At 37.6% G+C, this 68,754-nt stretch overlaps 2 protein-coding genes across 3 annotated transcripts; one reads left to right on the top strand and one right to left on the bottom strand.

Annotated features, from left to right (window-relative positions):
* Positions 1 to 10,696: 10,696 nt before the first annotated feature.
* On the bottom strand, positions 10,697 to 25,603 carry ELMOD2 (ELMO domain containing 2). 2 transcript variants are annotated; one of them, XM_070948718.1, is made up of 9 exons: positions 25,558 to 25,603; positions 24,589 to 24,736; positions 22,744 to 22,772; positions 18,965 to 19,062; positions 16,985 to 17,114; positions 14,079 to 14,212; positions 13,768 to 13,836; positions 12,633 to 12,766; positions 10,697 to 11,056 (listed from the first exon to the last, which is right to left on the bottom strand). In XM_070948718.1, exons 2-9 carry the CDS (start codon positions 24,731 to 24,733, stop codon positions 10,905 to 10,907), a joined length of 891 nt encoding a protein of 296 aa, XP_070804819.1. In that variant the 5' UTR covers positions 24,734 to 24,736; positions 25,558 to 25,603; the 3' UTR covers positions 10,697 to 10,904. The 2 variants fall into 2 exon arrangements, with proteins under 2 accessions (XP_070804819.1, XP_070804818.1); XM_070948717.1 differs by having other exon boundaries at positions 25,512 to 25,575.
* Positions 25,604 to 36,832: 11,229 nt separating this feature from the next.
* Positions 36,833 to 67,495, top strand: MGAT4D (MGAT4 family member D). The gene is made up of 14 exons (XM_070948692.1): positions 36,833 to 36,923; positions 40,042 to 40,182; positions 42,014 to 42,147; positions 47,687 to 47,733; positions 51,246 to 51,359; positions 52,605 to 52,680; positions 56,319 to 56,433; positions 57,868 to 57,998; positions 60,784 to 60,891; positions 62,404 to 62,597; positions 62,885 to 62,963; positions 63,742 to 63,820; positions 66,789 to 66,901; positions 67,417 to 67,495. The coding sequence occupies exons 1-14, from the start codon at positions 36,833 to 36,835 to the stop codon at positions 67,432 to 67,434; spliced, it is 1,440 nt and encodes a 479-aa protein (XP_070804793.1). The 3' UTR covers positions 67,435 to 67,495.
* The last annotated feature ends 1,259 nt before the right edge of the window (positions 67,496 to 68,754 follow it).

Genomic DNA, 68,754 nt, shown 5'->3' with positions numbered 1-68,754 from the left:
GATGAACCCAATATACCTGATATTAGTCCTGTTATGCCTAGACGATCTTCCAGGGACCGGCATCCACCAGATCGCTATAAAGCCACAGTGGTTTGCCAAGTAGATATCGAACCATCCAGTTATCATGATATAAAATTATATCCAGAAAAGGAGCAAAAAGCCTGGCAAGAGGCAATGGATAGAGAAATTGATTCTTTGAAGAGGCTTGGTGTCTATGAAGTTGTAAGAATACCACCATATGAGAAACTTATAGGCTGTAGGTGGGTCTATAAGGTAAAGAAAAGTGTAGATGGGGTAATAACCCATAAAGCTCGGCTTGTTGCACAAGGATTCACACAGACAGATAGAGACTATGATGAAGTTTTTGCTCCAAGTCTACGAGCGAGCACTTTGAGAACGATGCTTGTTTGGGCAGCTAGAAATAAATGCTCAATTACTCATTTAGATGTCGAGACAGCTTACTTGAACGCTCCGTTGAGGCATACAATATATATGAAGAAACCTCCTGGTTATGATACACAGGATAGCACTGAGTGTTGGAGGCTACAAAAAAGCCTATATTGTTTAAGGCAATCAGGTTACGAGTGGAACCAATGTATAGTGCAGGAATTACATAACATTGGGTTCTATGAGGGCGTAGCAGATAAATGTCTGTTTAAAAAAGAACAGGATGGATGTGTTTCATTCTTGTTACTCTTTACAGACGACATTGCCATAATTACCAGAACTGACGCTGAGGCCAGAGAGATTATCAGTCAGTTGCAAACAAAATTTAAACTTAGAAATCTAGGACATATACGGCATTATCTAGGGCTGGATATCCTGAAAACATCTAGAGGATTTAAAATATCACAATCTAATAAAATCTGCAAATTGTTGACAAAATATGGGATGGAATTATGTAAACCTGCCAAGACTCCTATGGCACAAGAATTCCAGCAGGATAGTTTGCAGAGTCCACAGTTCAGTAAAGAACTGTATCAATCATTAATAGGCAGTTTGTCGTATTTGAGCAACTGGACACGGCCTGATATAGCTTTTAGTGTTAATCAACTAGCACAATATAGTTCAGAGCCTACTGATAGGCATTGGCAGGCTGCTAAACGTGTTCTTAGATATCTTAAAAGAACATTGCATTTTGCTATGTATTTAGAACCAAATGCCAATATGATATTAAAGGCATATGCTGATGCCAGTTTTGCCAGAAAATCTACGTCTGGAATAGCAATCATGTTGGATAACTGCCTGATTGGATGGAAATCAATTCGCCAGAAACACATCAGTTTGTCTACCATGGAAGCGGAGTTTTCTTGTCTATCACTTACATGTACTGAACTGATTTATTATAAACAGTTGATGGAAGATATTGGATTCAAAATGGACTATCCTATTACGGTTTATGAGGATAACCAGGCAGCCATTAAAATGGCAACGAATCTTGCTGTAAAGACAAGGACTAAATACACTGATATACGTTATCTGAATGTTCGGCAATGTGTTAAGGATAACATGATTACATTGGAATATTGCGCATCAGAGGACAATATTGCCGATAGTTTTACCAAAGCGCAAGGTGCCATTAAACACACCAATTGTTGTGAAAGATTTGGATTAAGAATCTGAAATGTAACTGATACCACTGTACAATGTATGATTTGGATGTGTATTTTTGTTTCTGTAGCTATTGTGTATATTGTCCTGTCCAATGGGGAGAATGTTAGGTTCAGCTTGCAGCTTACTCCTAACTTGTTGGTCAGGCAATATCTGTTTCTTTAAGAAACAACTGAGCCATGTAATCAGGGTTTGCTGAACCCTGTAATTAGGCTACAGTGCATAAATAAGCAGCACAGAGAAGCGTTCCTTCTTCCTGGTTCTTCCTGCTTCTTCCGGATTGATACCTGATTGTATCCTGTTGCTTACTGCGTATGGTACTGTATACCAAGAGTTACTAAAGTCTGTTTGCTTTGGTAAGGGAAGATACTTACTGGACTGATATTACTGTTTATGACCTTGGACTGTTTTACACTGAGACTGCTTGTTATCTATAAAGTATTTTTCTCACACGAGCTGGACGTTTATCTCCTTCCCTGTGTGTTTCTGCTCTGCTCGTTGCACAAGCAACAAATACTTTTTACACACACCCTAACAAACTGATTTCAACTACTGAGCCGAAACAGTTTTAAGGGATGATAGGCAAAATTGTACATTTATATGTTCTGTCCCCCTTCCTTATAAAGGCAAACGTAATACCAAGCATGCCTGCCAGTATTTTAGTAGGTAAACAGATTAGAATTCTTGGCAGACCAAGGTTTTGGCAGCAAACTGCCGAATGCCTGCCAAGACCGTTTTCACTCCCATAAAGCAGAAGAGGATTTATCTTCAGTCCATTCCAGGAGCAACAAATTATCCATGAGACAAGAGTTTAGTCAATGTTCAGTCCAAAATATATCCAAGCCGAATTTCAGAGATCACGATGTGACTTTCAGAGTTTAACTTTGTCCGTCACAAAGCCTGAAGAGCAATCCCACCCATTTTTATTCCTGGTGGAGCGTGACTCCGTGACTCAGCTCAATCTCTGGCCCTCCCACGCCTCTTCTGTTGCTGCACACGCTTCTCCCTCCGATGCTGCCTGGGATCAAGCCAGGATTCATCATCCTCGCTCCCTATCAATTGGTGCTCCAATATGCCTTCCTCCCGGCACATCCCAGGCTGTTCCTCCTGGCCTTCAGATGGAACCTGAGGCATTGCCAGAAAGGAGGGTCTTGGAGAGGGAGGCCTTGTCAATTCCTCCCCATCACCTTCTGAGTCCTCTTCCTCTGTCAGGACAGACTCGGGAGTCGGGGTCACAACATTTATAGATACTCACTATTGCATAATATTTATAGTCTGGGATTAGTAAATTTAGTGTTTGAATCAAAAATTGTGGAAAAGGAAGTGACCCCAAGGATCATTTAGTTCAACCCTCTGGTATGCAGGAAAAGTGCTATAATGTACTCAACAATGAACTAAAGGGCCACCATCAGTGAACTGTTGGACAGCATTACTTGGTTTGTGTGTGAATGTTTGGGTGGTTTGGGTATTAAGTGAATTTCGTTGTATGGGTATACTGTGTATACAGGTACAGTGACAATAAAGTTATTATTATTATTTTAAAAAACTAAGTAAATTATCATTAAAATAAAGCTGTCCAGCTTTTTCTTAAACACCTCCATAGGTAGACTGTTCCATTGTTATATACATCTTACCATCAAGAAATCTTTCATTATGTATTTATAAATTACACAATTTTGTCTGTTATTTCTGATCCCAGTTTCTGTGGCAATGGCAAATAGTTCCTGACTGTTTTTCTTATGGTACTCTTTAATACTGTACACTTGACACAGAAATCACGTCTCTCATGAGTCATCTTTTCTCCAGAATGAATAACTCAAGTTCCTTCAGTCTTCGTAGGATTTATTTTTAAGTCCTTTCTGTAAGTCAGTTCAAACTTGTCAGAACAGATCATGAAAATATGGTATCATATTCATATTCAATACTCAAGCTGTTATTCTACACCATACTGTACATCAGGATAAAATAGAGAAGAAGAAGGACTTCATCTGTTTTAGTATAGTGCTTCTTCTAAAGTAGCCCAGAACGACATTAAAACTAGTAGCAGTTTCATCTTGCTAGCTCATGCTCAGTTTCTTATCAGTGAATACAAGTCTTTTTCCAATTTAGTGCTTCTGTGTCATTTTTCTCTGTGTATGTACACCTTGCTTTTTTCCTCTAAGTGTAATTTACATTTCTTCCCATTGAACAGCATCATGTTCCATTCAACCCAATCTTCCAGTCTATACAGATTAGATTGCAATCTGGTTCTGTTATATCATATGTTAACCAATTTTGTTTATTTGTTCTGATGTTGAACTCAAATGCATAGGAAAATAACATAAATAGGTCTATCCCAAGCAAGAAAGTATACATATTATAATTATTTTGCAGATATTATTATGATCCAGTTTCATTTTTGATCTGATAAACAAATATTAATTTAATGCTGTATTAGTGTGCTACATTAACCCTGTAAGCCAAACAACCACATTTTGCTTTACATGTTGTATGAACCCAGATGGTATGGATGGTCGTTTGCTATTTCAGTATGCTGTGTGAACTAGAAACTGAAATAAACTATAATTCAGTTAAGAATAGTTTAATGTATTTTGCAATCATAAGTGGTATCATGCTTTAATTAATACTGCACTTATATATCAGTTTTTTAAAAAAAAAAACTACTCAGCTTGGTTCTATTTGATTGCAATCCTTTTATTGATGTATTTGTATTAGTATGGATAAGGAAAACATATAGTTATTCAAAACTGTTGCGCTACAAATCAGTCACACAAAGGACATATTAAAAGCCATGCCAAAAAATAGAGCTAGCAGTTGGAAATAATAGTACATTTGCATTAAAACTATGAAATTGCTTTAATTCTACCAATTATATATCAGTTACTATCTATTTCTTTCAAAAATGTTAATATGTATATAAAACATTAAAGGTAAGTAATTAGCTATGATTTTCTTAGATGTAGAAAACACCTCTAATAACTTTGAATAACTCTTTATATTTACAATTCTTAAAAAAAAAATTGTATGCTTTTTTTTTACATGGATCCAAACAAACAGCCCAGATTTTATCACAGTGACAATGAAATAAATGATACAAAGTTGCTTCTTACTCCTTTATTTCTATTGACTTTAGAACCACTGACAAAGAAGATACAAAATAACAGAATTGGAGGCTACCAAATCAAGAGCATAAACTAAAATCATAAGCAGATGTGCTTATAGTTATTCAAAGGATTCTTTAGAATTGATAACAGAATATATATAGCAGTATGGTTTATTAAACGTAAAACAATTTCTATATTAAATGTACCTTGTTTTTGGTATCAAATTTACACATATTTACATATATGCGTTCAATGCAAGAAAACCATTTTGTGGATGCTGTTTCAAATGCTGAATATAAGGAGAAGAAAGCCTGTTTGGCATGCCACTTCTGGAATATTTTTCAGCAGGAGGCTTATTAGACATCCTTGCTGTGATCAAGTTAAGTACCAAGTAAAAACATTCTTTTCCCTCTCATTTTAAATTTTTGAAGCATCAACAGCTGTTTTTATACTGTACAATGCACTGACTGCAGTTTGAGCAAAATAGCTATTCCCTTGTCTCCAAGAACAATAATCCCACTGGAGATCTCTGACTTGCATTCTCATGAGGAGCAACTGTCTGGAGCATTTATGGGTAATCATATCCTCTCCTTGTCCAGAGAGAAGTTACAAAGAGTCAGTCTAGTTCTTCATTACAGCACTTTTTTTGCAGTTATCTTCAGTTTGCCAGTTTTCACTTTCCCAGAAGTCCATTTTTATCCTTTCCTATTTGCATGTATCTGAATTGATCTGATATGGGAAATGTTGAATCCAGTGCTTAATCTACAGGAACACAGTTACAGGCTACAGTCTGTAATTGGAGAGTAGTGGCATCTAGCCATCTCAAGTTATAGTTAATAGTGATCCAATTTAAGATTTGATTGACAAGGTTCCATATGTGTTGATAGATATTTGTGGCTCTCAAGCCAGTAGTTATATATTAAGGTTTCATGCCTATGCTGGTTCCAGTTAGAACTCCTGTTCCTGCTGAAAGGAACTTTTGATCCATGGCTTTATGTATTTTATTTGAAAGAAGCATAGCTAAAAGAACAAATGAGGCATATCTAAAACGGATTTGGAATATGCAGAAGCAGAAGCTCACCTTCTGGTTCCTTCTTCTTCAGAAAAATGAAAGATATTCTGCTTCCCAACTCACTAAAACTGAACTTTTACTTCCGTTCCATTGGGACTCCTTGTGCCCACCTCAAATACTGCATTTTATGGTTCCACAATTGTCCACAATTGCAGAGAATCTGATCATGAATGGATTTCTGCCATATAGAGAGGCATTCCTATTGTAGGTGACTGTCAGAACCTCATTTCTAGCCAGGATGTTTACTGTGGAGGAAGATAGACAGTAGATTTGTTAAGGTTTGGGCAACATATGCAGAATAGGCAAATGTTTCCTTGGAATGACAGCATTTCAACTATGTTTAAGGCCTGTCATGCAGAGGCTTAAAAGCAAAAAGCATTCTGATAAGAAAAGTGATATGGTACTTCAACCTAATTGTTCACTGATTTGTGAAGTAATTATATTTAGAACAAAATAGTAGGGAAATTTGAGGATTAAATCCAGTTTATTTTCCTCTTCTTTTCTCCACTGCTGTCAATAGTGGAAACCTTATTTTACTTTTGGAGGTTCTTTTAGATAGTTTCTAATAATTTTCCAGGGGTTTATTCATGTGAATAAACACTGACCTTCTATACATGGAGGAGATAGGACCATTATACTTAAACCCACTCTCCCTGAACACTAATCATTGTAATGTAAAACAGAGAGGGATGCGTGAGAAGAAAACTATTTATTTAAATGTATATACATCAGAGAATGTACATATCAAGTTAGAACACAGGCATTAAAAATTACAACTACAGCATACTGTATCAAAACAATAGTTTTGAATTATTTCATCTTAACATTCTCACTCCAATGTAAAGAGCCATAATTTTTATTGCTTTTATAATCACACACAGGAGTGGGCACAATTTGCCTTAAATTGGTCTCCGTTCACCATGTTTCTCACAGTAAAAAAAAAAAGGGAGAAAGACAATTAGAACAGAAAAAGCACATATATTTATATCCCATTTTTTATTCAGGAGCTCAAGGTGCTACGCTTAAAGCTCCCTGAGGTAAGTTGGGCTGATGGAAAGTAAATAGCCCTATGAGGCTCAGTGATTTAAAACTGATGAGAACCTGGGTTTCCCTATTCCCAATCCTATGCCTTAACACCACATTGTTTTTATTAATACCAAAGTAATGATATAGGACAAATGCAAATAGAAATAGGAAGAAAAATGAACAGGACATAGCATTGAATACTGACATGCATTTGTAATAATGAAAGGTCAAGCAGCAGCAACATTCAAAGTTGCAATTAAATATTTATAGCTTTGTGAGCCAGCCATTGATTTTTATAATGTTCTTCTCTTACTTGAGGAATCAATTTAATGTTTTCTTCTAATTTTCTAGGGCAATTTTAGTATATTTTTATGTTATTAGTCATTTTCAGAGATCAAGCTATTCACACATTTCACAACATAAATTTATTTTATATCAAATTCTCTTTTAGGAATGCCCACTTCAAAACATAATTGAAAAGGATTTTACAAGAATTTTTCCATCGTGATTATAAACTCACTCATAAATATGAACAAAAGATATCCTGGAACACTGTAATAGATACCCATCCTTTGGGGGAATATAGAACACTTGGGCATTGAAAGAGATTTAGTTTTATCGTTGCTGCACTGCATTGTCTCTTAGTCCTACCCTGAATATATACGCAACAATGATGTGTAAAATGCATTAGTTGACCTTGCCTGGTTTATTTATGGCAAAGGCAATAAATTAATCTCATACTATAGTTCAGCCTCAAACTCTGACAATCATTCCAAATGGATTTAGAGAATAGTCTTTTAAGAAATATGTAATGAGAATGCTTTGTGCAAAAACGAAGGAAAAAAATAAATCTGCCTGAAATTTAACAAGAATGCTGCAATCATTACTACCCCAATCTCATCACATTCTCTTACATTAAAATGGCATATTTCAATTTTTATAAAAGCTTAAAATCACCGTATTGACTCCATATAGATCATCCTCCATATATACTTAAAACCCCTGTCTTTGCTTGTAATTTACTCCAGTCCTATTCAAACAGATTATAGCTGTTTAGCTTCTTCCCATGCTGAGACATTGAGAGACCAATGTTTCTTACTCTATATCAAGTAATAATTGATATCCTGCCACATCAAAAATCGTTTTTGAAAGCCTCGATCAGATGGACTTTGCATATCACTGATACAAACCGGCTTATTGAAAATTCTCAATTATAACTATTAGCAGCTGTAAAAATATCACGCTAGGTGAAACAGGATATACGTCTGTGCCTTGTTTTAAATTTTACTTAATATTGTTTCATTTAATATAAGCACTTTTTTGTATCATGAACTTAATGATAAATACTGGTTTCTGCTTTAACTATTTTAACATTCTCTTTATATTTTATTAAACAGTATTTATTAATATGAGGATCTTAAGAATGGAATATGAAAGTTTCCAAGCACTCACAAGGAATGTCCCAATTTTGAGGTTTTGCCTTTCATAAACCATATTCAGCCATTTTCTGAAAACAGCCACCACATGCTGTCAAAATTCTATATATGCCCCATGCTTACAAAGGGAGACAAATATTGTTCTTAAGTCTCCATTTTATAAGGATGGTGTTACAGCATATAGGTAGTCTTCAACTTATAATTATTTAAGGACCACTCAAAGTTACCACTGCACTGTAAAAAGTGACTTACAGTTAACCCTTGTACTTATGACCCCACGGACATGTGATGATGATTTAGCCACTTGGCAATCAGCATGTATTTATGACAGTTGCAGTGTCCCAGAGACACATAATTGCCCTTTGTGACTTTTCCAGCTGGCTTCCAACAAGCTTGGTCAATGAGAGAAGATGGATTTGTTTGCTTAATGACCATGTGATTTGCTTAATGACTGTAGTAAAAAAGTAGCAACCCATTTAATGACTGCACCATTAGCGATGGAAGTTATAGTCCCAATTATGCTTGTAAGTCAAGTACTACCTGTAACAGGTTGCAGCCCTTCACACAAAAGTGGGAACTAATTCATATAGTTAAACTATAGCAATGTTTCTGCAGTTGCCCAAACATTGCAAAAGATCAGAGACAAACTTTGCTTTTTTCCCTGAATTGATAGTGACTATGAGACAGCCAAATTCTGAATGCCTGTATGTGAAAATAAACTCTATTTGGGAGACCACAGCGGCCATTTCAGCATTCAGTATTTTATAAAATCTAGCCTAGAAAATGTGATATTTTCCCTAAATATTAAAGAAATAGTATTGGACCCCCCTCACTATTACTAGCCTAAGGAAGTTGATGGCACTTTTAACCACTGGAGAAAGATTAACCCATAGAACTATCATTTAAGTAACCAGTAAATAACCTTGTTAAGGCTCTTATAGCGACAGTATGTGTAACCCAGTATGTGTAACCCACAACTGTAGTATAATTCCAATCAAAAGCAGGCTAATAAAATAATTAGGATATCATGGGTGCTAATTTATTGCAAATCACCAGTAAAATATACTGTAGTCTGAAATTTCGGGTGAATTGACTTAGAACTTTTGGATTCCAATGTTTTGATGCATTTTACAATAAACCTAATCTTTATATTATGAAAAATTATCTTATAGTTTAAAAAAATATTTCAATCAATAATGCATTCAATCCCATCATTTGCCATGAAAAGTATTCTCATACAACCATGAGATTTTTAATTGTTTCACAAGAGGAATCCCTGATTTATAATAAAGCAGAACTACATACATAAAGTGAGAACTCAGTAGGATACTGCAGACTATTTTTTTTAATGTCCAGCATGCATTTTACATAGTATCTAATGTTTTCTTTCAGCAATTTTTGACATAAAATGAGTATTTGCAAGATAACTGTAAACACTAAAAATAAATCCTCTATTTCTTTGTCAGAGTCCAATCCATAATAAATTTTGCCCAACTTGTCATACACAATCGTATTTTCTTAAAATATGTTTCAAATACTTTTATTCACTTTTTTCTGGATTGGTGATATAATTTGCACATACTTTATCCTAGTCAGCAAGATTAAATATGCCCAATTCCAGTATTAAATGTTGTAATAGGCATATCCTAGAAGCTATCTAGAAATCAGTAAATCCCAGCTCCAGGGATGATACTCAATTGCTGTAAATAAAGGCACTTTAACAGCCTTGATCATTCTGTCCATCTCTCAAATGTCAACAAGGCTAAATATAAAGTATAGAAAAAAAATTAAAAATCTTTATAGATTTTCAACATGACTACAATTCTGTTGCCTAGATTGTCTGAGAATTATATCCAATATGTAGTCCACAATAAGGTGTATTGAAAAAAGAATGTACTAATTATTGATCTTCTATTAAATATTTTAAGTTCTAATACTCTAATTTATATATGTCCTAAACCTAAATGTTGTTAACTGAAAAACCTGAGGGAGGGAGGACAGAGATTGATATTTGATAGCAATTGTAGTACAATACAGGCAAAATTTATTTAGTTTTATTTTTTATGGCAGTGTATGAAGTTTCTTTTAAAATGAAAGGTTAATCTGCTAGCTTCTATCTATATACATCCAAAGGGAGATAAAAGAGTTAATGAATATGACTAAAGAAGGACAATAAAGACAGCTTTCATTCATTCAAGTAACATACTACTTATTGATATATATTCTTTTCCAAATCATAATAGACCACTACAGCTTCCATATTTGAAAAGAACAAGATATACAATATAAAAAATCTAGAACAAATTTTCCATTAATGAAGTATCATAACATCTTTTTCTGTAAATCAAACATCAAATTTGAATATGAAGCTATTATTGAGCAACATGATAAAGTTCAACAATTATTTTACACCTTCTACTAAGTGTAGAAAAAAATGTGAGGTCCTATGACCCAATGAGGATCTTTATATTAAAAAAATTATCTTTAGAGTACAATGTTCAGTCTTAAATAAGTATTGATTGTCCAAGCATATTTTCTATAAAAATAATAATGGATGTATAAATCTTTGAGCAATAAATGGAGTTTTTGGTTGAATACCAGAGTTTCGATCAAGTGCATAATATTTATGTACAGAAGTCAAAGAATCACACATTTCTAGTTTTCAGTTTTTAAGGCAAGGACCACATCATAATCCAGGAGTTGTCTTTTGATTTTGTCATGAAACTTCTCTCTATACTGGTTGAAGTACATAATACTCTCCGGTTTCTCTTCAAACCAAAAGTTGTCAAATTCGTAAGTCAAATAACCTGTGAAAACAAACAAACAAACAAAAAAAAACAAATACTTGTGAGAATATAATATTAGAAATAAGTAAAATATTTGTCCATTATTAAAACTAGTTACTTAAGTACATTTGAATAGCTTTGCTGAATCAAGCCAAGGCCTGTCACAAAACTGGAAAAAATTGAGGCTCAGGATCAACTGTCCTTGATAGATCTGTCTTGTATTAATTTATCTAAAAAATGTTTAAAGCTAGCCATATTACCAACACAGCTTGTGATAATTAATTCCACAAATTACTTCTGTGTGTGTATGTGTGTGAAGAAATGCTGTATTTTGCCTGTTCAAAATCAGGAAATCATTGGATTATACTCACTATGTTATACATGTTATTACTGTTGATCGTCTTCTCCCTGGTTACTCCCCCACCCACCAAGCTAAAGAGTCCTAAAAATGCCTTTTTAATGGAAGATATTTGATCTAAATATTTTTGATTAGTTTCTTCTGCACTTTTTTCCAGTTTTATAATACCACTTTTCAGATGTGGTAACTAGTACTGCACACAATGCTATAGATTTGGCATACTACAGTTTGACATAAATGAATTGTTTATAGTTCTGTTTCATCTCATGCAATGCTTAGAATTGAAAAATTATTTTAGATACATCCAAAATTTAGTCACCATGAATTTTAAAGAACATTTTCCTCTTCTTGTGAAACCCCTACAGGAAGTCCTCAACTTATAACCATTTATTTAGCGACCATTTAAAGTTACAATGGTATTGTATGTGACTTACATGTGGTCCTCACACTTATGTCCATCATGGCATCTGAGTGGTCATGAGACCAAAATTTGGATGCTTGGCAACCAGCATGCGTTTATGGTGGTGGTAGCGTCCCAGGATCATGTGATCACAATTTGTGACCTTCTCAGCCAGTTTCCAACAATCAAAGACAACAGGGGAATGGATTCACTTAATAACTTCATGATTCACTTAACGACTGCAGTAATTTGCTTAATAACTATGATAAAAAAAGTTATAAAATTGGGAAGGATTTATTTAGTAACCGCCTTCCTTAGCAGTGGAAATTCTGCCCCCAATTGTGGTAGTAAGTTGAGGGCTACCTGTATTTTCACTTCAACTTTCAACGCAAAAGGGATTGACAACTACGCTACATGGTACTGGGGCTACACCAGTGGTTTGAAAGAGTCTCTTGATAAAGATCAGTCTTGCTGGTTTTTAGGAAAATGTTCAAGACTGAACTACTTTGGGATGCATTCTCTTAGCTTGTATATGATACCGAGTTTTTTCATATTTTTTAATGTTGCTCCTTATCTTTATTATTATTTCTTGTTTGGGGTTTTAAACCAGGTTGGTAGCTGAAAGATATCTGGTTGTATCAAGGTAGAAATCTGACTTATTTTGCAATAAACTTTGCAACAAAAGTGTTACACTTTTTCCAAGTATTTCTATAACAATTTAAACCAAATGGTACTTAATATGGTAATAAAAACTACTAATTACTAAGTCAACTGTAGAAGAGATCCTCCCAAAATATAAAAGCCAGCCATCTCTGTAAAAGACACTTGCAAATACTCACAGTAAAATTGATGGAAATCGTTCAGCTGAGGAGCACCAGGAACCAAGTTGTAAAAGTGGCTTTTTAAAAGTCCTTTTGTTAACAAACTGTAAGCCATCTCTGTCAAATTGATTCCAACGATTGCATAAGAGTATCTGCAATAAACAAACAAACAAATAACTAAATAAATGTTGCCTTCTTAAGAGAATGAAACCATCTCAATCACCTCTGTATATTATTTGGGGTGTTCCAAGAGTTATCCTTGTCATCAACAATCTACGTGACCTCCATGCTAGGGCTTCCTATTGCTAACTTTGGTCACTATCAATTAGAGATAGTCCTTGCTTAATGATTGGTTGCTTAATGACCATTCAAAATTAGGTAAGATGCCCCCCAAGCCAATTACAACTTGTTTTTGAAGTTCTGACAGCTACATTTCCCCGCCCATAGTCACATGACTGCATTTTGGGTACTTGGCCACCAGCTTGGATTTATCGCTGTTTGGAAAGTCCTGTAATCATGTGACCATAATTTTCACTGATGTTGTTTTTTTTGCCAGTTTCCGTTGTTTACTTCTGGTTTCCAGCAAAAAAATTCCCATTAAGGAAACATTAATGACCCGGTGGGCTTTCCCTTAACAACTATGGCATTCACTTAACAATCATAGTTTGTTTAATAACCATGGCGTTTCTTTAACAACCACTGCAAAAATGTCATAAAATTGGGTAATTCCAGAATCGATTATGATTATAAATTGAGGATTATCCGTATCTCTTTTCCTGGGCAGAAACAGTCTCTCTATAGTGGTTCAAGCATTGATAACCTTAGATTTAGAACACTGCAATGTAACGTAAGTGGGACCCATCCTTTATTTGGTTTGAAAGTTCAAGATGAAGCAGAATGCAGTGGCCAGGTTGCTGAGTAGGGCACATGGCCATGTACAATACGCCTTTGTTAAAACATATCAAAAGAAAACTATTTCTACTGTACAAATTACTGACTTACTTTTACAAATACACACACACACACACACACACCTTTTAATATAGATGGTAACTGTGCCTTGAAATTAATGCTCGACAAATAAAGTAATTATTACATGCAGGCTTGATTTTCCTCCATCTTTAAAAAAATAAGAAACTGAGATACCGCTTACCCAAGTTTTGGATGATTTGAACGATTAAGGATTCGACGAGCTTCATGAGGATAATGTTTACTAAAATAACTGAAAGAGACACAAAATATTGTTCATAATCATTGCACTGCAGTTAGTTGCTCTGCAATGAATTAAACTGAATTAAAATGTTAACATTCGCATTACCTTAAAGACAAATTAGCATATCTGATTTGAACAACAAATAGTCAATAACATATCTTCCATTAACAGCAGTAAATACATAGCCAATATAATCTATAAAACTTTAACTTTAAATCATGGGAAAGTATACTTATATACTTTATACTTACAGAAGATTAGTTAATCCTAGCATTCCCATTCCTCTGAAGTCTGTTTTAGGGTCATCACCTTGGAAACCAATATCACACCACTGCTTTGTGATTCTGGCCTTCAGTTTTTCATGGGGCATTAACAAATTCCAGAGCTGCACAAATATGCTTCTATTAATTATATTTCTAAGAACATTTTAAGTAATTCTAACTCAAATAAATTGATGCAATGTCTACTTTAAAAAGCAAAATCATATCATTTAAGTACACACACAAAACAATCATAGAAACATTACCATAAGGTCTACTTATAGTAGTAGTCTGCCATACCTACAAATCAGTTCCTGATGTACCATTTTCTCATTCACCATAAAACGTGGCTCACATTTTTATTTACTTATCTAATTTATATGTTATCCATCTTACGATGACACTGAGAACTGAGGGACATACAACATGGGCTTTGTGGTACCAACAAGAACTTTGTAATATTGTTGTACTTCCTAAGTAGCATCAGTTTTCTTGTATTTTAATTTCTCTTATTTTTCTTTTTTAAGTGTAATGTTAACAATTTGTGAGAACCTTGCAGGCTGGAATGTAAAAAACTTTTTACCTCAGTAATTGGATCCTGTTAGTGCTGATTGTACAACAATAGATTGTAACATATTGCCATTCTTGCAAAACAGAAAGCTGTTTCACCCAGTGGGAAAAAGCTGAGGATGAGCTGAGCACATGTAGGGGAAGCTGAGAAAATCACAGGTGCTTTCACATTGGGCAAAACCACTTCTTACATCACCCAAGGACTGGGACAAGGGATGTTTTAAGCAAAAACCAGCCCCTTAGAATGGCTTTGACTGGGGTGGGTCCTCGGTTAAAAACTGGTGGAATTTGTTTAATAATGCAATGGGGTTTGTTGGGACTATGGTTACGAAGCAATGTGGTCACATAGTATCTTGCTTTATGATCGCACTGCTTAGTCCCAACTGTGATAAGTCAAGGACTATCTGTAGTAAAGATAATATTTTATCAGACATATATTTTTGTTCCTGCTATGAAAAACTTCTACCCATGTATTTTTTTGTTCACAAATCATTTTATAAAATGTTATAAAATCCCCTGCAATTTCCTGCCAGCTTTCCCACTGTCATCCGTCTCAAGTAAACCAGATAGGAAACAGGCAAGAAGAACTAATTCTACTTGACTGTAAAGTTACATTAACAGAATTTTGAAAATCTGAAGAAACAAGCTTCACTTTTACCTGCCTGATCCATTAGAGCAGCGGTCACCAATCAGTGGTCCGCAGATCACTGGTGGTCCGTGAGAAAATTTTGGTGGTTCGCAGCGCACCCGAGTGGAGGAGCTGCTTCGAGATGAGCAATGGCCAGTCCTGTGACTAGAGCTCTGGAATATGGGACTGGCCAAGGCAGCTCATGGTAGGGCTGTAAATCTCCACCCTAGAGGGAGGTTCGTGCAACTTGCAACTTTGCAGCACAGCCCTTGCTGGCCGGAATGAGATAATGGTGCAAGGGGAGTGGCGCAGTGCAAGCTGGCCGAAGCAACGGGTGGCGGCAACCCCAGGCTGTTTCTTCCCCCTGCTGTAGCTTCCTGTTGGCTGAACCCACCAGTGACTGTCCCTGCCCCTCACCCTCCTTTCCCAGTCACTCCTCGCCTGACTTGAGAAGGGAAGGGCAGGGATGGAGATTCGCTCCATATTCCAGAGTGGGAGGGAAGCTTCATCTTGCTGGATCTCGCGGGCGTTTCTTCCGGCCCTTGTTGGTGCTCCATGCACCTCGGTCTCTCAGGGAGATGCTTGACTTCCTCTCAGCCCCAAGACACTGGCTGGCCCAATGAGAGAGAGAGAGAGAATGAGAGAGAGAATGAGAGAGAGAGAAAGAGACAGAGACAGAGAGAGAATGAGGGAGAAAGAGAGAGAGAGAAAGAGAGAGAGAGAGAATGAGAGACAGAGAATGAAAGAGAGAGAAAGAGACAGAATGAAAGAGAGAGAGAGAATGAGAGAGAGAGAGAGACAGAGAATGAAAGAGAGAAAGAGACAGAATGAAAGAGAACCAGAGAGAATGAGAATGAGAGAGAGAGAGAGAGAGAATGAGAGAGAAAGAGACAGAGAGAATGAGAATCAGAATGAGAGAATGAAAGAGAGAATGAGAGAGAGAATGAGAGAGAGAGAAAGAGACAGAATGAAAGAGAGAGAGAATGAGAGAGAGAGTGAGAGAGAGAATGAGAGAGAAAGAGTGGGAGAGAGAGAATAAGAGAGAGGGGAGACAGGGAGAGAAAGAGAGAGGGGGGAGAGAGAGAGAGAGGAGGGAGCGTGCCTGAAGGACCCCATCCGGTCACTGGGAGTCGAGGCACTTCAGCAAGTGGATTCATATTAGTGGTTTGCGGAATTTAAAATTATGAACTTGGTGGTCCTTGAGGTCCAAAAGGTTGGGGAACCCTGCATTAGAGTGGATCCTTCCTAAGTTTCATTCTCTGCAGGCTTCTCCCTTTCCTGTCCCTAGGCAACTTCTCATCAGTTTTCCCAAGGTCATTCATACATTCCATTACACTCACTGACTTCATTGTAAGAAGCTGGCTTCTATTCAATTATCTGAAATTTAAATATGTCCTTACACCAGAACCACCATATATACATGGTTACATACTCCAATATCTAATTATATTAAGTACTTTTTATTTGTTCTAGACAAGTTAGTAAATCAATTTCATTAAATGATACTAATAACTGTAGAATATACTGTACCAGTATATCTACCCCCTCTTTATAAATTCTTCCTATGCTGTCATTACTAACAAGAAATGTTGAGATTTACAGTAACTCTTATGTATAATTAATTCATTTTATTCTATGATTTTTATGTTACAAATTTAAATTGCTTAATTATATAATACAGAAGTACCAAGATGTTCACCTCCATTAATTGTTCTTCATGTTCTTTATTGTCTGAATTATATACTTGTTTTTTGAGCTCTTCCACTGCCAAACAGAGTTTCTTGTAGCCTGATATTTGGAGCAAAGATGATTGTAGCTTTGAAGCAAATCTGCAATAAATTGAAAATTCAGAAAAGTCTAAGTAACATGTGATACAATGTAAAACAATGTTCAACTGCCAAACAAATAGAACTAGCAAAACCAAATATTCTATTCAGAAGTGAAATATATAATTTTAATGTTATAAATACTCTGTTTCCCTGAAAATAAGATCCGGTCTTATATTTTGGGGGGCTCCAAAATAAGCATTAGGGCTTATTTTCAGAGAAATAGATTATCAGGGTGATTAGCCCGGTTAGGCGCCCTACCCCCAGCACACACACAAGAAGCAGCAAGCGCATGGGGACCAAAAGTATCCAGCAACAGCTGCAGCCTGCCGATCCCTTGGCTGGTGCACTCTGGGGCTGCGCAGCCCGCGCAGCGCAGGTGAGTTGATTCCCTGTCCAAGCAGCAGATGGAACCAGAGGCACAGGGGGGAGGCAGGCGATCCAGATGCGCCACACAGGCCACGGGAAAGCCAAGAGTTGGTGGGTCAGAGCAGGCAGGCAGCCATGGGAGACTCGTCTTTACACAGTGGCACCGGCACCAGACAGAGGAAGAGAGGCAGGGCGGAAGGCAGGTGATCCCAATGTGCCGTGCAGGCCCAGGCAAGCCGAGATGCAAAGACAAGCCTCCTGCAGCAACCCAACCACTCTAGCCTGACTCTTGGCTTTTTCAAGGCCTGCACAGCGCGTCTACATCACGTGCCTCCCTCCAGCCTCTGCCTGCTGCTTGGACAGGTAATCAACTCACCTGCGCTGCGTGGACTGCAGCTGCTCTAAGACATCATTGGCCTGCACACACTTGCCACCTCCAGTGGTGACCACGCTCACTAGGCCTTATTTTTGGAGCGGGGCTTATATTAGGAGCACCCTAAAAATCAGGCTAGAGCTTGTTTTCGGAGGTCTTATTTTCGAGGAAACATAGTACTGGATTTGCCAAACTAAGAGCTATGCCGGGCATTAGAATATTCCAGTTCTGACCTACCATATTATTGAGTCAAAGTTCCATCTAATCACAGTGTGGTATTAAAAAAATGTAAGACTTTCCCATGATTGTTCTGTTCTCTCTTTATGCACATATGTCTAGTTTGATTTGGATCACTACTACATATAGTGCACCTATCCACTGGGGGGCAGTAAGGGCAAAAGTAACCATACTACCACACAACCAAGCATGTTATATGTCAAATATAGTTTCACCCTTCACCTGCTAATTTGGTAAAAAGTAAAAGCACAGTAAAAGTAACCACTGAATAGAAAAATATATTATACCTCTGAAACTATACCACTTCCATTACCTAATCTTGTATTCTCTGCTTTTCAAATATCTCGGATGATCAAAATTTGGAATAATTTGAAGTCATGTTTAACAGTCATAAATAAGTGGCTGTACAAAAACATGATATACCAAGATATCCTATTTAGTTTTGATATGTTATAATAATGTAATCTAGTCTATTATAATAATGTAGAATAATAATAATAATAATAATAATAATAATAATAATAATAATAATAATAATCTAGTCTTATAATGTAAGACTAGATACTCACTTCTTCAGTGAAACTGCAATGTTTCATAATAATTACAATTAATAAGGATATTATCTTCCACTAAGTAGAATATCTAATTTTAGTTACGGTGAAATCAGTCTCAGTTAATTCTTTATTTATGCCAATATTAATTAATTTACAACAGCTTAATCATTTGTCTTATCCATTACAGTATTATGCATCATAAGTACATTTAAATATGAACTTACTTCTTTCACATTTTATCTAAAGATTGCTTTACCAAATAGTTATCAAAACAGACAAGATTTTTCTTGGGATGGTAGCAGAGGCTGTAACAGACATACCCTATATCTTTCTGTACTTTAATCTTCTTTTCTTCTATTATGCATGCAACACATTTTTCCACTTCATCTTCAGTAGTGTTCAAAGCATATTGCAAGGACTAAACAAAACAAAGTAGAAAATTAAACTTACATTAAAATTAAACAATATATAATTTTGATAAGTAATATTTAAAGTCTCAGAAAATATCTCAATATTTAAGTTAAGGTTTCCGTAGATTATGATGATCATGAATTTTAAGTACTGGTTCAATTACATGTGCATAAATTAACCTGTGTATAAAACAAACAAAGAAATATAATAAAAGCAGGTTTTTAAATGGTACAGCCATCTTTTAGTTTGAAGCAATTGTTCAACTTGTATAAAAATCTACCTAAGGGCGGACTCCTTCCCAAGATGGCTGCTGAACAGTACGAACTTGTTCCTGATGACGATCTGCCAATTTTGCTGCCAAAGCTGATTCTTTGGCAAGACTGCTTTCTGAATTTGATTGGGAGCACTTAGGAATGACCCAAGATGGCTTTTGGATGGCTGTGCACCCTCCTGGTAAGGGGAGTCTTGAAGATTCCAGTTCCCTTTGGGAGAGGTTGCAAAGCCACTGGATATATATCTTCCTCTTGGCAGTTCATTTTCTTAAGCATGCTTGGGTTTTAACTTCATCTTTTGAATTTTCTGTGTTACTTTGCTTTTTATCTTTAAAAGTTGACTTTTGGCTAAATGCCTATTTATTTTAAGCCCCTGCGGGACTGTTTTTTTTCCTTTTGATTTATGTAGTGGTTTTGAATAATTTTTGCTTCTCCATAAGGAGACACAGCATGTCTTTGGATAGTGAAAGTGCTTTTACTTGATTTACATTTTTATTGGTCATTCAGGGATTTTGTATTTTATCAATTTGCAAAAAGTTTGGAGTTTTATCTTTCTTAATCTTTCTTATAATCTTGGGGACATTATATGTGCAGTATATGTGTTAACCTTTTTAATGTACTTTTTAAATGTTGCTTCTTTTCTTTTCTTTGTTTCTTTAAAAAAATTGGTGTTTTATATTTTAACTTTTTTTTAATAAAATAAAAATACATTAAAAATTTACCTAAACAGCAGAATCTAAATTGAAATAGTTGCTCAGAAATAGCACTACATCTAAGTTCAATATGGTTTATTCTACATTTAGGAGTATTACCTTATTTCAGAAATTATTTTATAACCATGAAGAATAATATTGGTTTATTCAATAGATATACTGTACAAAATTAAGCAAATCTGAAGGCAGAGTATGTAGTTTTTTATTTTCTCTTTTTGTCTAAACAATCTTGTGATATAGGCTAAACTAAGAATGAGTGACTGGGTCAAAATTATCAAGTAAGTCTCTTTAACAATAATAATCTATTTAGTTTTTCAATTATAATGAAACTCATCAGAAGTTGCTAAAAAGTACCTTCCGAATGTTTACATTTTCAACATACATTTGGCACATTGCTCTTTGACAATTATTAAGAGTTAAGCACCAACCTGAAGGTACTCTGGTGGACATGTAAGAGAGCTAAGAATGATTGGACTCATATATATATATATATATATATTAATTCAGAGAACAAATTAAGATAAGGGCTTTTCTTTTTGGTTCAATAGACAGGCAAATAAACATGGAATTTAGTTTTTATATACGATAGCAGCAGCAAGGCTTCTTCATGCATAGCAATGGAAAGGCTCACAAATACCTAGAATGGAAGAATGGAGGGTAAAACTAATGGAGTTGGCAGAGATGACAAAATCAACTGCTTTGATTGGAGAAAAAACTCTTGTCTAACTATCTCTATCTGGAAACAACTTAACCTTTTTGTGTGAAATGGAAACAAAAGAAAATTTAACTTCAGAATCTGGTGACTAGATTTATTTGATTTCAAAAGAATTGTACATTATCATCTAATTTAGTTCAAAAGGTTATTATATATTTTTGTTTTATACCAAAGTTGGTAGTTATTTTCTGTTGTAGCTTTTTTTTATTGACTGTACCCCCAATTTTGTTTTCCTTTTTCCCTTTCTCCCTAGGTTTTTTTTAAAGGTTTTATATTTTTTTTTATTTAAAAGTTGCTAAAACATTTCAATTCAGATGGAACTGAATTTCAAAATTTTATGCAGTCATGTGATTTTAGAACAGGTAACCCTCAAGTTATGACAGCAATTGGGACTATTATTGCTATTGCTAAGCAATGTACAGGTAGTCCTCGACTTATGACCACAATTGAGCCCAAACTTGGTTTGTAGGTGAAACATTTGTTAAGTGAGTTTGCCCCATTTTACGACCTTTCTTGCCACCGTTCTTAAGTGAATCACTGTAGTTGTTAGTCAAACTGTTGTTAAGTGAATCTGGCATCCCATTGACATTACTTGTCAGAAGGTCACAAAAGAGGATCATGTGACCTCCCCCAAGACACTGCAACTGTCATAAATGTGAGTCAATTGCCAAACATCTGAATTTTGATCACATGACCAAAGGGATGCTGCCACAATCTAAGTGTGAAAACTGTTCGTAAGTCACTTTTTTCAGTGCCTTTATAACTTTGAATGGTCACTAAATGAACTGTTTTAAGTAGAGGACCACCTATAGTTGTAAAGTGCAATGTCACATGACTGCATTGCATAGTAATGGCAATCTGGGGCCATTCCAATTGCCATTATAAACCCAAGATGCCCAGGTCATTAAGTTGAAAGAAATGGGAATCCCAAGTAAGAAGCAAAGGGGTACCATGCAGAGGCTGGTGCAGTCCCCATGCGAGTTTGCAAGAGGCCAGGAAGGGCCTGAGAGGCCTGGCAGAGGCTGTGTGAGGGTGGAAAGGGTGCTATGGGCCAGAGAAAAAACGGGAGCAATTTACTAGAGCAATTTGTGAACTTCCCTGCCAGGTTTGCCATTGACTTTGCTTCTGGGAAGCCAGACGTCAATCACATGACTACAGCTTCCTGACATTGTAATTGTGAGAATGGTACCCAAACCTCCAGATCATAATCATGTGACCATGGGGATGCTGCAAAGGCTGGAACTTAGAGAACTTGTGGTATGTCCATTTTTTCAGCACCTCCATAACTTTGAATAGTCGCTGAATTAATGGATATAAGCCATGGACTACCTGTAAAAGGTTTTGGACTTTCCCAAAATTTATCAACTTAAAGTATGAAATTACACAAAAAAAAATGCAGTGCAAAACTCTACTAACAAGAAAGATATTGAAGAAAAAATATTGTTGAGAATCTTGAAATAACCAAATTGAAGAAGAAACTGAATTTGGCAAGCATGCTTTTTAATTTCAGCTGCAGAACTCCTTGAAAGTTTTATAACTAACATAACTAACATATTCATAATCACGACAACTGAATTTGACAGTGCTCTTTTTCTGAACTAATAGTCAAGGTTACTCAACCATTTTAAATCTATTGAGTGTTTTGCTGCTTACAAGTATAGAAAGAAAAGTGATTTGAGATTAGAAAGGCACACTTTATAATATTTCAGAAACACCTTTGGTCCAGAGAGGTAGTCTGAGATCCTGTCAAGCATGTCCCTTTTGCAACAACATGGTAAAACCTCTGACTCCATTTCTCAAATGAATAAATATTACAAAATGCAATGTTTTGAAGGAAGAGGATGTACTCTATTGCTAAAGCAGTATGTTAGACATTACATGTGTTGCAAACTGATTTTGAAATGCAAGTTAAAAACCAATTTTGATGGTTCTTTTCTCATAAGAAAAAGAGGACAAAAAGCACTTTGTACAGACAACATATATCCTACCTTATGCTTCGATGATTCCAGTGAATACTCTGCAATGATAAGTGTTATATTTATTAAAGCTATTCACAAAATCCCAAATATCATTTCTTATGTTTACAAACAACAAATTAGTGAACATTATTCTGGTACTAATTAGCCTTGTAAATATTTTTATAACTCAGTAAAAAACATGTTAATGAATACTCAGGAAGTACAATATAAGCAAACTACAGGTTTTCTTACTGTTTATTAATATGCCTTTTGAACCATAAAGTGGTTTGTTCTGAAAGCAACTAGCAGTGATTAGTTTGCATAACATACCAAAATAAACTGTAACAACAACTGTCATAGTGTGAGAGTCATCTTTACTCATTGCATGAGTCTTTGTACATGCCCATGTTACCATTATGGAATGTTTTAGCATGACATGATAATAAGCTAGGCTATCATCAATAGAGCTAACTAGATGTAAAAGATGAGAAGGAAGTGGAAGCCTTAGGAAAGCAATGAAAGCACCAAGACGGAATGGCTGTGGGTATCGGCGTCTCGGTTCCAAGGGAATATTCCATTTTTGGTCATAGGGGGAGAGGTGTTGCCCCCTGTGGATAGGGCGCGCAACTTAGGCGTCTTCCTGGATGCACGGTTGACTTTAGAAGACCATGTCACGACCGTGACCAGGGGGGCATTTGCCCAGATTCGTCTGGTGCGCCAGTTGCGCCCCTACCTGGACCGAGATGCCTTACGCACGGTCACCCATGCACTCGTCACCTCCTGGATCGACTATTGCAATGCTCTCTACATGGGGCTGCTCTTAAATACCACTCAGAGGTTTCAGCTGGTGCAGAATGCGGCCGCGCAGGTAGTGATGGGAGTGTCCCGATGCTCTCATGTCACACCCCTCCTGCGTGACCTGCATTGGCTACCGGTTGCCCTCCGGGTGAGGTTCAAGGTGCTAGTGATTACCTATAAAGCCCTCCATGGCTTAGGCCCTACAACAGCTCCCCTTCGCCCTGTGCGCTCACACAGAGAGGGCTACTTGAGGTCCCGTTGGCCAAGCAATGTCAGCTGACGGCCCCTAGGGAGCGAACCTTCTCTGTGGGCGGACCTACCCTCTGAAATCAGCTCCCCTTGGAGCTCCGGGTAGCCCCGACCTTCGCTCCTTCCACCGTGACCTTAAAATATGGCTGTTTCGCCAAGCTGGCCTGGATTGAATAGGGTTTTAATGGGAATTTTAGTTTTTTATTGTCGTATTTTAATCTGGACTTGTTGTTTATTGCTGTGAGCCGCCCTGAATCCTTGTGGAGAAAGGGTAGCATATAAGTCCGATAAAATAAATAAATAAATAAATAAATAAATAAATAAATAAATAAATAAATAAATAAATAAATAAATAAATAAATAAATAGGCCTATGAAAAGCAGATGAAGGTAGGACTTAAAAATATCTCTAATTAAAGAAAACAAGAAATGGGAATAATAGTTCCAAATTCAGAAAACTAAGAAATAAAAGTTAGGGGAAAAGAGTCTAAGGAAAGAAAGCATAGAGGGATAAAACTTGCTTGATATAGCCTTAGCCGTGTATGTAGACCCTCTTTGAGGGAAATAGGCAGTTTAGAAATAGGAAATGTAAATAAATATATAAATAATCCAACTACTACTGTTCCAACCTATGTAAAGGTAAGCTAATACTTAATGGTTCTCTACCATGTATAACCAGGTAATTGGCTTGCAATTATAAATATTACCAATTATTTAAATGCTACTGAAGGACTTTCAAAAAGTTATGAAAATTACATGGGTTTTCAGATCTTTTGGCCTGTCATTGGCTAATATAAAATATTGTCATAATAATGTATATACATATTACCTATTTGTAGTGTTCTTTTTGCATTTTTCCTTGTGCCATTGCAAATACGCTGCAGTTCACATTTTCCAGTTACCAGTCTTAAGATCCACTTTAGCCAAAATCGAAAGATATTTGTATAGAAATATCTCCATAGGTCTATAATCATTTTCTATAAAAACATAGAAAAGAGGGAAAGCAGTCATAACAAGTATTATAAAACTTTATTACATTCTAGAGCATTTGTGCAGCCTAATTGCCTTCTTTCTAAAACAAAAACTGAACTGGTAGCTTTTGTTAATTGGCTGAATTTATTTGTTTGTTTATTTATTTAGCAAACAGCATGTGCATGTCTATTGAAACGTAAAGCATTTCAGATACCATCCCTTGCTGCCTGTAAAATAGCTCTGGGTTTGATTTCATAATTTTGATTTGTTACCTAATTTTCTCCACAAAGCACCTGCCTACCTAAGCATTTATTCTGGATTGCTAATCCTCTCTACAAGCCATCAAGAAAAGTTTAACAAAACAGTAGAACAGTACTTTAAAAAGGCAAGTCATTTGCATTGCCAAGATTTCAATAACCTGCTCTCTGGTTGATGTTTTTTTTGTTTTTTTTTTAAGGAGCCAGAAGATGCCAATTTTTTTTTTCTAATATGGTTTGAGCTAGCCCCTCAGTATACAAAACCAAATATTGTAGAAACGCCCTAATCAACAATGCCTTAGTACTAAAAAGAAAAATATCGTATGTATCCTCCCCCTTCACTCCGCCTACATAATGTGCTTTATCCCAGATGCTGATAATAGATCCCTTTCATTAGCTGAACAGAACCGAGTCCCTATGAGGATTTTCTCCACCGTCCGGCTCCCCGGGGCAGATTCCCTTATTCCCCACCCCAACCAGCGCTGGGTGCCCGCCCTCCTTTAACCGTTACCAGGCTGATTACATCATTCCAGCGAAACCCAGCAAAACTGGCCGCAGCCTCGCTTCACCTTCCCCAGCAGTTCCTTCTTATGCTAAAAGGAAGTTGCCTTGCCACAGACCCGGAAGTGAGATGGGGCCGGGTAGGAGGAGGTAACGGCATTTATCCACTCCTGTCATTTGGGAGCTGGGCGTACCATTCCCCTCCCTTTCTGTTTTTCCTTGTCTTTCATTCCCACCTCCCTTGAAAGGACTTGAACTGGCGCGTCGGCCTCCATGGAGACCACAGAAAGCCCGCCAAGTTCCAAAGAGGAGGATGCGAATCTCCCCTTTTGCGCTGGGCGGGGCTTTCAAGTTATCGGATCAGGGCCAGCAGCGAGAAGAGGCTGGGAACTGCCGCCGCCACCGCCGCCATTACAAGGCAACCGTTGCCACAACAGCTGAGGGGCCGCGGCGTCTGGGCTTGTAAACGCCCCTGCCGGCAACTGGAGGAGATCGGTGCTGAAAGGGCGGCGGGAGGCCCCCAAGAAATCACTTAGCGACGGCGGGGAGCCCTCGGTCGTCATAAAGTGTCTTTTTGTAGCGCGGCATCTCCACTCACGGCGATGAGGTGTTGCAGTTGCGGAATTTCGTGAGGAGGAGGAGGAGGAGGAAGCAGCGCTCAGTCTTTAATGAAAAGAAGGACTAGGGGTGACACGATAGCAGTGTTTCAAAATCTCAGAGGCTGCCACAAAGAAGAGGGAGTCAAGCTATTCTCCAAAGCACCTGAGGGTAGGACAAGAAGCAATGGGTGGAAACTAATCAAGGAGAGAAGCAACTTAGAACTAAGGAGAAATTTCCTGACAGTGAGAATAATGAAACAGTGGAATAACTTGCCTCCAGAAGTTGTGAATGCTTCAATACTGGAAGTTTTTAAGAAGAGACTAGATAGCCGTTTGTCTGAAAGGTCCTTTCCAACTCTGTTATTCAGTCCAGAATTGGAGGCGGAGAAGTATTGCATGTATGCAAAAGTATCAGTCATGGTTCAGCTGTACATCCTCCGTTCTCCTATCTCAAGGCTCCCCAAGTGTGGACTAAAGAACCTTGGAGGTCTGCAAAACCCTTTCAAGGGTTGACAAATATTTTAAAATTGCTAATGCAATATATTTGGATAGATGTCACCCTTGTAAGCCAAAGCTTTTTGGGTCCTGTCATGTTTAAGATTGTAAAGGGGTCCAGAGACCAAAATGTTTGAGAACCGCAGTCGTATCTTATTGACATAATGAAACAAATGAACAACAGTCTGTAGTTAGGATTAATATAATAGTACTTACTTGATCAAATTGAAGATTCCTATAGTCGAGTAAAACTTGAAACAGGAGAAGAGCCAACAGGAGAATTTATTTATTTATTTATTTATTAAATTTATATACCGCCCTATTCCTGAGGGACTCAGGGTGGTGATACATGTAATACAAACATTAAAAAAAAACAATTAAAATATACTAAACACTCTGGACCTAGATAATTCAAGACATCCCAGTTTAAAATAAAATCAAAAGCAATATAAAGGGAAAGTTAGGCCAGGCCGGCCTGCTGAAGCAGGAATGTTTTGAGGGCACGGCGGAAAGTGCGCAGATCCGGAATCCTCTGTATCTCTGGGGAGAGCTCGTTCCAGATGGTGAGTGCCCTCACAGAAAAGGCTCTTCCCCTGGGGGCCGCCAGTCGACACTGTTTGGCTGACGGTACCCTGAGAAGCCCCTCTCTATGGGAGCGTACTGGGCGGTGAGAGGCTATTGGTGGCAGAAGGCGGTCTCGTAAGTACCCCGGTCCTAAGCCATGGAGCGCTCTAAAGGTGGTAACTAAGACCTTGAACCGCACCCGGAAGACCACAGGGAGCCAGTGCAGCTCGCGCAGGAGGGGAGCCACATGGGAGCGCCATGCTGCTCCCATAACTACCCGCGCGGCCGCATTCTGGACCAGCTGGAGCCTCCAGGTGCTCCTCTAGGGGAGCCCCATGTAGAGAGCATTACAGTAGTCCAGGCGTGAAGTGACGAGGGCATGAGTGACCGTATTTTAACGAGTCCCGATCCAGAAAGGGACGCAACTGGCGAATCAGGCGAACCTGATAAAAAGACCTCCCGGCCACAGCCGTCAAGTGTTCTTCTAAAGACAGCCGTGAGTCCAAGAGGATGCCTAAGTTGCGAACCCTCTCCGTGGGGGGCAATGACTCATCCCCAATAGTCAGTGATGGCACCAACTGACTATATCGGGACATCGGAAACCACAGCCACTCGGTCTTGGATGGGTTGAGCCTGAGTCTGTTCCTCCCCATCCAGATCTGTACAGCCTCCAGGCACCGGGACATCACTTTAAGGGCATCATTGGGGTGGTCCGGGGTGGAGATGTATAGCTGAGTATCATCAGCATACTGATGATACTTCACCCCAAAATCACGGATGATCTCACCCAGCGGCTTCACATAAATGTTGAACAGAAGGGGTGAGAGAACCGACCCCTGTGGCACCCCACATACAAGGGGCCTCGGGGTCGACCTCTGCCCCCCTGTCAACACAGACTGCGACCGATCAGAGAGAAAGGAGAACCACCGCAACACGGTGCCCCCACCCCTAACTCTTCCAACCGGTGCAGCATGATACCATGGTCGATGGTATTAAAAGCTGCTGAAAGGTCTAATAGGACCAGAACAGAGGAGCAACCCCTGTCCCGGGCCCTCCAGAGATCATCTGCCAATGCGACCAATGCCGTTTCTGTGCTATATCCAGGCCTGAAGCCTGACTGGAACGGATCTAGATAAGCCGATTCATCCAAATACTGAGGAAGCTGTCGCGCTACCACACTCTCAACAACCTTCGCAACGAAGCGAAGGTTGGAGACTGGACGGTAATTAGCCAACACTGCTGGGTCCAGGGAAGGCTTCTTGAGGAGAGGCTTCACCACCGCCTCTTTCAAGGTGGCGGGGAAGGCACCCTCTCTCAAGGAAGCATTTATAATCCCCTGGAGCCAGCCTCGTGTAACCTCCCGAGAGGCCAGCACCAGCCAGGAGGGACACTGGTCCAATAAACATGTGGCCACGCTCAGTTTGCCCAGTATCTTGTCCACGTTTTCCGGAGTCACAGAATCAAACTCTTCCCAGGTAATATTCTCAAGACTTGCCTTCATCCTCCCTCCCGAATCTACCCAGTCAGAGTCCAAATCAAAGAATGAATGGAAGTTGTTTCAGGAAACCAAAGCTGTCCCTTGAGATGGAGGGAACTACGACTATCTGAAATCAAAAGCATTTGTCTTTCTCTACTACCTTTTACACATCTCAGTGATGTGGTTAGCAGTGCTGAAGCCCTCGCTGTCTGGTAGTTTTAGGGCAAGCGTTTGTGATTTCTCAGGGGACAGCAAAAGGTCATTGCATTTGTGCAGAGTCTATTCCTCCCCAACCCGGAAGCCAGCCCCAAATCAGGAAACTGTTTGCTAAGATTGTCATTTCTGTTGGATGATGGAAATGATGAAGTTAAAAAAAAAAAGTTCAAAAAAATCATTAATTTCCAGCATCAAGAAGTGGCGATTAAATGTAGTACATTCCCTCATCTTCCATCTGTCTGCATGTGTTACATTAGTTTCTGAGTCTAGTTAGAGCTCAAAATCACAGAAATTAGGTTTATTTATGCTTACATGAACTTCCCAATTCAGTTTATATAAGGCTGATTTTGTCATATCTTCTCTCTCTCTCTCTCTCTCTCTCTCTCTCTCTCTCTCTCTCTCTCTCTCTCTCTCTCTCAGACATAGATATATTCTTAAGCAAAGTAACCTGTGCCTTTTGCAGCCATGGAACAAATGACCATGGAGGCAAGGAGCCAGTTGGGAGGTTACCAGACCATGAATTACCATAGCCAATCTATCCTTATTTAGGAATAATCATAGTTGTTAAACAGCCAAATCTGGTAAGACATAATGCCAGATAAAACGCCAGGAGAGTTTTTATTTTATGTATTTCTTCTTTCATAGATTACTCCCCCCACCCCTCAAAATAGAGAGGTAACTGATAATTAAATAAAAAATGCCTCCCAGCAAAGCCTTACATTATTGACATCTCCTACTTCAGATGATGAGGAAAAACATCTGGGTATCATCAGTAGTTTGATAATACCATCTTTGACAGATAACTGATGACTTCACTCATTGGCTTCATATAAATGTTTAAATGGTTGGCTCTGACAAAATTTAATTAATGGCTTGCTGTGAGCTTGGTCAATGTTTATGTCCAGGTTATTTGCTAAATTCAGCAAAGCCTTCTAATTTCTATGTGTTACACATACATGTTTTGAAATTGTAAAATCAAAAGTTAGAAACACTTGGAGTGAAACTTTTCTCAACTGACCTGTCTCCAGTTCTCAAAGCACATGCTCAGAGTTGTGTAATGCCTTCAGCTTCATCAAATTTCTTTTTGACCATAGAATATTATTTTAAAAAAATCACTTTTCTATTTTTAATATGATTTAAAATATTTTGTACTAGAATTCTGATACTGATATATCCATTGTTCAACTTTAAACAGCTGTCATTCTCAGGCACTCTTTGTAACAACAATAAATTTTGATACAGCAAGTAATTCATTACATTATTATTAAGATTATTATGTTTGTTTTAATGAATTAGTAGTTAAGATTAAAAAGCCACTATGTGAAATTTTAATGTATTTTAAATTTTATTTCCATGACATTGTTTTAATGCAATTAAAAAAAAAACTTTTCACAGATTATAAAGTTGTAACAAGCATAGTTATACTCATGTTATCTACTTAATACTTCAGTCATTTACAATCCAAGATACATTTGGTTGAACTACATATTTTATACACAATTATTAATATGAGATTATATCTATCTAGATCTATATATCTATATATATACATTATATTAAATATTATATATATATATATATATATATATATATATATATATATATATATATATATCTTTTTTCTTTTTTCATAGGCTTTTGTGTGCATATTCTTTCTAGCCAGGTTTTACCTATGTAAACTTAGTTGTTCTTCAGCCCTAGGTTCTGTGAAATCTCATTCACAAGTTCTTGGGCCCAAGAACTTGTGAATGAGATTTCACAGAACCTAGGGCTGAAGAACAACTAAGTTTACATAGGTAAAACCTGGCTAGAAAGAATATGCATATATATATATATATATATATATATATATATATATATATATATATATATATATATAGGTCTTTGGTTATTCGGGTCTTCTCCCACGTAAAATTGGAAATGTCTTGGCGACGTTTCGACGAAGTCTCATTCGTCATCTTCAGGCTGGTGTTCTCGGCTTCGTGCTTCCAGGAGCAATGTGAGATCGCAGCTGTCTCTTCCTTTGAACTGCTAGTGGAGGTGTGAGCTGATTGGGTGGGAACTTGGCTGTGTTCTGATTGGGTGGAGGTGTGTTCTGATTGGTTAGGGGCTTGGCTGTGCTCTGATTGGCTGGGGTTGTGTTCTGTTTGGGTGGGGGCTTGGTTGTGCTCAGCTTAGTCTGAGTTGCAGGGGGATTTGAGCTGGTGAGCTGCGTTGTTGTTGTTTGGCTTCGTGTTTGTGGCCGTGCGAGCTCTTCATGGTGGGTGTCAGTCTGCTTCATGTATGGATTGGAGGGGTTTAAAGTGGCTAATGATGCAGCTGCGGTCTGGCTTCTGGTCCTTGGTCGTGGCTCATTATCAGTGTGGGTTTGAGTCTGCTTTCTGCGTGGATGTGTGGTGGTGACATCAGGTGTGGCACTCGTGAGTGTGGGTCTGGTGTCATTCGTCGTGTTAGGGACTCGTTTGTCAATAAGGGCGGGTTTCCAAATGGCTGGTAGGCGGGAGGTATCGTCTCGTTTGTTCATGCTGTGTGGGCGTTTTTCTATCTCAATGGCTTCTCTGATTATTCTGTTGTTAAAGTGTTCAGTTTTGGCGATAGTTCTGGTCTTTTTAAAGTCAATATCATGTCCTGTGGCTTTAAGGTGTTGGACCAGGGAAGAAGTTGGTTCCTCTTTTCTGACTGAGTTCTTGTGTTCTTCTATGCGTGCACTTATTCGTCTGTTGGTTTGTCCGATGTATGTGGTGGGGCAGGCGGTGCATGGGATTTCATATACTCCTTGATTTTCTAACTCAATTTTGTCTTTGGGGTTCCTTAGGATGGTGGATATTTTTCGGTTTGTGCAGAATGCTGTCTTGATGTTATGTTTGTGGAGGATTTTGCTTATTCTGTCTGTGGTGCCTTTTATGTATGGGAGGAGGGCCTTGCCGTTTTCTTGTTCTCTGTCTTGGATTTTAGTGGGGGTTTCTTTTTGGATTAGGTTGGTGATCTTATTTCTTTGGAATCCATTGGATGTGAGTACGTTAGTGAGGGTGTGTAGTTCGGTTTTTAGGTGTTGTTCGTCAGCTAAGCGTTTTGTTCTGGAAATGAGTGTCTTGGCTACAGAGTTGATCTGGGCAGGGTGGTGGTGTGAGAGTGCGTGCAGATAGCGGTTTGTGTGTGTTTTCTTCTGGTATATAGTGTGTCCTAGGGAGCCATTGGATTTTCTGTAGACTAAGACATCCAGGAAGGGAAGTTGGTTGTTCACTTCTGTTTCCATGGTGAACTGTATTTTGGGGTGTAGGCTGTTGAGGTGTGTGAGGAAGTTGTCCAGTTTTTCTTTCCCATGTGGCCAGATTATGAAGGTGTCGTCCACATATCTGAGCCAGAGTTTGGGTTTGTGATCGGATTTTTCTAGAGCTTGGGTTTCAAAGTATTCCATATAGAGGTTGGCAATGACAGGTGAGAGGGGTGATCCCATGGGTGCTCCTTCTGTTTGTTTGTATTTCTGTCCATTATAGATGAAGTATGTGTTGGATAGGCAGTGGTTGGTCAGATCTAAGATGTGCTTGGGGGGGTTATATTTGTTTTGGATAACTGTCAAGGCTTCTTTGATTGGTACTTGGGTGAAGAGGGATATGACATCATATCCCTCTTCACCCAAGTACCAATCAAAGAAGCCTTGACAGTTATCCAAAACAAATATAACCCCCCCAAGCACATCTTAGATCTGACCAACCACTGCCTATCCAACACATACTTCATCTATAATGGACAGAAATACAAACAAACAGAAGGAGCACCCATGGGATCACCCCTCTCACCTGTCATTGCCAACCTCTATATGGAATACTTTGAAACCCAAGCTCTAGAAAAATCCGATCACAAACCCAAACTCTGGCTCAGATATGTGGACGACACCTTCATAATCTGGCCACATGGGAAAGAAAAACTGGACAACTTCCTCACACACCTCAACAGCCTACACCCCAAAATACAGTTCACCATGGAAACAGAAGTGAACAACCAACTTCCCTTCCTGGATGTCTTAGTCTACAGAAAATCCAATGGCTCCCTAGGACACACTATATACCAGAAGAAAACACACACAAACCGCTATCTGCACGCACTCTCACACCACCACCCTGCCCAGATCAACTCTGTAGCCAAGACACTCATTTCCAGAACAAAACGCTTAGCTGACGAACAACACCTAAAAACCGAACTACACACCCTCACTAACGTACTCACATCCAATGGATTCCAAAGAAATAAGATCACCAACCTAATCCAAAAAGAAACCCCCACTAAAATCCAAGACAGAGAACAAGAAAACGGCAAGGCCCTCCTCCCATACATAAAAGGCACCACAGACAGAATAAGCAAAATCCTCCACAAACATAACATCAAGACAGCATTCTGCACAAACCGAAAAATATCCACCATCCTAAGGAACCCCAAAGACAAAATTGAGTTAGAAAATCAAGGAGTATATGAAATCCCATGCACCGCCTGCCCCACCACATACATCGGACAAACCAACAGACGAATAAGTGCACGCATAGAAGAACACAAGAACTCAGTCAGAAAAGAGGAACCAACTTCTTCCCTGGTCCAACACCTTAAAGCCACAGGACATGATATTGACTTTAAAAAGACCAGAACTATCGCCAAAACTGAACACTTTAACAACAGAATAATCAGAGAAGCCATTGAGATAGAAAAACGCCCACACAGCATGAACAAACGAGACGATACCTCCCGCCTACCAGCCATTTGGAAACCCGCCCTTATTGACAAACGAGTCCCTAACACGACGAATGACACCAGACCCACACTCACGAGTGCCACACCTGATGTCACCACCACACATCCACGCAGAAAGCAGACTCAAACCCACACTGATAATGAGCCACGACCAAGGACCAGAAGCCAGACCGCAGCTGCATCATTAGCCACTTTAAACCCCTCCAATCCATACATGAAGCAGACTGACACCCACCATGAAGAGCTCGCACGGCCACAAACACGAAGCCAAACAACAACAACGCAGCTCACCAGCTCAAATCCCCCTGCAACTCAGACTAAGCTGAGCACAACCAAGCCCCCACCCAAACAGAACACAACCCCAGCCAATCAGAGCACAGCCAAGCCCCTAACCAATCAGAACACACCTCCACCCAATCAGAACACAGCCAAGTTCCCACCCAATCAGCTCACACCTCCACTAGCAGTTCAAAGGAAGAGACAGCTGCGATCTCACATTGCTCCTGGAAGCACGAAGCCGAGAACACCAGCCTGAAGATGACGAATGAGACTTCGTCGAAACGTCGCCAAGACATTTCCAATTTTACGTGGGAGAAGACCCGAATAACCAAAGACCTACATACAAACACCCGCGAAAACCTGAGAAAACATATATATATATATATATATATATATATATATATATATATATATATATTAATACCATTCCACAAGATAAGTGCTTTACAACTTAAAACAGTTTGATTACTGTATACTAATAATTTGTGTTTAATTGTGAAATATATGTCATGAACACCATAGTAGATAGATATCAAATAATATTATTCTTTTAAATTAATGTTCTCATTCTCTATTTACTTACAGATTTCTTATTCTAGAAATTGCAGCACAAGTTCTATAGGAAAGGCAATTTATGTTTCCACAAAAGCACACTCATTACACGCTCTAGTACACTCATGGGTACCATAAACAAATAATCATGTATGATTCATAATGACTATTAAGAGGGGTAGTAAAACTGTCATTGTAAATTGTTAATACAGGAAGATAGTTCCAAAACAAGTTAATGATATTAATATATAGCATAAAAGTGCCTGCGCTAAAAATAATAATTTACATAAAACGTTTTAGCTTGAATCCAAATTACCTAACACTCAGTTTCTATTGGAAACTATAATGCCAACATTACATGGGAAGAACATACATGCATCTTAGTACTGCTCTATATCTGTTTATAGTTGAAGAAACAAAATTAAAAATACAAATACCACAACATAAAATTCTGTGAAAACCTCTCATGATCCTCTATATTGGTATTCTTGAACAGTGATCTGTCAGATACATCTGGCTTAATAGGAGGATAGTCATCAAGTTCCATTATATTAATGATTAGAAGTTCAAAAGGCATGTTGCAACAATAAATCTTGATCTTGGGAAACTAAGCTTCAAGCAAGAAACGTAAGCCTTTAACTCATCTCATACTGTATTTGGCAAGTTCCACTGAAAATTTATAAAATTTCACATGAAGTTTTTAAAATTTGTGTATCATTTGTGTACATGAACTAAACAGATATTGCTATTACTGCCTACAATTTTTATAAAATGGTATGGTAAAATGCTAAAAATCTTCAATTAGGTTCAGATTGTAGAATTATTATGAAATTATCTAATTTTATTAAGTGAACATAGAATAACTTAAACATTCCATGAACATTCATTCAATTGTAAGAGTTGCTTTTTATTCCTGACCAATAGAATGAGGGAAAGACATCAGGGCCTCTAAACCCTATTCATCTGTCGATTAATAGTATTTATTTATATTTATTAAATTTCCATAGCTGCCCATCTCAGTCAATGACTGTGGGTGGCTTACCCACAAGAGGGCATTTCATAACCGAACAAGAGGGCATTTCATGTTCGGGAAAGCAAAAATAAATATCACATTAAAAAATGAGCCTGATCAAGCCTGCACAGAAAAGCATTCCAGTAAGAAATCCACTCCACCCCATGCATTCCTATGAAAGAGATAGTTGGGCAGTGGTTTCAGATGCTGCAACTTCTCCATTCCATGCCTCCCATTCCTTGGTCCCCTGATCCCTAATGTAATGTATTCAATCTGCCCTGTTCTCTTTAGTGGCCACCTATGCACTAGCACAAGTGGATAACACATACTGAAATGTATTGCTTTGTTATACAGAAGAAAATACAGATGCCTCTTAGGTGGGTGGGATTGTTGGAAGAGTAGTTGGAAAGAATTCTAGAAGCCATGCTATGCATATTTTCCCTGCCTTGTTTCTACAGAGTATATATATATTGTATATGTGTTTCTATGTAAGGAATAAAGACTCATTTGATTTGCAATCCTGATGACTCCATGGAGGGTTCCATGTAATTTTCTTAGTAATACAGCATTTCTGATCTTGCCGCTGTCTTATTCTGGGATGTTCTTTTCTCTTTCTTAGTCTAGCAGCTAGCCTAGACATTTGTCTCCTTACCAAGTAATACCCAGTTTGAACCTTTTTATTGATGAATCAGGACTAGTGGTGCTACCAGTGCTGAGTGGGCATATATTTACCTATCCAGATTTAATAAACACAGCAGCTACAATGCCAACAGATCTGCTGACAGTTTAGTTTCCTTTGAATGGATTGCAAAATGTTACAGGTACACACATGTCCAAAAATCATAGGGTTTTTTTAGAATTCTTTTTTAGAATTGATATCCTCTTTCCATATTTGCTCACTAAGTCAAATATTTTTTCTAAAGGTAAGATAGCAAGAGGGGTAACAACTTGACACATTATGGGGAACTCCTCTCTGATTCCACAGACTCTCTTTGGAATTGCTCCAGAATCCTATAGTATAGAATAAGATAATACTTGGCGCAGTCGACCCTGGCGCCTGCGATCCAATTCCCAAAGGAACGAAAAAGCTGCAAACTGGTTGCTCGCGCAGCAATTTAGACTTTGGGGTCCCGCGGTTGCAAAACCCGGGATACGAGCTCTGCGAAATGTGATCCCAGGCAACACACCTGCGCAATCTGAGAGGCGGAATATCCAATAAGAAGCCGCCCTGGAAAGTGGGGGGGGGAAATCTCAGGGGGAAAGGCTCCATGGCTGTGTCTCTTGGAGCATCTGGGATCCGCCGGGAAGACGCGCGTTCCCTCGTTCCGCCGCTGCCAAGAGGCAACAAAGAAGGGACGTGCCATTGTTGCGCGTGGCAGCCGCGGAATTCCCAGGGTGGCTGGGAGATGAGGCTCAGGCTGAGAGACGCCCTGAAGTGTGTCTGCCTGAGCGCAGCCTTCTCCTTGGCGTGGTACATCAGCTTCCACAGGACTGAAGGTGAGAGCAACGAAAACCGGGGGGGCGGGGGGCTGTGTTACAAGGTTCCCAACTGCGCTCCCGTGGAGACGGGCTTTGCGCGTAATCTTTTCCCCCCGCTGGAGGGGAGAACTCCAGGAGGAGCTCAACTTTCGGCTCTCCAGCATTAGGCAAGGGCAGAGAGAGTTGCTGCCCCACTAGAGAGGGTGCTCCAAGTTTCAACTCCCGCCGATGCCATTCTCTCGGCAAGCAGCTCCTGAAGTTTTTGCGCGCCACTGCCGACCGTGCGCTCCCTGTTAGCTTTCGGGATATCTGGGTTCCTTCCAGGAGGTGGGCGCTCTGCCTTTATCGTTTGTTTTCATCTCTATATGAAGTTCTTTGCTTCTTGTTATAGTCTGCAGCAAAGCAACTGTATCTTGGTAGGACTCTGTCCCTCGGACACGCCGCGAACTTGAAAGTCCAAATTTGGGTTTGTTTCAAGGAAGGACAGCGCAACACTTTTGTTCAGTTGCAGATACAGTACTTTTACATCCAAGCGTCAGTTGGCTTTCCCATCAAAATCTAAATGACGTCCAAGTACGGTAAAGCCCTTTCAGAAAGTAGTTCTAGAAAATGGCACTGAAAATTGAGTTTGCTGCTTGCTCTGTGCTTGTAACACAACCTATTTCTGAAGTGCATGGTGCTCTTATCATTGCTCATTCGGGCTTCAACTTATTTTATTTTTTTAAATTAAACATTGTATTATACTGTTATAAAAATTATTATTATTTTTTAACATCAGTTTAACTTTGGGGTCTTTGCTGCAGTTTCGAATTAGAACCAGCCTATTCTCACAACTGTACCTCATCATCATCATTAGGTCCTATGCAGAGCACAGAAATGTTTTCCAGTGGTTTCAATCATTCGTAGCATGTTCAGCATCGTCCCAAAGGACATTAATAATCTTACAATCTTCTTTAAGTGTTGGGCACCAAGTTTTCTGAGGCTGTCCTCAATTCCTCTTTTCTCCAGGAGATATCCTGAAATGCAGGAGCAATGCTTAAAGCTAATTAAATTACACATTTTTGCATATAACTGGTTCCCCACATCCCCCTCAGCAGGTAAACTGTCTGACATTTTCCTCCTCAGAAGTAAAGGGCCAAGGGGACATTTCCTTTGAAATGTACTCAGACACTGTAACTCCATATAAACAATTGTCTAATTCACCAGGTTTAAATAAGACACATTTAAATCATTTCCCCAACAAAATAGATGCAGTGAGTGTGACTGATCCTTTCTTGCTAGCATTGAAAGTACCAGAAGCCAATTACTGTATTGATCTCGCTTTTCAGGGTTGATGCAAATTATGCACATCAGCCAAGACTATTATGTTACTTCAGCTTCAAAATTATATCTGCTGACAACTAATAATCAAGACATAATGTTTGTTTGAACTGATTCTTCTTTGTACCAATGATGTATATTCAGGCACAAGAGCAATTTAACAGTATGAATCATCTATTCCAATTATGTTACTACAGTCTAACTCCATGGCTGTTGTGGGGGGGCATCATTCATCATTTATTTGGCATTCTAATTTTTTGTTTTGTTTTTTAACCTGTTTTAATGGATATCCTTTGCTGTTTTAATCTGTTAAATCAAGAGTCTACTGTTTTAGGATTTTTTGATCCTATTTTGTACTGTTTAACTTCACATTTTAAATGAATGTATTATTCAGAATACAATAAAAATTGGTGCTTACCGTCTGAATGGGACAAAAGAGGCTAAATTGAATACAGGCAAGACAGAATTGTAGAAAGGATCACTTTCTAAACTGTGGTGATAGCCTTTGAAGGGACTTTCCCTGAAAGAGCAACTCCATGATTTGCAGAGATGTAATATTGGTTTTACAGATGCTGCATTGGATACTAAAAGTATCTGGGTGCAATTCAAAACACTGATTTGATCTGTAAAATCTATATGGCTTGATACTAAAGTACTTACAGAATTGCCTTTTTGGCACAGAGGTGGCCCTCCCAGCTTTTCTAGTGCAAGCCTCCTGCCAATATCTGCAAGAGAGGTAAAAGGAGCTGGTGTTTAGAGAGAGTGTTAGTCTGCTGGAGATCCTGTGTTATGAGACACCCTCCTTCTTGAAATTAGATTGGCACCATCATTTGTGTCCATCGGGAAACAGTTGAGGACATTTGTGAGAAGAATGGTCACTAATATTTATTGCTTTATAGTTGTTTGTGTTTCATTGGCTTTATTGATATTCTTATATTTTTATTCTGTAAACTGCTAGGAAAAATTTTGGTTGAATCCAGAGTGGTACATAAACACTAAATAAATAAATGCTTTTGTGAAAGGATTTAATTAATCATTTTATTTATGTAATCAATAGTTCCTTTCTAGTATTCAGGGATTTTGCTCCCTAGATTTTATATCTGAGATAGGCAACTTCCATGATTGCTTATATAAACAAAACATGTTTTCTTGCACTGAACTATTATTTACTTAGAGGGGGGAAAAGCTACTGTAAAATTGATGTTTGATTTTTGGCATATAAAATGAAATCTTGTTTTCCTTCCTTCTTTGTACTGTATAAGATCCTCAATCAACTAGCACCATTAGTTTCAAATGGATACACAGTGTTAGCATGAAAAATATGCATAGCACATCTTCAGTTTTACATGTAGAGTATTATTGCTAAGAGTCAATTCCATCCATAGAAAGGATTAAAAAGTATATTGTAAGGTCAATCTTAATGATGTATTATATGTGAAACAGGACTAGTGAGTGGATAAATTTTAAATTTAACAATGTACTAAGAAAAGCCTGCATAAAAATAGCGGCCTTATAATTTAATATCCCAGTCTGATGTCCTGTATCACACTGGTATTAAATTTGTAGAATTCCCATTTTTTAACCATGCTGCCTATGAATTGTGGGAATTATAGTACTCAAATTTTGGGAAAAGAAGTAATTTGGAGATAACTCTTAAATTATCATATACACTTTACTGTTTATAGAACGCACCCTTGATATTCTGTCACATTATCACACTACCGGGTTTTACCAGCACTTTGAGAATGGCATCTTGATATTGTAGACAGTTAATTGTTTATGTTTGGATTATCAGTATCTTCCTTTTCTTTTAAAGATTACATGGAGTGGAAAGTCCTGAACCTTTCCAGCAAACTCTCAATACATCCTACAACTATTTCCTACTATCTGCCTCATCTACAGAAAAATGAAGACGCTATTTACCCAAAAATCATAACTGGGCAGAGCAGAACTGGTGGTGAGAATAAAATTTAATATAGAAGAGAGAATTTCTGCATGTGTGTCAATTGTGTAATTGTGCAAACATAAACATTTCTGGGCAGTTTAAGTGTTTCTACATTATTCATTTGAGTGTGTTTATCAGATAAAAACAAATCTGTGAACATAAGAGATGATACAGTATGTCCACATTTGAAAGTATGCTGCACTTAGTTGCTTATATGAAGAAACCCTATTAGAAAATTGCTTAAAATCCTAAATTAAAGATGAAAACAAAATACATAAGCTTGGATGGTTACATTTTCCCTTTCGTTTAGTGCACTGCTTAGATAACTGTTATTATTCTATTGTTCTTTCACTAACTTCAAGTGAAAGTTTAACCTGAAAAGTGGCAAATTGCCCAAATTTGTTGGTAATCTATTTGACTCAGTAGCATACTAGTCCTACTTCTTCCAGGTCAAATCACATTAGTTTACTAGTGATTAATTTCCATAAAAGTGTATGTTGTCAACAGCTTTGCACAAAGCTACTACAGTATTCTATTGAGATGGTGGAAATATAGCACTATTAAGATACACATAATATTTCCTGCTGACATCTATAAAAAATTACAGAAACAACAATAGGTACTTAAAAATATAGATATTCCTCTACTTACAAAGAGGTTAGGCTCTGAGAGGCTATTCATAAGCCCATTTTGTTTATAAGTCCAAACAAGTATAAAAAACTTGTGCAGCAGGGGTGGGTTCTACTTATCTTTACTACCGGTTTGCAACGGGACTGCGCACTTGCGCAAAAGCTTCCTGACGACGTCCGGGTTGGTGGGCAGAGCCTCCTGCCGGTTTTACTACCGGTTCTTGTGAACCGGTCTGAACCAAGGGCAACCCACCACTGTTGTGCAGTGTGCTGCTCTTACCTTACTTAAGTAGCAACAGACATTATGAGGGAGGATCAGGAAGTGGAAGTTGTGAGTGGAAGTTGGAAGAAAGTGGGAAAGCATTAATTTATGGTGCATCACAGACATGTGGTATGCTGTAAACTAACTCTTTCCTGCTTTCTCCTAACTTTGGGAACTTCTAAGTTGAATTGTGCACAGGTTTTTTTGTATTGGTGAAAGTTTATAACTTGAAAGTTCGTAAGTAGAGTAACGTCTGTAAAGCACCTAAATGATACAAGATAGATTTCTTGGGTATATGTATCTTATAAATTGAAAAAAATCAAGGAATGATCTATGAAAAATTATATTATTTGTGAATTATTGAAATAATCAAGATACTATATTCACTTCTTTTACAGATATTATATTCACTTCTTTTTACAGATAGTCCTCCACTTATGACCACAACTGAGCTCAAAATTTCTGTTGCTAAGCGAGACAGTTGTTAAGTGAGTTTTGCACCATTTTAACAACCTTTCTTGTCACAGTTGTTAAGTCAATCACAGTTGTTAAGCTATTAACATGGTTGTTAAGTGAATCTGGCTTCCTCATTGACTTTGCTTGTCAGAAGGTTGCAAAAGTTGAGGTGATCACATGACATCAGGACACTGTAACTATCATAAATATGAGTTGATTGATAAGCATCTGAATTTTGATCCCGTGTTCATGGAAATACATCAACAGTCGTAAATGTGAAAAATAGTCATAAGCCATTTTTTTCAGGGCCATTGTAACTTTGAGCAGTCACTGAATGAACTTTTGTAAGTTGAGGACTACCTGTATGTGTTTTTCAAAAAATGATTGTACAGACTTCTTTATAAGTTCCCAAATAATAATAAGTTTTGTTATTTTGACAGTTGCTTATTTTAGATATTGCTATTATTTTAGAAATAAAATAATTTCTGTATGTTAGTATTCCTAGTAATTGGTATATCATCAGTGCGAAGAAAAAAGGAAAGTTATTTGATGAGTACATTGAATTCCCTTTTCAATGGAATGTCTATATATCAGAAGAAAAATTGTGTGATAATTGTCCTTATAGCAGAGGTAAGATAAAATGAGATTATTCATTTAAGATAACAAAAAGGAAATATAGTAGTTTAAGGAAATATAGTAATTTATATCCATTATTATATTAGTACTCTGCAACTGAATATTAATTAGAGCTTATGGAAAGATTTTTAAATTTCATTTTCTCCATCAACATGTTCAAGGTCCTTTTGTAAGTGCTATGTTCTCTCCCTTTATATTTTGTGTGCATTTATGTATGTATCTTTGAGTCACCATTGATTCCTGGTAACTGCCTGAATAAGTCCTTGCAGTTTTCTTGGAAAGATTTCAGAAGTTGTTTGGCATTGCTTCTTTCCTACAGATGAGAGAAGTGTCTGGTCCCAAAATCACCTAGCTGGCTTTGAGCATAAAGTAGAACTGGAATTCAACAGTCTTCCAATTTCTAGCCAGATGCCTTAACCACTCTACTTTTTATATTTTATTATAAATTACATTATGATATTCAAAATCATTACAAATAATTATTGAATTTGAAAAATGCAGTTTTAAATTATTCCTCATCTGTAGATGCAATATTTCTATTGAAAATGTTGAAGGGATGGATTATAATGTGATATCATATATTGAATTTATATAGTAGAGAACAGAGGTGGGTTTCAGCAGGTTCTGACCAGTGCTGGAGAACCAGTAGTGGAAATTTTGAGTAGTTCGGAGAACCGGTAGTAAAAATTCTGACTGGCCCCACCCACATCTATTCTTTGCCTTCCAAGTCCCAGCTGATCAGGAGGAAATGGGGATTTTGCAGTAACCTTCCTCTGGAGTGAGGTGGGAATGGAGATTTTACAGTATCCTTCCCCTGCCACGCCCACCAAGCCACACCCACAGAACCGGTAGTAAAAATTTTTGAAACCCACCACTGGTAGAGGATGAGTATTTCAGAAGATATGCCAGTGCAACTGCTATAGCAACAACACATTATTCATATAAGGGACAGTTTTTATTTTACCCTGTTTCCCCCAAAATAAGACATCCCTTGATAATAAACCCAATCGGGCTTTTGAGCGCATGGCAATAAGGCCAAGCGCTTATTTCAGGGTTCAAAAAAATATAAGACGGTCTTATTTTTGGGAAAACATGGGGTATACTGTATATATCTTTTAATGTTTAAAATGACATGAAAATTATACTAATAAAATTCCATTACAGTCATCTACTTTTAGTAATTATATGAAAATAGACACTAAACCCATTAAGTAATATTAAGTTGCTATCAGTTCATTAATAAAATCAAGTTATTATGAAAGTATAAACAGCAGTATAATTCTTTATAAATTGCAATTAATAAGAAACCTTCCTTATTTAATAATTTTGATTTAAATGTTAAGAGAAACCATAATTTTCATGGGTAGAGTTATAGTCCAGAAAAGGTTTTTATGTAAATTAAATTCTGTGTCAGATTCATTTTCAAATATCAGGTTATTTTAAACATAGTACTACATACTAATAACTTAAGTTGCATTCTATTGAAGGAATTGCATATACAATGAGTTTGCCAATATAGTAATCCTTGCTTAACTGTCCTAACTGGGACTGGGATTTCCATTGCTAAGTGAAGTGATTATTAAGGAAAACATGACATGATGGCATTGCTTAGCAACGGCAGTTCTGGTAGTCACAGTTGCAGTAATTTGGCAAGGACTGTGCCAAATTAGGTGAGGACCTGATGCTTCTCCTGCTTTGTTGCCCTCACCTCCACTTCAAGTCCCTTTCCCACTGTTCTCCCTCTATCTCTGTCCTTTCTACAACCTTGAACTCTACCACCTCCCTGTCCCCTGGTCCGGGGTGGGTTCTAAAATTTTTTACTACTGGTTCTGTGGGCGTGGCGTGATGGTCATGTGACAGTGGGCGTGGCTTGATGGTCGTGTGACTGGGTAGGCGTCGCCAACTCAATGTCACTCACGTCAAGGGGTGCCTTGTCTGGCCCTCCCTCCCAGCCATTCCTTGTCACACCCAGCCTCAACATATCTATAGTTCTGTAAAAATATTGTTCACCTTTTTTCAACTTTATTGTCTACATACTATAGATGCACTTTCATGGACCACTGAAAGGAGGAAATGGCTCACATGCTTTGCCCAAGAGTGTGATAGGCAACAGGCTTTTAAGGGGCTGCCAGAAAGAAGGGGGGGCAATGTATTTTCCAAAGCACAGAAGCCAAAACAAGAAGCAATGGATGGAAACTGAACAAAGAAAAAAGCCATCTAAAACTAAGGAGAAACTTCCTGACAGTGTGAACCAATATAGATGCAGAAATATTTCAGTCATAATTTCACATATAAAATAGCCATTCGTGTAATACAACCTGCATATTTTTCAAAAGTAGTATTAGTATAATACTAATGGAGTCGTTAGTATTATGGCTGATGTTTGACAGCAAGCCTAAAAGTCAAAGATTACAAGAGTGCTTCTTTCTCTGTATGTATACAAAACATCACATACCAGGAATGGCATATTAAGATGGATTTATGCAATGGTGGGTTTCAAAATTTTTTACTACTGGTTCTGTGAGTGTGGCTTGGTGGATGTGGCGTGGCGGGTGTGACAGGGGAAGGATACTGCAAAATCCCCATTCCCTCCCCACTCCAGGGGAAGGTTACTTCAAAATCCACATTCCCTCCCTACCCCACTAACCTGCTCTGGAAAGGAATCAAACTCCCCCCTCTTCATTTCCCCAAATAAAATATTACTCATGAGAAAAGGCTCCCAGAAAAGCAAAGAAAAATCAAGCTGCTAACAAGGAACCTGCCTGATACTCATTCCACATTTCTGCCAGCTGCATAAAGGAAACTTTGCAAGAAGAAAACAGCTACCGGTGCTTAGAGATAATAGAAAGTGGAAGCCGGAAGTTGGGCTCCATTTACAAGCAGGCAGAAAACTCATTCAAGACAGGATATTTCACAACGGAAATCGCCCAAACCTTTTTAGAAACACAAAGCCCATGTTGCACAAACCCCAAAACTTCAAAAACATAGGACCATATAAGAATCCCTCCTCTTATCCAGTTTGTTGTTCAGCTGCCCCAGAAATTAACTGCTGAATGTCACTTCGCTTCTGCAAGTAAAAACCTCCTTCCAGCAGCTGCTTCTTGGCTTGTCAATTTAAAGGGACGGAGTTTTTTTTTTTTTTTCTGTTCTTCTTTTCCTGGCTGAGAAGTGAGTCCTGATTCTTTTCCTTCTAGCCAATCAGTTGGGAGGCTTCTTGGCTTCTCAATTTAAAGTGATGGTGTCTTGTGTTTTTTTTCCTCTTCTTTGTCAAGTGAGCCCTGATTTTTTCCTTCTCGCTGATCAGCTGGGAGTCAGGAGGCAGCGAATAGATTGGGGGCAGGGACAGGCAGAGGTGGTATTTACTGGTTCTCTGAACTACTCAAAATGTCCACTACCGGTTCGCAAGAACTGGGGAGAACCGGTAGCAACCCACCACTGCCCTGGTCCCCAGTTGACTTTTGCCATCTTTTTCTTTCTGCTGCTGACAAAATGTGCTGAGGCATCTGCTGGCCCTTCATGGCAGCAGGAGTAGGTGGTAGACTGGAAGGCAGCCAAAAGGGCAGAGACTAGGGTGAGGAAGAGGAAAATGATTTGAAGTACACATTGTGCTTGTAAATGGGGACAGGCTGTGAACAATGAAAAAATTTGATTATGTGGCTGCAGGATCACTACAATGGCCATGACGTTGAGGATCAGTCGTCACTACCATTATTTCAGCACCATTGTAACTTTGAATGGTCACTGAATTAATGATTGTTAAGCAAGTAACATATATTCTTCCTACTATACCTCAATTTAGGCATTAAGCATCTTCAAATGCAGTTTATTGGCTTTGGCTTTATAGCAAGCTTTTAGCAAATTTACCAGGATGTTTTCTGCATATTTTGCAGTCCAACTATATTCTACAACCCTATACATCTACTTTATTATTTTACTTTGGTTTTGAACCAAATACAGTGGATTGAGAAAGTATTCAAACCCCCTTCACTTTTGCCAATTTTCTTCTCATTAATCTATTTTCAGTACCCCATAATGACAAAGTGAAAACAGAAGTTTAGAAATCTCTGTAAATTTATTAAAAAGAAAAAGCTGAACTATCACATTGGCATAAGTATTCAGACCCTTTGAAATTTAGATCCGGTGCCTCCCATTTCTCTTGATCATTGCTGACATGTTTCTACCCCTTGATTGGAGTCCACCTATGGTAAATTAAATTAATTGGACATGGTTTGGAAAGACACACTCATAGCTGACAGTGCATACTGTAGCACAGCAAAAGCCACTGAGATCAAAGGAACTGCCTGCAGTGCTCAAAGAGAATTATTGCAAGGCACAAATCTGGGGAAGGCTACAATAAAATTTCTGTTGCACTGAAGGTTCCTAAGAGCACAGTGGCTTCCATAATTCTCAAATAGAAGAAGTTTGGCACAATCAGGATTCTTCCAAGAGCTGGTCAGCAGGTCAAACTGAGCAATTGGGGGAGAAGGGCCTCAGTAAGAGAGGTGACCAAGAAGCCGATGGTCACTCTGACTGAGCTCCAGAGATCCTGTGTGGAGATGGGACAGAGTTCCAGAAGGACAGCCATCAGTGCAGCCTTCCACTGATCTGGGCTTTATGACAGAGTGACTAGACAGAAGCCTCTCCTCAGCGGAAAACACATGAAAGCCTGTTTGGAGTTTGGAAAAAAGCACCTGAAGGACTTTCAGACTGTGAGGAACAAGATTCACTGGTCTGATGAAACCAAGATTGAACCTCAATTCTAAACATTATGTCTAGAGGAAACCAGGCACTGTTCATCACCCAACAGTGAAGCATGGCTATGGCAGTGTTTTTCAACAGCAGAGACTGGAAGACGGGTCAGGGATGAGGAAAAGCTGAATGGAGCAAAGTAGAGGGATATCCTCAATGAAAACCTGTTCCACTGAGTGAGCTTGAGAAGATTTATTTGCAAGGAAGAATGGCAGAAAATCTCCCAATCCAGGTGTGCAAAGCTTATCACGTCATACTCAAAAAGACTCGAGGCTGTTATTGCTGCTAAAGGTGCTTCAACAAAGTACTAAGTGAAGGGTCTGAATGCTTATGTCAATGTGATATTTCATTTTTTTCTTTTTAATAAATTTACAGACATTTCTAATGTTCTGTTTTCACTTTGTCATTATGGAATACTGAGTGTAGATTAATGGGGGAAAATGAATTTCAACAACTGTGTATTGTGTCTTCAGTATGTGTCAATTTTGATCAAATATTTCAGTCTAAGAAGACAATTTAAAGCTATAATACTATGTACTTTACATTTTACAATAATCTTAATAATAATATAATGGAAAATTAGATATGCTCTGCTAGAGAGACATTCCCTGAGGATGGGCTCCAGGATGAGTCCAAAAGCTTGGAAGACTAATTCTCTGATCCCAGTGACCAACCCAGATTGGATCTTTTATATATATTCTTGATGAAAAAGAAGGGACTATGAAGAATAAATAAATTGGGTTTCAGAAAATAACATTTCTGAAATTTTCTTTAATTTTTCTAGGTGAACTCAACATACGTTAATAGCATTGCGGGAAGCATTAAAAAAAGGTAAATCTTTAAAAATCTGAAAATATGTGATAGGTATTGCTTAAAAATTCACTAATACTAAATTTTGTGTAATGTGAAATTAATTGCATGTTACCTTTAAATTTTTTTGAAAATTCTCTAACCTGTACTGCTACCTTTACTTAAAAATTGTAGATGATAGACAAAGTATATGTGTAGTGTGTGTGTGTGTGTGTGTACATATTGTTGAGAGTAAAACTGCCCTCTGCAAAGTAGTGCAACGGACCAGACAGCGAATAGATACATTGCTTAGCAAAACACATAGATACTCACAGACTCTGAACGTTTAAAGAAAAATAAACAGTCTTTACTTGTAGTAAAAAAAACAAACTTGGCTTCTCAAAACAAAGATAACACTTCTTCAAATAATCACGGTTCAACACAAAAACATAGTTTGCTTACAATTCCAGTTCTCTTCAGTAACATAGACACAGTTCCTTTCAGTAATTCAACCTTCTAATAGCAGAATGAACTTCCTTTTTTTTACCCTCAACACATATACATGCTCACACACAAACACACTCATTATACATAATTCAATTAATTTAAGATAGTAGAAGAGACCTGATTCATTCACAGAATCATAAGAGATCCAAGAGGTCATCAAGTCCGCTCCCATGCACACTGCGGGATTAACTACAACATCCCTAATAAATGACTATCTATCTTCAGATTGAATGGGAAGAAATACTCTTTGAGGTAACTGATTCCACTACCAAAATGTTCTTCCTAATGTTTAATCTGTATCTATATCTTTGAGGTTTCACTCATTCTAAGAGGCAAATTGCTTTTATGTAATGTCAGGGACTGCATGCCCTTAGTTCCATAATCTAAATTGAGTTAAGGCAGCTATAAGGCTTCTGGAGGAGGTATGGCGAACTGAGAACCACAGCAAAGACAACAGAACCAGTGAGGAGCCTGGTTCCTTGGAAACTCTCGTGATAAGGAGAGGATGGCAGATTCCACCCCACCCCACCCCAATAGTCTCCAGACAGCTGTTCCTTACATTGTGATTGCAGGACTGCATGGCATTTTGTTATTGACTTGAGTATTGGGAGATGATCTTTCTTTCTTTCTTTCTTTCTTTCTTTCTTTCTTTCTTTCTTTCTTTCTTTCTTTCATTCATTCATTCATTCATTCATTCATTCATAACATTTATAGTCCAAGTTACCTCAAGGTAGTAGTAGCCATGTTGCTTACAACTAGGGAAAAGACTTTTATCTCACTTTCTAACCACTTTGCTCATTAATTTCTAAGCTATTGGAGACCTTTTGTATGACAAATTTGAAAATGAGTATGATTAAAAAATATTTTAATCATAAGGTTAAGAATTTGAAGAATCTGAAATAAATAGTAAAATGTTAAAGAAGATTTTGATCTTGATCTTATAAAGTTGTAAATGGATTAAGGGTCCAGACAAAATTGGAATATTGAAACTTTTACAATAAAATTTTGGAATTAATTATAATGTACAAACAGATTCTCATGAGAAATAGATACAGGTAGTCCTCAACTTACAGCAGTTCATTTAGTGACCGCTTGAAGTTACAATGGGATTGAAAAAGGGATTTACGACCATTTTTCACACTTATGACCGTTGCAGCATTCCCATGGTCATGGGATTTACATTCGGATGCTTAACAATTGGTTCATATTTACAACTGTTGCATTGTCCCGGAGTCATGTGATCCCCTTTTGTGACCTTCTGACAAGCAAAGTCAATGGAGAAGCCAGATTCACTTAACAACTGTGTTACTAACTTAATAACTGCAGTGATTCACTTAACAAATGTGGCAAGAAAAGTCATAAAATGAGGCAAAACTCACTTAACAATTTCTCACTTAGCAACATAAATTCTGGGCTCAATTGTGATCGTAAGTTGAGGATTACCTGACCTGTTTTTGTTTCTGTAAGACATAACATAGATAAACAATTTCTTGATTTCAAAAACTGGACACTAGAGGGGACAAAAAAATTTAGGTAGATTAAATATTATACAGGCTTATAAAATGATAAATCATTATGACAATAAAAATTCTGAAGGAGACTTTTGAATAATGGAATCAGAAAATAGTACCCACATATCAACATTGTCAGTAATGATGTCTGTTTCTACGGATAAACTATGTGCAAAAGTTGTTATGGAAGTAATGAAAGATATAGAATTTTTTTTACCTGACAACATAGAGAAGGTATTGAAAGTGGATTTATAAGTGACAGGCCAAGAGAATAACTTAGAGAAGGATACATTAGATTTTATTATTATAATCAGAATTCTTAATAAAATTATATTTATTTATTTGTATCCTGCCTTTATTATGTTTACAAATAATTCAAGGCGGAAAACATATTCAACACACCTTCATCCTATTTTCCCAACAACAATAATCCTGTGAGGATGGTTTAGCTAAATGAGAGTGACTGGCCTCATCGGAAAGTCACCCAGCTCCCTCTCTCTCTCCCTCCCTCTGTCTCTCTTTTTCTCTCATATACATACACTGTATATGTTTCTCTCTGTGTGTGTACATTTATATATGTGTGTGGTGTGTGTGTATCAGGGGCAGGTTTCAAAACTTTAGAGCGCTCCATGGCTTAGGACCTGGTTATCTACGGGACCGCCTGCTGCCACTAGTAGCCTCCCACCGGCCGGTACACTCTCATAGAGAGGGCTCCTCCGGGTGCCGTCGGCCAAACAATGTCGACTGGTGGCCCTCAGGGGGAGAGCCTTCTTTGTGGGGGCACCTACCATCTGGAATAAGCTCCCCCCAGAGATATGGAGGATCCCAGATCTGCGCACCTTCCGCCGCGCTCTCAAGACCTTTTTATTCCATCAGGCTGGCCTGGCCTAATTTTCCCTTTTTCCCTTTTAAAATGTAAATTTTAATCTGTTCTTAATTATTGGGGTGTTTTAAATCTGTCTTGGGCCAAATTGTTTAATTCGGTTTTATTTTGTTTTTAAATTTTGTATTTGTGTGTTTCATCTTGTGGCTGTTCACCGCCCTGAGTCCTTCGGGAGTAGGGCGGTATATAAATCAAATAAAACCTAAAAACCTAAACTTAAACCTAAAACCCGTTGCTACTGGTTTGCTCGTGGGCGCGCTCTTTTGTTTCCTATGGAAGGGGCCAATCACCTCCAAGGTGTGGCTTTACTCCCACGTCGACCCTGCTTTCTGAGTTGTTGTCTTCTGGCAGCTCTGCACATGCACACACTGGGAACAGGCTCCAGCTGTTCCTCTGCCTCGCTGCTGTCTATCTCCCTCTCTGCCTCCAACGCAGAGCCCTTGTCCGAGCTTTCCCCAGCCCCCAGGGCTGGCCCAAGTTCCTCCCTAACCTCCTCACTGTCCGACTCTGCTGCCAGCTCCACTGGCCGCCGGTGGGCCACAACAAATATAATATTGGCACCATCTTCTGTTGAAGTCCTATCAGTTGAAGTGCTTCTAATTATCCTAACTGAACACTCATCGGAAGAAAATATTGTTCTTTTCTTTCTTCAGCTTTCCAAATGAAGTTCATTCTGGTGCTCTGGAAGTTATTTCTCCCCATGAATCCTTTTACCCTGATTTCTCCAATCTTAAGGAAACATTTGGGGATTCAAAAGAAAGAGTAAGGTATGAAAGATGGGATGATAAGATCCTTGGATTGCATTTTCGTATGTATTTTTAAATTAGGATTATTTTATTTCTTAAAATGTCATGTCCATTTTTGCACATGCTCATTATAAAATAAATTTATAACAAAACATAATAGTGAAACATGTTTATTGTCTCTGATTAACACATAAGGCAGCTACCAATAGAAGGCAGATATAAGCAGGATATTAATGAAAAGGAACTTATTATAGTCAGCTTTAGAATAACATCAGTTTTGAAATTTTATATTTGTATTAATTTTAAAATAATTAATCCCAGTTTTTGTCCTGCTTTAGTTGGTGCACAAGAGATGAATTGTTAGGGACCCCTGATGTAATGTATTAATATATCTGGTGGAATTCAAAATTGTGCCCCTTCATATTGATGAGCTAGCAGGTCCCTATTTTCTATGAAGGGATACAGATATCAAACTATAAGAAGCATTATTAACTACAACTGACAAAGCAGTCTGGATCATATTGAGGCAATTTTTTAAGGGGAAAAAATTTTAAGGAGAAAAAGGGATGCGGTGGCTCAGTGGCTAAGACGCTGAGCTTGTTAATCAAAAGGTTGGCAGTTCAGCAGTTCGAATCCCTAGTGCTACGAAACGGGGTGAGCTCCCGTTACTTGTCCCAGCTTCTGCCGACCTAGCAATTTGAAAGCATATAAAAAATGCAAGTAGAAAAATAGGGATCACCATTGGTGGGACAGTAACAGCATTCTGTGCGCCTTTGACGTTTACTCATGCTGGCCACATGGTCACGGAGATGTCTTTGGACAGCGCTGGCTCTTCAGCTTTGAAACGGAAATGAGCACTGCCCCCTAGAGTCGGGAATGACTAGCACATATATGCGAGGGGAACCTTTATCTTTAGCTTTAACCCTTTCCAGGAAAAATGATACATACATCAGACTGTTGCCTACATTTCCAAGCAGATACAAGAAGCCATGCATATGAAGATTTTTCTAGAACAACATGGTGAAATTCTGTCCACTATATATATTAGTCTCTGGATTTAAATGTTTAGCATCTTCATCATTTTTTTTTACAATACAACTGATCAATTCTAAGTTTGAAGGTTTCTGCTTTAGTTCCTTGTTTTCAGTGCAAGAAAATTTCTTTGGCACAATAATCAGTGACTACCACTTCACCACGTCAATTCTTCCATCTATTTTCTAGACCATAGATAAGACAGAAAGCTGGGTTTTTTTTTTGTTTGTTTAGGTGGAGAACAAAACAGAATTTGGATTACAGTTTCTTAATGATGTATGCCCAACAAAAAGGAACATATTATTTACAGGTATGTTTCATGACTATATATGGTTATACTGTCTAAATTGTGCAAGATTATGTGCCTGGATTCTACAATATTTAGGCGTCGGTTAGGGTTAGGGTGGCCGGCGACCTCATGGGCATCCAAAACAAAGATTGCAAGCAGTGGTGGGTTGCCCCCAATTCGGTCCAGTTCTATAGAAGCTGTAGTAAAACCGGTGGGAGGCTCCGCCCACCCATCACAATGTCATCACGGGTGATCTGCGTATGTACAGAAGCGCGTGTGCGCGAGCGAAGCATGCACAGAAGCACGCTCCCGTTGCGAACTAGTAGTAAAGGTAAGTAGAACCCACTCCTGAGGCAAGACAACATCAACAAAAATATGCAAGCCATGGGCCTGCGCCCTGGAGATGCAGCTGACCATGCAAAATGGTGCTCAATGTTCTGAAAAGTGGACCCTGCACCTGTGAGAATACAGTAGGAGGAAGAAGAAGAAGATATAGTTTGTCACTGTTTTTTCTTTACATGGGAAGAGAGATTAAAGGGTACTTATTCTCATGCTATATTTTCTTTAAATCTGGAATACATGTGTAAGTGAGAATCCTTTTCTAATAGATAGAAGGGAAGAAGGGGGAACAGATCTGGTTGCTTCTTTCTTTCCTTCTAGTTGTGCTAGAAAGCAATTTAAGACAATTAACCCGCCTATTTGCTTCTTCCTTTCCCCCCATACAAGCTATTTTTTTCCTTTTTTAAAACAACAATCTAGCAATTGTGTTATTAATCAATAAAAGATTGAGAGTGGTTTAGAGAAATTTGTGTCAATATTTTCAGTTCATGCAGTCATTCATGTTTTCTTGAGTCCATAGGGGCCTTTGAGAGACTTTTAACTCTGCCAAGGAATAGATAATGAGGGTATGGGAGCCATAAGTGCAAGCAACCAAATCCCTCATCACCTAAGGAGAAATGTAATTATTTTCGGTCTCCTTTCAGGCCTCCCTCATTCTGAGATAATTGTGCATTTCAAAGCTGAAAGCATTTTTGAGGCGCTCTTATTCAGTAGGGCCTAGAAAGTGTTTCTTATCAATGCTCAAGGGAGGTAAATGAAAACATTAAAAACTTCATTAGCTTTTAGTATCTTGATTCAGAACGTGAGCCAACAGTCAGGAACATTTGAATCGTATTTCATTTCAGGAGCTGACTTGACACACTATTTCATGAGAAGTCTATATTTGTGCAGTTAATACTCAATTAAAAATGTTAAGGTATTACAAAGGAACAAATATTATTTTGTTTTCAGAGTGGTAGTCATGTTACTGTTTGAAGCACCAGCCTTAGGGTGGACATTGTGGGATAAAAGGATATTATGGTACCAACTTTAAAAACTATCCAATTCATTGGACTGTGATTCACAAAAGCTTGGGTGATAAAAATAATCTTGTTTGGCTTTTAATATGCCACAGGAGTCTTTGTTTTAAATACTATGGTAATTCAAGATTGGACTGATCAAATGGTTAAAAATAACAGAAGCATTGGCCTGCCAGCATTCAATGCAACGTGTAGTGGAAAAATTGAAAGGGAGGAGGTTTGTTAAATAAACAGGACATATTTTGGGAAAGTAGAATAATATTGGTTGGAAGGTTGGATTACGGCTAATAAGAAATTTGCCTATGGCATAGAGCAGGGGTCCTCAAACTGTTTAAACAGGGGGCCAACTCATGGTCCCTCAGACTGGGTGGGCGGGCGGGCGGGCGTGGCTAGATGGTCATGTGACTGGGTGGGCATAGCCAATTTAGCAATCCATTAAACAATACACACAAATTAAACTTTAATTTTTTTTACTCCTGGAGAGGTTTTATTTGCATGTTGCTCTTTGGTTGACTTTTCTTTTTACTACATCATTTTTTAAGTTGTTTAGGAGTCTAGTTGTCCACTTCAGGAAACTGTTTTGCAGCAATTCTTCTCAGCCCCAAGGAACTTATAATCAGCAAGTCTCTCTCTCTCTCCCTCTCTCTCTGTCTGTCTGTCTCTCTTTCCCTCCCCCTCTCTGTCTCTCTCTGTTCCCTGGGTGGGGGGAGAAGAACCCCTGAACTGATGCTGGGTGGTGGGAATCTGACATCTGGAGGCTGACCAGCAGCACGCTGAAGACCAGCTGGCTGGCGGGAAGGCGGGGCAATCCCGCAGTCTTCCCAAAAGTAACACATCTCTTTCACTTGAAACTTGAAGACTAGTCCGGCCAGTGGGTGAGCAGCTCTCCTCCTCCAATCCAGTTCTCCTGCAGCACTCTGCTGGCCACATGGAGGCCCCAGGAGGCATGTCCTGTTTTTGGCCTCCCCTGCCTCCAGTAGCTCTCTGCCGGCAAAAAATGGCCTGTTTTTGGCCTCCTGGGGCTTCCGCACGCCCCATTTTTAGCTTCCCCCGCCTCTTGTAGCACTCTGCCTTATCTTCCAGTTCCAGCCCGTTGCTTTTACAAAAATGTACTTTGTGATTCCTATCTCTGACTCAAAGCTTATCTGTGATGGCCAGTTGCTCCATTGCCAGAAAAGGCAGCCAGTTGCTGGATTTACTTTTGAAGAAAGCACAGGGAGAATTAATAAAATCAGAGACATAAAAATAATTTAAATATAATGCTGTTACTGGATTTTGAACCAGTAACCTTATATTTACAAGATAGATGCTTTAACTACTATGTTATTACAGTATTTGTGGTAGAGAAAATTTTAAAAGAAAGTAACATAATAGTAAGAAAGGAGGCTTTCAAAGCTTTTTCTGCAGGTATGTACATTAGGATAGTCTAACTTTGTATATATGTAAAGTATATTGATTTTATACACACATATATAAGTATACATGTCCAAAAGGATCTACCAATAAAGCAGGTGATTGGCAATTGTTTTCCTAGACTACAGCAGACAGGTGGGAAGGCACAACAGTAGGAGAACTTTCCAGTGGGAGTATATGGTAATCTGTAGTCTGGACTGAATATTTTGCCAACTGTTGTCAAAAGCATCTCAATCTGGACAAAGTTTTCTTAAAGCAGCTTAGAGTCAAGCCAGTCTGAGCACCCAATGGGAATAGCTTAAATAGCAAGTGCAGATATACTTCAGGATAAGAATATTCTGTTTTAGTCTTAAGGGAAATGGTTCATTGCCAATAGAAGTGCATTTGTGTAAGCTTTCATATGCATGCCAGTAGCCCTGCCAATCTCTGGTGGATCCTCTGTGTTAATAATAATATTCCCACATGCTGTTTGGCAGGGAATCCTTCAAGGATTGCACTCCTAATTTGCCTTCCTGGCTATCATGTCATTTCCATTGTTGTAGCTTTTAATTGGCAATTAATTTCATCAACTATAATTTATTTAAATTTTATATTAATGCATACATCAATGTTTTATTATTATTCTAAGTATTTTATCAGGGTATTCGTTGAGTTTTGACATAATCATCATTTTAGTGGTTCCTGGAAATCAGTTTTATTGATAATGTACATTCTGCATCTACAGATATTTCCCAATATACAATATGACACATGGAACTCTCATATTTTCATAAATCTTTCTTACTCTAATCCTTTTCTTGTTGGAGTTTTGCGTTTCTTCTGGAAGAAAAATTCAATTAAGAGTCTTAGGATCTATGATTTTGCTAGTAAAAATAATCTCTTTTTCAGCTAGAAGATGATATTGTGGCCAACCCTCGCTATTTATATACAATAAATTACTTTATTGAACAAAAGTTATCACAGGAATGGATAGTTCTTGAGTTTTCTCGGCTTGGGTTTATTGGTAAGTACAGCAACAGTATATAAATTTAATAAATAAAAATAAATAAATATTGTCAAGAGTTCACAAAGATCAGCCTAAATAAGAATATGTGGACACATTTTCTTTCAGCAGCAAAATTATAATATTAAATATTTGATGGTGGCCATTTTCCACAATATTTTTTTATTTATTAATAGAATTTGTATGGCCACCCATTTCACTAAAAGCACTCTGAGCAGCAAACAACAATCCAATAAAATATTATTCCAAATCAGGTGTTTCTGTACTATGCTATGTACAGTAATAGGAAGTCTCATGGAATTCAATAAGGTTTATTCATAATAAAAAAAATATAGACTTTTCAGGTAAAAATCAATGTGCTTCAAAAAAATAAAAATAAAAAAACACCCAACACTTTTTACGTGTTATGGAATTTCCAGAGGATCCTGAAAGAAAATAACTGGTGGAGTTGTATAATGAATTGTCTAGATCTCATCCAAGCACAAAAAAAAGTCTCCATCATTTAGGATTTATCCTTGTTGGTAATAGAGATTATTCAATATTTATAGTTGATAAAATGAATATAAAGATAAGCTGAATGTTATATTTGACTTTTTAAAACCATTCTTACTTTAAAAATAATCTGTGGTATTAAATTTTATGTGTTAGGAGATAATTTTAAGTTCCTTTAAATCTTCATGGGCTGGTTTCAATATTCATGCATTTGCCTAAGTGCTAAGCAGCTCATATGTGTTTGAGTTGAGTGTCTTTCCCTGCTGAATAATCTCTACAGGTTTCTGTAACCTCTCATATTTCAATTACATACTAAGTGAAGACATTAGGGTACTGCTTTCATTTTTTTCTGTTTAGGAAGCAAAGGTAGCTAGAAATGTTAAAAACAATGGAGAGAGATGTAATTAAAAATGGAATTATCATCATCCTATGCCATCTCACAATAATAAAATAAACAATCTAAAAGCATCTTGAAAATGAGATTTTAAAAAATCAAAGCCTCTTTGCTTGGATCTGGGAGACAAGAGCTGCTGTAGTAGCTGCTATTTTAGCAAATAAAAATGTAAAATGTTCTTTCAAACAAAGAAATGAGGTCAGAGTCAATACAAATGAGGGGCAATAAATACATGAAATTATTAATTGTGTTAATATTTTAATGCTTACTCAAATTACTTGAGTCATTACTATTTTCTATTCTTTATACAGAATGTATTTTCTATAGACAATAGATTGATTATAGATTTTGCAATACTTTAAATAAACTATTAGAATCAATAGAACTTGAATTATGTATGATTGATGTAAGTGTAATTAATAGACTAAATGTAACTAGATCCAAGTTGTTAGTAATGGATAGATCTAGACAACAAAGTTAATAAATTACTGTGTTGTAAATAGAATTATGATTCTCTTTTCCTTTTTCTAAAAAAATTGCATTTTCAGGAAAATTATTCCGATGCAAAGACTTACCACTGATAGTAGAATTTTTTTTAATGTTCTACAAAGATAAACCAATTGACTGGCTACTAGACCACTTAATTTCGGTTAAAGTTTGTAATCCAGAGAAAAATGGAGTAAGTACTCTATTTATTAACAATAACTATATGTATGTACACAGAACACATTGACACGCACAAAACAAGAGAGACACATTTTAAGGAGAAATTATAATAATACCATTTTGTATTAAAACTGATTTATAAATTAACCAGTTTCCTGAAATTTTAGTGCCAACAATTGTATATTGTCATTGTATAATAAAAAATGCATGCTTCACTATACTGAAAATATAAATACTGTATATCCTGGGCTATGATTTCTCCTTCAAGTTGTTTAATAAATTCCATTTTAATTTACAGTATTATTCCATTTGTACAGATAATCCTTGATTTACAACAGTTCATTTAGTGACTGTTAAAAGTTACAATGACACTGAAAAAAGTGATTTATGACTGGTTTTCACACTTATGACTGTTGTAGTATCCCATGTTTATGTGATCAAAATTCAGATGCTTGGCAATTGGCTCATATTTATGACTGTTGCAGTGTCCTGTGGTCACATGATCCCCTTTTGTGACCGTCTGAAAAACAAAGTCAATGGGGAAGCCAGATTTATTTAACAATTTGTCTAATTTAACAGTTACAGTGATTCACTTAAGAACGGTGGCAAGAAAGGTCGTAAAATGGGGCAAACTCACTTAACAAATGTTTTACTTAACAACAGAAATTTTGGTAGTAAGTTTTTTCCCCAGCAAGTTTTTTATTTTATAACATATAAAAATTCCATTTTCAATGATTGTAAGTTGAGGATTACCTGTATTGCTTTTAACTGTTGCTAACTTAATTCGTTAGAAAAAGAACGGATGTAAATATTTTAATTTAAAAAGCATTTAAATCTGTTTTGTCTAAATACTGTGTTTCCCTGAAAATAAGACCAGGTCTTATATTAATTTTTGCTCCAAAAGATGCATTAGGGCTTATTTTCTGGTTAGGTCTAAATACGGTACTAAATGCACCCATTTGGCTGACAATTTTAACTGGAGCTTATTTTGGGGGTAGGCCTTAAATTACAAGCATCCTGAAAAATCATGCTAGGACTTATTTTCCAGTTGGGTCTTATTTTCGGGGGAACAGGGTATGTGCATTCAATACAGTATTCCATTTAGATTCAAATACTTAACTATTGCTTTTCAAAATTGGGATTGATCAATGTATTTTGTATTAACATCTGGGTTAGAATTTATATTTATAAAAGATAGGATAGTTTTCATCTCTCATGGTCTTTTCAATTTTTTACTTTTAATATTATAACTTAAAGTATTGCTTGAGCAGCATTAACCAAGAAAATATATTTTGTTTTTCCAGCAAGATTAGTTAAAATCAGGCATAAACCTTTAATACATTTCTCACATCTTTATCCCACCTCTACTTGGCTAATGCTTTGTAAGTGCTAATGCACAAAACTAAAACATCTGTAGACCTAATATGCCAGTGATGGCGAACCTTTTCGGCACCAAGTGCCCAAACCGGAAAGCGTGCACATGGAGCATGTGAGTTTCTGGCGCACGCATGTGCATTGGCCAGCTGGTCTTCAGGTTTCCAGTGCTCCAGTGTGCACAAATACCAGGTGGCTGGTGTGCCAGAAACCAGAAGAGCAGCTGGCGATGGCGCGTGTGCCCACAGAGAGGGCTCTGCATGCCATAGGTTCGTCATCACAGTAATATGTACTTCATTCAAAGTTTAAGCCTTATGACATTTTTTACCACTTTTCTCATTACCTTCTCTTCACCTCAATTCTCCACCCCTTCTCAATTTTTCCTTCTTCTTCTGTTTATTATTCATTTGAATGCCGTGACATGATTTTATTGTTCCCCTCCATCTGTAAACACCACAATTGCATGATGCAGATGGCAAATCACTGCTGATCTGGTGCAAAATTCTATCATCTCTAAATCCTTGCCACCCTTGCTCAGCTAGAATTTGAATATTGCTTCACTAGCAACCAGTTGTTCTGAAAATCATTGATGGCCTCACTATCAGAGGATATGTTTGGCGTGTTATTCTCTGTTATTAAAGCAACTTCAGTCACACATTGCTTTTAAAGCAAATAGGTGGGATTCAGCCTATTCGGACCGATACAGGTAAACTGATAGCTCTGACAATCAGGTGGGCCCGCCTGCCCACTCCTGTGCTATACTGACCTATATTTCCCTTGTTTGAAGCCCAGCTGATAGGCATGGCAGAGCAGATTGCCGCGCCTCAGCTGTTTTATTCATTAGGGCTGCAGAAGGTAAGTTTTAGAGCTTTTTTCAAATGCACCGTGCATGTGTGGCGTGCATGCACTCAGCAAACCAGTTGTTATACCGGTTGAATCCCACCACTGACACAGGTGTATAGTGCAGTTATTTTGATGATTTGCTCCCTGTGATGTTATTGCCAACGTGTAACCTATGTAGTAATTAAAGATAAAAATAATCTATCTTTCTATATAAATTGTAAGAAAATAGTTCTAGAAGTTGATGGCATTTATCTTACTTACATATCCCACATTTATCCTTACACAAACCCTGCTTCTAAGTTTGCTTCCACGAGGTTTTAATATTTCTGGTAAAGCTTTAATCACTGCCAGATTTTATTTTCCTCACAAAGGCTGAAAATCTTCTAATCTACTTGAACATTAGGAATACTTGTGATTATAGTATGCTATTACATCAGCTCTGTTTATTAATATAATACTAATACATAGTATCTCATAATTCTTCTTATGAGACTGCATGTAAGAGAATAATAAATGTTCAGATAAAATTCTGTTAAATATGATTGTCTGGTTTTTATGACACAAAATGTTTTCCTTTCCAGAAAGACTGTGAAAGCCGGAAGTCTAATTTACGCATCCGTTATAAACCATCACTTTTTCAACATGTGGGATTTCATTCTTCTTTAACTGGAAAAACACAGAAGTTGAGAGTAAGATGTCTTTTTTGTTTATTTGCTTCTGATTTCATTATTTTCTGAAGATAATGAAACATTTCTTCTAGTTAAGTTTTCACAGAAAAATAAAATTACCAGTAACTGTGGCTCCAGTCAAGAAGCATTTAAGTTGGCCTTTTAAAATGCCAATGGTTTGGTAGGAAGGAACTGCTCAAGAATTAGGATTTTGTCTTTTCAAATAAAGCAACCTTATTAATTTGGAGTTTACCAAATAAATGGTCAAAAATGTAACTACATTGGACACTTGATCCCCTTGTATCTATGGTAGTTTGCTTTTATTTCTCATTTCTCATTCCCCTTTAACCAGGGATGAAATGCAACCGGTTCATACCGGTTCAGGCGAATCGGTAGTGATAAATGTAAAAAAATGCAACCGTTTCATCCAAACCGGTATTTCCGACAATCAGCTGTACCACGAGATTTATATTCGCTAGATAGCAGGAAATCCTCGCTGTTCTACTTACCTTGTTAAGCCTTCTTTTTCCCCACGCACACGTTTGGCATGCACTGCGCATGTGTGAGCAGTGTGCTTTTGGCACGCACTGTGCATGCATGCATGTAGTGCACATGCGCGGGCAGCAAACTGGTGGCAATCCATGGAGGATTTCACCACTGCCTTTAACTAATTTATATAGAAAAGTTATACCGGATCAGACTAAAGACATGAAGACTCCCACAATTTGTTCTCAGAATGTCAACTAGATATCTCTAGGGAACCCAGAAATGTGACACAAATGAAAAAATAATCTTTCATTTGGTTTCTCTTTAGTTCCTTGTGGTGTGAATTCCCAGGACCCTGAATGCAGTTATAATTTATTTGTTTGGTTATTTGTTTGAACTGATTTTATCTGCATAAACCAACCATTTTTCCTCTGACAAGCAGAAACACAGTTATATATGCATGAAAAGAAAAGAAAGGGAAGGCTGGAGATGGGGTTAAAAAAAAAGCACCTGGAAAGAAAAAGACTCAGGAACAAAATTAAACATCTACATTCTTCAGTAGAAGTCTTTGCAGTCTATTGTACCTCTGCCTATTTCTTTGTTTCCAACAGCTGCTTCTGTCTTTATCGGTAGGAAAAGCTGTAATTTGATAAATTGACAACTAATTATTTGGGGGACTATAATTACCGGTACTCAGTAAATATGGTACTATCACAGGCAACTATGAGTTTGGTGATGGGGAATGGTGATACATAGATTGTGATGTTGCAACAAAAATCCCATGATTTACTTAGCCTGATGTAAGGACATGAGGACACGTTGTGGTTTGGGTTGTGATATCATAATGCAAGTTTGATTGTTTTTCCATTATTCTGCTTAGTAATGGACACTTATTTTTATATCAGTTCTGAATCTTCCCCATATTGGCTTTAGCAGATTATTCCCAATTCTCATTATATTCCAAGATTATAATATGTGCATTATTGTTTTTGACAAAACTTTGTAAAATAGTGTTTTTACATGTGAATATACATCTATATTTTATAGGATGAAGATTTTGTCAAAACATCATTAGTTAAGAAACATATCAACCCTCCTGCAAAAATGAAAACAAGCTTAAAAGTATTTCAGCAGTTTACTCTAGAAAAGGCTTACAATGGACTAGAAATATTTTGGGCTTTTGCTCCTAAAGCAGGAGATTATATTTTGTTCAATTTTGAGGAACCATTGAAAATAATAAGGTAATTTATCACATCAAAATTGGTTAACTAACTTGACTTAATTTTTCTCAAATGAAAAAAAGTTCCAATAAGTCATTTGAATGGGGAAATTGACAAATGAGATAACATTAAGATTCCATTGTTCTTCTTGTGTGATCTGTAATGTTTTTAACTAAAATAGCAAATATAGAGAATGTTACCTGACATTGCTGGATAATGCCTAATAGGTGAACATGTCTCACCATAAAAGCCCATGATTTCATATTAATGGTAACTTTCCTCATGCTTTTATGCAATTTGCTCTGCAGATATTTAATTAGAAGTGGAAATTCTGAGCATCGTAAAGACATATTGTTTAATGCTACTGTAGAAGTTTTACCTAGTAAGGTAAGTATCTCTGCCCATATCAATGTGAAGCTTTTCTAGAAAACTAAGAAGAGAAGTTTATTTCTGCTTTATATTTCTATCCACTATCCCTAATCTATTAGGCTGCTATCCTCTAGATAGGATACAGTTTCTTCAACATTCTGATAAAGGATAACCTTTTAAGAAGAAATTGGACAACCGTTTGTCTGAAATGGGATAGGGTTTCCTGCCTGAGCAAGGTCCCTTCCAACTCCTATTCTATTCTATTCTATTCTATTCTATTCTATTCTATTCTATTCTATTCTATTCTATTCTATTCTATTCTATTCTATTTTTCTAGTCTAGTCTAGTCTAGTCTAGTCTAGTCTAGTCTAGTCTAGTCTAGTCTAGTCTAGTCTAGTCAAATCATTCATAACCATTTGCCTTTTAAAATTTCTTCAGAATTTTTTTTTCGTTGTAATACTTGGATATCATGGCGAACATAATGCAAGCAATTATAGTGTTCCCTTCATTATTACTTCCTGCCCCTTCTTTGTTTCTGGTTAAACAGCAATTTGACAACATTCCTCATTTGGAATAACCTGTTGGAAATTATGTCACCTAGCCAGAGCAAAAATTTCTTCCTAGAGAGATTTGGTGGTGTTGTTTTTTTAAAACACACCAATAAGCATCGACCCTCGCTAGTCAGGGGAATTTTCACTGAGCTCTAGATGAATTTTTACATAACAGAAATGTGATAAAGAAGATGTTGCTTTCCTTTTCAGAGACTGGTTGGAATTTTATTTTTTATTTGTTTCAGGATATTAATTTACAGACTGTAAGAAACAGTGCAAACAACATTAACATCATAAAAACTTGGGATGGATTTTTTCAGATAGGTAAACAATATATATAAAATGCTTCTGGTTTAATTGCTATTTTTCAGTGTTGTTGTAGTGAACAAGGGAGGGACTTGTAGCAGGTTGCATCCAAAAGTTATTTTCCACTGGATAAAGTATCATTTTTCTCTTCTTAGAATTTATTTAAGAAAAATGAAATGAAAACTAAAGGTAGCATGAAAACATGCAAATAAAAACAATATTGTTGTAGAATTTATCTATTTAAAATTGTGCTTAAATTTGTATTAAAGCATTTCTAGAACAGTGTTAGCCTTTTTTCCTTTCAGTTTGGGTTTCTGGCTCAGGTCAGATCTCCGTGGCATTTCTTTGGTGAGCTTCTGTTTCCCTGCAAACGATGAAACAGAAGCTCACGAAAGAAAAAGATCTTACCTCTTACCACGCTGCCAGTGTTGGGATGACCTGCCTCCCACCGGCCAGCTGCTCTTTGGGGCTGGGCTGTGCATGCACGTATCTCCACACAGGTCTGTGCACATGCATGTGCACACGCATGTCCATGCACGCACACCTTTCAGTTTGGGCATGCGCACACGTGCAGTTTGTGCACTCGGAGTCTAAAAGGTTCGCCATCCCTGGGATAGGGAGATGTACTCAGGAAGAAGTGGACTCTCAGATAACCTGGTGTCATGCGGTGTAGGAATTTAAAGGTCAAAACTAGGGCCCTGAATTGCACTTGGAAACAGATCAGCAGCCAGTGCATCTTACAGAACAAAAGATATAACATGCACCATAGTAGAGACACACATAATTGTCCATACAGCTACTCTGCACCAATTAAAGCTGCCAGATGTCTTCAAGGGGAACCTCATGTAAAGTACAGTCAGGTCCAGAAATATTGGGACATCGACACAATTCTAACATCTTTGGCTCTATACACCACCACAATGGAGTTGGAATGAAACAAACACAATGTGCGTTAACTGCAGACTGTCAGCTTTAATTTGAGGGTATGTACATCCAACTCAGGTGAACAGTGTAGGATTTACAGCAGTTTGTATATGTGCCTCCCACTTGTTAAGGGACCAAAAGTAATGAGACAATTGGCTTCTCAGTTGTTCCATGGCCAGGCGTGTGATATTCCCTCAATACCCCAATTACAATGTGCAGATAAAAGGCCCAGAGTTCATTTCAAGTGTGCTATTTGCATTTGGAATCTGTTGCTGTCAACTCTCAAGATGAGATCCAAAGAGCTGTCACTATCAGTGAAGCAAGCCATCATTAGGCTGAAGAAACAAAACAAACCCATCAGAGAGATAGCAAGAACATTAGGCGTGGCCAAAACAACTGTTTGAAACATTCTCAAAAAGAAGGAATGCACCGGTGAGCTCAGCAACACCAAAAGACCTGGGAGACCATGGAAAACAAGTGTGGTGGATGACCGAAGAATTCTTTCCCTGGTGAAGAAAACACCCTTCACAACAGTTGGCCAGATCAAGAACACTCTCCAGGAGGTAGGTGTATGTGTGTCAAAGTCAACAATCAAGAGAAGACTTCACCAGAGTGAATACAGAGGGTTCACCACAAGATGTAAACCATTGGTGAGCCTCAAAAACAGGAAGGCCAGATTAGAGTGTGCCAAACAACATCTAACAAAGCCTTCACAATTCTGGAACAAGATCCTATGGACAGATGAGACCAAGATCAACTTGTTCCAGAGTGATGGGAAGAGAAGAGTATGGAGAAGGAAAGGAACTGCTCATGATCCTAAGCATACCACCTCATCAGTGAAGCATGGTGGTGGTAGTGTCATGGCATGGGCATGTATGGCTGCCAATGGAACTGGTTCTCTTGTATTTATTGATGATGTGACTGCTGACAAAAGCAGCAGGATAAATTCTGAAGTGTTTTGGGCAATATTATCTGCTCACATTCAGCCAAATGCTGCAGAACTCATTGTACGGCGCTTCACAGTGAAGATGGACAATGACCCAAAGCATACTGCAAAAGCAACCAAAGAGTTTTTGAAGGGACAGAAGTGGAATGTTATGCAATGGCCAAGTCAATCACCTGACCTGAATCCCATTGAGCATGCATTTCACTTGCTGAAGACAAAATTGAAGGGAAAATGCCCCAAGAACAAGCAGGAACTGAAAACAGTTGCAGTAGAGGCCTGGCAGAGCATCACCAGGGATGAAACCCAGCGTTTGGTGATGTCTATGCGTTCCAGTCTTCAGGCTGTGATTGACTGCAAAGGATTTGCAACCAAGTATTAAGAAGGGAAAGTTTGATTTATGATTATTATTCTGTCCCATTACTTTTGGTCCCTTAACAAGTGGAAGTTTCATATGCAAACTGCTGTAAGTCCTACACTGTTCACCTGAGTTGGATGTACATACCCTCAAATTAAAGCTGACAGTCTGCAGTTAACGCACATTGTATTTGTTTCATTCCAACTCCATTGTGGTGGTGTATAGAGCCAAAGATGTTAGAATTGTGTTGATGTCCCAATATTTCTGGACCTGACTGTATATGTTTCAAGTTTAAAGTCATTCAAATCAGTGGTGGGTTTCAAAAATTCAACTGCTGGTTCTGTGGGATACAAACAAATTAATTTATTTTTAATTTGTTTGTATCCCACCTTTATTATTTTTACAAATAACTCAAGGCAACAAGCATACCCAACACATCTCCTATTTATCCCACAACAACCGTGTGAAGTGAATTAGGCTGAAAGAGAGTGACTGGCTAAAGGTCATCCAGCCAGGTTTCATGCCTAATGTGGGACTTGAACTCATGATCTCCTGCTTTCTAGCCTGGTACCTTAACCACTAGACACTGGCTCTCTTTAATCTTGACTTGCAATTCTTTTTACTGAAAATGAATGTCAGTTATCTTCACAACTATTTGTACTCTGATTTAAAGCACATCATTTTTCGTTCTTTATGGCAAAATATTATGCTAAAAAATAATTTTGGCATACATCAGAAGTAATATTTTCATTTATTAATAGATAACTTTGAAGATGGAGTAGCAGAAGGTGCCATTCCCCCATTTTTAGGAAATATAAAAGCTTTACGTTTGTTTATCCATTCTAGTTCTTCCAAATGGGTATTACTAAGCGAGGTAGGTACAGATTGTTAGACTATCGAGATAATTAACCTACTATCGCCTTAAATACCATTGCAATAATTTTAAAAATATTTTTGTTTTCATACATTTAGGAATATATTTCTGTAATTAATTTGGAGTAAACAGAGCCTTTTCAAACTTCTTCTGTTTCTTGCATTCACAATTCTTTTGAACTTCTATTTTAGAGAGATTGTAAACTGTTCTCCATTTATTTAATTTTCAAAATAAATTAACATAATAATGAAGTAGCACTTTCAAAAATTTACCTATTAATAGTTTTTTTTAAAAAAAATTCCCTGGTTTTGATGCATCCTCAGTCAGAATTTTCGATATAATTACTGCATGAAATTTTATATTTTTAAATGGGTATTATTATATTTCAAAGATTTCCAAAGTACCATGCTGAGATATTTGGAGGAAAATGTGTAAAGATATTGAGAGAATATGAATTGTAAACGTACTTTGTACTTACCATGTTGAGAAATAGCCTCTTTTTTTTTCTAATGCAGGTATTTATACAGACCTGAAATAAAGAATTACAGACTTCTTTGAGATTTTGAAAATCTAAAAGCAGTATGGAAACACGGCCATCTAGTGGTAGCAAGAAAATTATCAACAATAGAATGCTATTTTCTTCCTAATACCGTACTGTGTGGTGGGACTAAGAGAGAGGTTAATTACGTTATGCATAGAGAATATTGACTTATATTACTTTTGAAATAAATGAAATTAATGTAATAATTATAATTTATTGCCAACAAGCTCTTTATTAAAATGTTTAACTTGTCTGAACAAAAAAGGCTATACTTCTGTACAAACATAATAGAAGAAAACGTTGTTATAGACAACAGAATTTATGAATAAATGCACATCTATATACCAGCTGTAAAAACTACAGGTGAACAAAAGCATAGTAGATTAGCAATACATCAAAACAAATAAAAAAGACATACTTTTATATTTTCTTTCAGATTACAAATTTTATGAAATATTTGATCAAGATTTTAATTTTCCTTGAATTATTTTATTTTGACATTTTTCTGGGCTGTGACCCCCTAGTGTAATAATTGAACTTGTCTTATCTCATGCTTCCATCAATAAAACTTTATACACACACACATATTTGCATCAGATCATCAGCTGGCATAGTTCTATTCAATTTAAGATATTTACTCTCAAGGAGGAAGAATTGATGGAAGAAAAAAAAATTGTGCACTTTCCATCTTCTATATCTTGCTAAGCTAGGTTTGCCAATTCTAGCTGAAAACAGTCCTATAGATTTTCTCCTTCCTACAACTGTATGCAGTAAACACATTTAATGAATACATTGTCCAAAATGAGAAAGGCCAAGACTGCAATCCACCCAGGCCTGTGGTCTGTGGAGCTCAAATATTTCTTTACACATATTTCTTCATATTGGATCAGGAGAAAAAGATTTGTCATTTTTAATGAGTATAGGGTGGGATTATGGAAATGAACAGATATACTCTTCGATTATAACTAAATAAAATTTGAAAACATAATAAGTCTTCTGAAGGAGATAACAGCTATCAGATTTCAGGCAAGTAAGTTTGGACTTTTTTTAAAAAAGTTCAACATGGTTTGCTATGGGAATTTTATATAGGTGACAAATATGTAAAAATGCTGCTAGCTAAGATTACTTAAACTATATCAAGAGTAAAAATGAAAAATTAATGTGCAAAAAAATGCAGAATTGTTTTGCAAGACCATTGAACTATTTATTTTATAGTTTTCCCAAATACTGAATAGTGCAGAATAAGAAAAAAAGAAAGAAAAAATTAATGGAAAGAACATAATATAAAATAATGATTTAACGTAATAAATAA

Source organism: Pituophis catenifer, unplaced genomic scaffold, assembly GCF_029215685.1.
Source record: "Pituophis catenifer annectens isolate HBS135680 unplaced genomic scaffold, rPitCat1.0.hap2 SCAF_8, whole genome shotgun sequence".
Classification (NCBI taxonomy): Eukaryota; Metazoa; Chordata; class Lepidosauria; order Squamata; family Colubridae; genus Pituophis; species Pituophis catenifer.
This window is presented reverse-complemented; position numbering and strand designations above follow the sequence as displayed.

What these genes read in the sequence shown, in the direction of transcription:
- ELMOD2 (XM_070948718.1), bottom strand. Translation starts at nt 24,733, where the DNA reads ATGATTATAGACCTATGGAGATATTTCTATACAAATATCTTTCGATTT. An exon ending in AAAAAGAACACTACAAATAG is followed by an intron (nt 22,773 to 24,588) that starts GTAATATGTATA and finishes TTATCATTGCAG; the next exon opens with AGTATTCACTGGAATCATCG. An exon ending in CTAGGATTAACTAATCTTCT is followed by an intron (nt 13,837 to 14,078) that starts GTAAGTATAAAG and finishes TGTCTCTTTCAG; the next exon opens with TTATTTTAGTAAACATTATC.
- MGAT4D (XM_070948692.1), top strand. Translation starts at nt 36,833, where the DNA reads ATGAGGCTCAGGCTGAGAGACGCCCTGAAGTGTGTCTGCCTGAGCGCA. An exon ending in AAGGAACATATTATTTACAG is followed by an intron (nt 52,681 to 56,318) that starts GTATGTTTCATG and finishes TCTCTTTTTCAG; the next exon opens with CTAGAAGATGATATTGTGGC. An exon ending in TTCTCGGCTTGGGTTTATTG is followed by an intron (nt 56,434 to 57,867) that starts GTAAGTACAGCA and finishes TTGCATTTTCAG; the next exon opens with GAAAATTATTCCGATGCAAA.